The 72089-nt window shown below is 37.8% G+C and overlaps 2 protein-coding genes across 4 annotated transcripts in view; both read left to right on the top strand.

Moving 5' to 3' along the window:
- LOC136206526 (THO complex subunit 7A) overlaps positions 1-764 on the top strand; it is a 3520-nt gene extending 2756 nt beyond the window's left edge. For 2 of the 3 annotated variants that reach the window (XM_065997609.1, XM_065997611.1), the window contains exons 3-4: positions 76-225; positions 363-764. In XM_065997609.1, coding sequence (XP_065853681.1) covers positions 76-207 — 132 coding nt within the window. In that variant the 3' untranslated portion in view covers positions 208-225; positions 363-764. The remainder of the gene's footprint in view (positions 1-75; positions 226-362) is intronic. The other variant, XM_065997610.1, reaches the window with a different exon arrangement.
- Positions 765-31450: 30686 nt separating this feature from the next.
- Positions 31451-32460, top strand: LOC136207350 (transcription factor MYB93). Its single transcript, XM_065998617.1, has 2 exons — positions 31451-31719; positions 31800-32460. Exons 1-2 carry the CDS (start codon positions 31451-31453, stop codon positions 32458-32460), a joined length of 930 nt encoding a protein of 309 aa, XP_065854689.1.
- Positions 32461-72089: the final 39629 nt, after the last annotated feature.

Here is a 72089-nt window from a genome sequence, read left to right as displayed (position 1 = left end):
ACCATGGATTTAATAGAATATGACAAATGCACTTGTCTGTTTCCCTCTCATGTTGTTTCTAATACATCGTTATAGGTAGATGAGTTGCAAAATAGTATAGAGGAGGACCAGAAGAGTTTGATGGAGGAGATGAGAATGGCGACTGAGGAGCACAAAAACGGGCTGGAGGATGCGAGTGGTGGTTCAGAAGCCATGGCCGTTGACTAGCATTTTCTGTATGAAATGGTAAAGTCTAGTTCACCATTGTCATACACTACCAATGCATTGAGATTTTATGCAGCCTGCTTATCCATATAATCTTGATGGAATTTTCGAACTTTGTCTCAACAATCTCAATCCTATCCTACCCACAGAATTTTCAGTGTTTTGCAGGGTTACTTCTGGGAACTCCTGAATGCTTGTAGATGTTTCTACATACTGTAAAGCAACTATGGGTAAGAAAATCTAGTTAATTACCGGTCTTGATGTTCTTCACTTCTGTGTAAGTGGTATGAATGATTACAAGCTGTAATTTTCCGGTATCCCTGGGATAAGTAAATCAAGTTCCCTCTGAATTTGTAGCATAAATGAAAGGATAAAGAGCCAATTTAATCTTTTGTTTTGGAGATTAGGCACAAAATGACCCTTAACATTGACAACTAAGAGTAATTTTACTCCTAAAGTTGTAGTAGTGCAATTATACTAGTGATGTTCGAATGTTGGACCAATTTTACCCCTAAATACAATTATACTCTACGCAGTCATGAATCTCATTATCTGCAATTCACATGTGCGTTATGTTATCACCTACGAAGCACGGACTCGGGTGCGGACACGACAAATTTTATATAATTAATTATATATATATATAAAACTTGCTAATTATATATATTAGATATAATTCATAGTATCTTTGATCTTGTTTAGAACAATAGATACTTTTTTGAACTTTTAATTTGTGTATTTGATCTTTTACTGCACGACTGCCGTTAATAATGACTGAAATTTGCTCCATTTAAACGTTAGCAATAAAATTGCCAGTATTTTTGCATCTTATTTATTTATTTATTTCAATGTCTAAAAAGGGGTGTGTTTAACTACAAGGAAAAGGAATTAAGGAAATAATGAAAACAGTAGAATATTTACGCTTTCTTCCCCTCTTTCCGTTTTCAATATTTATGAGCCTCGCATTTGTTTTCAATCTTTATGAACATTTCTTTATACTCCAGGATATATTAGAGAAATATATATATGGGACATAAGGTTTAGCAGCATTGATATACATATACTTAAGAGAATATCAATATAGTACTATCAAAAAAAGAGAGAATATCAATATAGGATGTTAGTAACAGCAGAATGGAACCTAATGAAAGAAAAAAGACAAACACGGGTTGATATTTGGTGCAAGATATGATTGAAAATGCAAGAGAGAAGTGAGGCAGATAATTGGCATGATCTCAAGTTGGTTGGTGTCAATTATGGATCTTCACTCGCCTTTTATGGAAGAAAATTCGTGGACCCTGATCCTCTATTCCCATATCTGTTGTTTTCTATTCAATTTATGACTTTTATAATTGAGTGGGAGAGAGGTAAGAGGATAGAGAGTTGGGATATCAAATTTTCTGTCTTGTAGTATTTATGCAAATAATTTTAATTAAGCTATAAAAATTAAGAAAGTAAAAATTTAGAAGAAAAGCATTGAGAATAGATGAATCATTTTAATAGTCTAATTAATATTGTATTTACTCGTGAGAAAATGTCAAATAAAATAAATATATGATATAGTGATTACAATTTTTAAATAATGTCTTTCATTTTGAGGTCAAATAAAATAAATATATGATATAGTGATCACAATTTTTAAATAATGTCTTCCATTTTGATAGCAAATAAGTAAAGTAGGAATTAATACATCCGGGGTCCTTTTGCCCTCCCAAAAATTGATTGGAGTTCTAAATTTATAAACTGTCTCGTTCCTTTTTCTGTAACTTGTTTACATTGGGATAGGATTGGGTTGGGCTAAGGTGAGAAAATTGATTCCTAAGTCTAGTCCAAGCAACCCATCCAACTAATATATATTTATATTAAAAAAGTAATATTAATTAAACTACATAACAATTAATACTAACTGGGTACACTTTTTTTTTTTAAATGGTAACAATATAACAATTTTTTTAAAACGGTAACAATATAACAATTTTTTTAAACTGTGTTAAATTAAAACAGTACTAATTTTTTTTTAAATGGTAACTATATAACTGTTAACCTTAATTAAAATGAATTTTGGGTTGAGTCTGTATTTTAAAATAAATTACAAGCTTACCCCCTCTTATATTTGGGCTTAGACGGGTTTGGGCCGGATTGGACTAACTATATGTTTAGGGTTAACCCATAAAAGGCGGGTTGGGAATAGGTCTAATAATTACAATAAGAATATTGGTGGAAATAAGAATATTTGTTAGTTTGGAGGTTCCTCTACTCTATCCATGGAAATTAACTAAGTTGAATAAGAAAACTTGTGAGTAATATTTTCAAGTGAAATTTGACATTTCCATTTCCAGTTTCTGTTTGTTTGAAGTATAAATAGAGTGACTTGTGAACGTGGATAAAGCTGTAACTCCCCCACATTGACCACTCAAATCTCTCTCTCTCTCTGTCTTCATCACGTGAATTACAATTAACAAACTAATTCCTCTTTTATTAAAAAAATTTGGCGATTGTTCCATATAATTGCTTGTTGTTTTGGTTACGTACATTTTAATCATCTTCATCTAATTTTACCAAATCTTGAAAGCTAACCCGCGTTATTCTTATTCTTATTACTATTGTTTCATAGTTGTCAACTTATTTCTCGTAATTAAATTTTGTAAGTTTGTGGTACGATCAATCAGTTTTGAAATTTAACTTAACCATTCAATCTAGGAATATAATAACAATACACATATTCTTATTTCAAGTAAGGAAGGTACCATAACACCATTAACAAAGGATCAATCGAGGAAGGTAGAAAGTTAGAAAGTTAGAAAACCTCGCTGTTGTCCAGCCATTGTTTTCCGCCACCGCCACCGCCTCCCTTATCAACCTGATTCAATCCCTCCGCCTCGTTTGTTTCGCTTCTCATGGATCCGTCTGCCAGCTCCGACCAGTTCACGCTAGAGGAAGAATTGCGTACCGGTCTCGTTCTCCAACCTGATGAAATCGCCGCTTCCCAACAACCCAAATCCTGGTGTCTGATAGGCCGATTCCTCACCGACTGGCCGATTAAAGCGGCTTTCATGAAATCAACGCTTGCAAATGTATGGAGCCCTTCTAAAGGTATCTTTATTGAGGATTTAGGTCCAAACCTATTTCGTTTTGAATTTTATCATCCCTGGGAACGTGACAGAGTAGTTCAGTGGGGTCCTTGGACGTTCGAGCAACAACTACTGATTCTTAAATGTATCGATGAGGGTCAGAACCCGTCGGATTTTCCTCTCACACATGTAGAGTTCTGGATTCAGGTTCATGATCTTCCAGTGGGGTTTATGTCTGAGAAAGTAGCCAAGAGCATTGGAAACTACATGGGTTTTTTTTATTGAAGCGGATCCTAATAACTTTACTGGTGTTTCTCGTACTTACCTCAGAATCCGGGTGTCTATTGATGTGAACTTTCCTCTCAAACGGAAAATGCAAATTAGCTTATCCGGGGGCAGTATTTTCTGGGTGAATTTCAAGTATGAGCGCCTTCCAAGTTTTTGTTTTATATGTGGTCACATTAGGCACGCCGATAAGTTCTGTCAGGCACTGCTTGAGGTCGATGATCCAAACTTTGTGGAGCGTGTATATGGCCCTTGGCTACGGGCACCTACTCGTCGCTATCTTAATCAGCCTCAGTTTAGATTTCTACTTAATAGACCCTTCCAACTGCCTCCTCCCGCTACTCAAATGTCAGAATCTCCTACAAGGGAAGGCTCAGGAGTCACAGGAACCTCTCTCATCATCCCAAAAATTGCTATAATGGTCCCCCCAGGCTTCAACGCCGGCCACAGTCAGGGTATGGGTGCGACCTCAGGAAAGGAGAACCAGCAAAAAGGTAGCTTAAAACAGGCCGATTTTTATAAACCGGATACAGATGATGAAGGTATTGAGCTCACTGACCCTAAACGCAAACATGTATTCGGGAAGGAAATCAATTTTCAGCAGAATCAATCAGGTTCTATGGATTGTGAAAGTTCAGTTGTTAAAGAATTAGTAGGTGTTTTGAACGAAAAAATGGAAGCGAGTCGGGCTAATCTGGCTCGCACAGGCCCATGAGCACTCTCTCTTGGAACTGTCGGGGGATCGGGAATGCCCGGAGAGTTCGTCAGTTGGTGGAGCTGGTATCTACCTTTCATCCTGATTTCATTTTTCTGATGGAATTTAAGTGCAATGCTAGAAGCTTGAGGCTCTAAAGAAGAAGCTTTCTTTTGTTGGTCTGTTCTTCGTGGATCCTGTTAATCAAGGTGGGGGTCTTGTTCTCCTTTGAAAAATTGCAAATTCTATTCAGCTGTTGGGTTTCTCTCTAAAATATATTGATTTCAATGTTTCTCTAATTGGTTTGCCGGAGTATCGATTGACCAGTTTTAATGGCTTTCCTGAACACTCAAGGCGGTCAGACTCGTGGCAGCTTCTGCGCAGTCTTTGTTCTAATAACACAACACCCTTGGCTATTATAGGGGATTTCAACATCTTCTCTCCCAGTCCGAAAAATGTGGAGGTAACAGGCATCCTTCGGCTCTATTATGGGGTTTCAATGAGGCAATGGCGGATTGCAGTTTATCTGAAATTCACATGTCAGGCTATCGTTTTACATGGGAAAAAGGTAGGGGATCTGATAATTGTATTGAGGAAAAGCTTGACAGGGCTTTTGCCTCAGTGGCTTGGCTTTCTTTATTCAGTTCTGGTTATGTTCGCAATGAAGACACTTCTTGTAGTGACCACTCAGCTCTACTCTTACTCCCGAAGCCTATTTCTGCTCCTCCATCTCGTTTATTCAGATTTGAAAATGCATGGACTCGTGAGGAGGATTGTTATGAATAGGTGAGTTTGGTTTGGACGTGTGAGCCAGGCGAGGATCTATTAAGCAGACAGGCAAGGTGCGGTTCAAAATTGCATAAATGGGGAAGTGCAGTGCGAAATCGTTTCAAACTCCAAATTCGGCAGTGTAAGCATGACATCCGGAGGTTCATAAATTCGACAGACGAAAGTGCAAGAGATATGTTGCAAAATGCTCGGATCCGACTTGATGAAATTTTGCTCCAATAGGAGTTGTACTGGAAGCAAAGAAGCAAAATAAACTGGCTACAGGTGGGTGACACGAATTCAAAGTTCTTTCACGCTGTTGCAAACAATAGAAGAATGAAAAATCAAATAAATAGGCTGAAGGATAATACAGGCAGCTGGGTCGACTGGGATTCGGGTTTGACGTCCTTAATCACTAGCTATTTTATTGATATTTTTGCTTCTTCGAGATGTGATTCTTACCCTATACTGAGGAATGTACATCACAAAATTTCTCCTGAGACAAATGAGGAATTGCTCAAGCCTTTCACAGAAGTCGAAATTAAGCATGCCATGTTCTTTATGCACCCGGATAAAAGCCCAGGTCCTGATGGGTTTAATCCGTATTTCTACCAACATTATTGGGGTCTTGTTGAGCCTGATGTGGTTAAGTCCTGTATCCAATGGCTGAATGATGGAGTATTCCCTGATTGTATCCATGAAACCAACATCGTTCTGATTCCAAAGAAAAATGTGCCTGAAAAAGTCTCTGATCTCAGACCAATAGCATTATGTAATATGATTTACGAAGTCCTAGCCAAGGCTATAGCTAACAGGATAAAGAGGGTCCTCAATCTCATTATCTCTCCAGCTCAGAGTGCTTTTATCCCATGTAGATTGATTACAGACAACATTATGCTAGCCTTTGAAGTAAACCACTACCTCCGGGATAAAATTAAATGGAAACAAGGTATGTGTCTCTTAAACTTGATATGGCTAAAGCGTATGATCATGTTGAGTGGGAGTTCCTAAGATGAATGTTGATAACACCGGGGTTTGATGTTAAGTGGGTATCTCTGGTTATGCATTGTGTCACCAAAGTAGAATATAAAGTCTTCCACGACAACCACACAAAAGGGCTTATTCGACCATAGAGAGGACTCCGTCAAGGTGACCCAATCTCTCCGTACCTTTTCCTCATTTGTGCTGAGGGTCTATCGGCATCTTTATCAGCTTTGGAGGATCAGAATCTAATCCATGGGTGCCGTATAGCAAGGTCAACTCCGTCTATTTCCCACCTATTTTTTTTTACTGATGACAGCTACCTATTCTTTAAAGCCTCAAGGGAGGAGTGTCAAACGGATCAATAGTGCCTTAATCTATATGAGACAACATTTGGCCAACAGGTTAATTTCTCAAAGTCTTCAATTTCTTTCAGCAAGAACTGTAGTAATTCTCTGCGGGTACAATTAAGCTCGCTATTTGGAATTTCACTGGAATCAACTGCTGGCAACTATCTTGGTCTTCCGTCTCTGGTTGGGAGATGTAAATCCAGGGTTTTTTAATTTATCACTAACAAAGTTTGAGCCAGAATTACAAGCTGGAAATCTAAGCTATTGTCTCGCGCTGGTAAGGGGGTTCTACTTAAATCCATAATTCAGGCTCTTCCCTCCTATGCTATGAGTCTGTTCTTACTCCCTAAAATGCTATGTGCAGATTTAGAACGTTTGATGAACTCGTTTTGGTGGGGCTCTTCAAGCTCGAGTGGCAGAGGCATCCACTAGAAGTCATGGGATAAGTTGTGTACATCAAAAGGTGAGGGGGTCTGGGTTTTAGAAAACTAAACCTCTTCAACCTAGCATTATTGTCAAAACAAGGATGGCGACTCATCACGCAGCCAGAATAGCTGGTTGCTCGGGTCTACAGGGCTCGATATTATCCTTCTTCATCTTTCCTTGCTGCTGATATCGGAAATAGATCGAGTTATATTTGATAGAGCCTGTTTGCTGTGCAGCCTGTATTGTTGGTGAGCTGCAGGAAAGTGGTAGGATCTGGTGCTTCGATAAATATATGGGAGGATCCCTGGATGGCCGACCCGATTAACCCATATATTGAAAGTGACCACTTCGCCGGCTTGGGCAGTTCAATAGTGGATAGTCTTCGCTTGGACTCAGGGGAGTGGAACACTGATCTGATTAATGGTATTTTCGTTGAAAGAGACGCTTCTCTAATATTAAATACGCCGCTTAGCTTGAGAGCAGTCCCAGATGCTTGGGAATGGACCGGAGATCCTAAAGGGAAATTCTTCGTCAGAAGCACCTACAAACAGCTGTGGAAGCGCAGGTAAATGTTAACAATGTTTCTGTTGGGTCTGATACTATTTGGAAGAACATCTGGAATATGAAAGTTCCGCCTAAGGTTAAAAATCTGGTATGGCGGACATTGACAGACTGTTTGCCGACGCTGATTGAGCTGGCTAGGCGCAAGGTTCCGGTAACCATAGTGTGTCCGATGTGCGGTCAGGGTGAGGAGAGCGCTTTCCATGCGCTGGTCATGTGTCGTTCAGTGGGGGCAGTGTGGAGTTTCTCCCCTCTTGCGTCGCTAAGCAGTCGTTGCTCCTTGTTCCGAATTTTCTAGGAGGTACTTTTTTATGATTTTCTAAACCATGTGGAGATTGCTACTATGTGTTGCTGGTTTATATGGATAAACAGGAATAATCAAGTCTGGTCCTCAAAACAGTATAATGGCGGCGTATCTTACGAGATGGAAGGAAGCTCAGGTGCGGGTCGGTTCTCCGGCCACTACTGGTCCGCCGGTTCGTCTGAAATGGCAGCACCCCCCAAAGGTTTCGTCAAATTAAACATTGATGGTGTTATCTTTCAGGCGGAAGGCTTTGCTGGTTTCGGGTTTGTCTTAAGAGATGAAGATGGCTTATTTTTGGCTGCGGGTAATGGAGCAATCCAATGCTGTTTGGATCCCTTCCTGGTGGAGGTAATCTCTTGTCGAGAAGCGTTGAACTGGCTCAAGGACTCAGGAAGACAAAATGTCATGATCGAAACAGACTCTCAATTGCTAGTGTATGCTTTACAGCGAGAAACTGGCTGCAGTTCGGATCTTGGTTTAATTATTAAAGATTGCAAATCCCTGTTACAGGAAATTGTGAACGCATCTATTTCTTTCGTTTATAGGTCAGCAAATTCTGCTGCTCATTGTGCGGTTAGAGCAGTTGCATCTGCTTCTGTTAGGGAGGTTTGGTTGTCTCTACCTCCTCCATGTATTGTTTCTGCTCTTTATTCCGATCAATAAACATCTATTTCAGTTTCAAAAAAAAATAGTAAGGAAGGTACCAAGCAAGAAAAGTATTGGAATATATAGTAAGGTTTTATTATTTTATAGTTATATGGATAATTTAAGAGTAAGTTTGAATTATAGGGATGAAGTTAGAATTTTACTTTATTTCTCTAAACCGTTTATTGTATATATTGTATGTTTATTAAGGTATACAATAATCTTCTTCATTACTATTCCAGTTTTTCTTCTTTTGCTATATGTTTGATACGGTATCACAACGATTAAATCAATCTTCCAATCTTATTCTGTTCATATTTTTTTTTGAGAAATTCTACTTTTCTTTCTATAGATATTTGTGTTAGATCTGTATTCTTTTCTCTCTTTTATATGACCTTTTGTAAGGTTTAGATCTCTTTTCCAAGAAGCTTCTTGGATTTTTTTAGCGAGATGACTACTCTAGTGACACTGATTGCATTGTGTTTGATCAATCATCCTCTATGACGAGCTTCTATTATATACACCTTAGTGAAAATACAAGTCAATCTCTAGTACCTTTACCATTAACAGGTAGTAAAGATTATCATTCTTGGACTATGGCAATGAAGCGTTCTTTAACAGCGAAAACAAATCTCAAGTTTATTGATGGTATGCTATTACAAACAGATGTTGAGGAAGTGAATCAATTGACATGGAATAAGTGTAATCAACTTGTGCTTTCTTGGATCAATAATTCTATTTCTTCTTCGATCTCACAAAGCATCACATGGTTTGAGACTGCTATCAGGTTTAGCAGAATTTCAAAAATCATTTCTCTCAATCAAATTAACTGTGCATAACTGAGTTGCAAGATGAAATTGCAGTATTGATGCAAGGAGATCCTTCATTTATATGTTATTTCACCAAGTTACAGGTAATATGTAGGGATGACAATGGGTACTGTACCTGCGGGTATCCAACACTACCTGACCTTAATGGGACGACCTGTATCATGTATAAAAGAGGATGAGATCAAAACCATTACCTATTAGGGTAATGGGAATACCTCCAGGATACCTGGTACTCGTTACCTGTCAAAATATTTTATATATTAAAAAATATTATTGCTTTTTAGATGCAAAATGTGAGATTTGAATCACAACCTTTTGTTCTATAACCACTGATTGATACCACCAAGTTACTTTATTCTTAGTTATTAAGGTTCAATTTGTTCAATTTTTAAATGGATGATTTATTAAATTTATACTTTGTTAAGTTTGTAATATTTTTTTGTTTTATTTATTGATTTTTAACGGGTAAGGGTACCCGCGAATTAAATGGGACGGGCATGGGATGCAAAAAGTATTACCCGTTAGGGTAATGGGACGGGTATGGGTAACTAAAAAAATAAACGGGTAAGGGATTGGGATGGGCACTACCCATGTGTACCCTACCTGTTGCCATCCCTAGTAATATGCAAAGAATTAGTTAATGTCATGTTCAAAATTGTGATTGTGTGCCAACTGGTTCTACTACTTGTATTGCTATTAAGAATGACAGAGAACAACAAACACAAGATTTCATCATTAAGTTTCTAAGGGTGTTAAATGACAATTTTAGTATGATTAAAACTCAAGTGTTAATGATGGATTCATTGCCTAATCTTAAAAAGGTTTTCAATATGGTTGTTCAACATAAGAGGCAAATTCATGAGGGGCTGGTGTGAGTATTCTAAGCTCTTTGGATACCACTATTATTTTTTCCCACGGCAATAATATAAATGTTGGAGTTAGTAATTACCGTAAAGGCACCAACAATGGAGGGAATATCAAGAATTGTAGTTTCTGTGGAAAAGAATGGCATATTATTGATCAATGCCACAAGAAGCACGAGTTTCCTTCAAATTTTAAGTCAAATAATAATAAGAAAAGGGTTGTAACTCATATGGTGACTGGACAAAAGGGTCTAGGTAGAAATATTGTTCAATATTTGGGTCAAACTTTTGTTGTTCAAGATTAAGGTTCTTCAGTTTCCATTCCACCAGCAAAGTATAATACATTGATGAACATGTTATAGTTGTTTGTGTAAGTTCAGATGTAGAATAAACTATCCAATCAGTCATCTATCAATGCCTTCTCTACTCATCATGTAGCACAATTGCAGTATGAACATTCTACAACAATAGCAGTTTAGCCACACGACACACAGTCAGGACCAACTATGCAATCAGACTTTGGAAATACATTTTATCCAGGTATTTCTGATTCCAAAATAAGAAATGCTTTTATTCTGAATACTCAAGTCAATACAGTTGTACGTTGGATTTTAGATTCAGGAGCAATAGATCATGTTGCTACAGATATTAGTGTGATTATTGATGTTGTTAGTGTGTTTGACATTTATGTGTCTTTACCTAATTGTTCTACTATAATTGTTAATCAAATTGGGAAATTTTTTTTTAACTAAGGATATTTGTATATGTGTTTTTTAGGTTTTGTAGCAAACACTAAAGTATATAGGTTATATGATTTAGTTAATAGAAAGTTTGTCATTTCTAGAGGTTTCATTTTATGGAACTTCATTTCCATATTTACAAAAGGCACAACAAGGAGGGCCTACTGTTGTTCCTAATTTAGATTTTCAAGCACATTTTACATATGTCTATGATCATATGGATTCTGTTGTGCATGATGATGTATCAGCTATTCATTTAGATGTGTTAGATAGTCATGTTGAAGAAAATTCAGCAACTGCAAATACTAATGACAATTTACAGCAAGCAGGACATGAACTTGCTAGGACTTGTGAAACATGGAATTAAGTCTACTTTTAAGTTGTCCATGACAACATGGAATTAGCTAGAGGATATACAATAATACAGGGCGATTGTTGCCAAGTTAATTTATTTGGCCAATATGAGGCTATATTATCCTTTTTTGTTAGTTGTTTAAGTCAATTCCTTGACTGTGCAACAGATATTCATATACATGATGTTCATAGTGTCTTGAGGTATCTCAAGAAAATGCCAACACAGGGTTTATTTTATCCTAGCAAGGGTAATTTGCAACTGAAAGCTTTTAGTGACTCAAATTTGGGGAGCTATGTAGACACTAGAAGATCAGTCACAACTTTTACGGTGTTTCTTGGAGGATGATTGATTTCATAGAAAAGTAAAAGGCAACTGACAATTGAAAGGTGTTCAATAGTCCCTATACATGTTGGATAACATATGCATTAGTCATCAACAAACCGTCTTAATCGACTGTGATAATCAGTTAGCAATTCACATTGCTAACAATCCAATTTTTCATGAAAAGACAAAACATATAGAACTTGATTGTTGTTTCGTGAGAGAGAAGGTGCAAGAAGGGGTTATTCACTTGCTATCTATTTATGACAATAAGCAAATTGCAGATTTGTTAACAAAATCTTTGGAAAAGTTGAAATTTGAAGAACTTATACACAAGCTAGGACTAAAAACTATATACAGTTAATGTTTGCCACAAAGTAGGCATATTAATTAGATCCTGCAAACATAGGAATCAATTGATTAAAATGGGAAGAATGCATCAATAGACACGTGCGAACAAATTATTATATTCAACAACCATTCCTTATAAACTATACATCAGGAAATTTGAGCATGAATAGCTTGTTCTCGGCCATATAGGTTAATAGCTTCTTCCCAGTGAAAGTAAATTTCAGCTTGGTCAAAAAAGTGCGCATACGCTTCTCCAAAGGCGATAGCGGAACCAACTCGTGCCAATTGTCCTTATTCATCGCTACAGAGTTCCATTAGGAACGAAAGGGGAATCCTTTGGGATACAGTGCCCCCATCCAAGGGCCTGCCTCTTTTGTCCTTTAGTAGGAAGATCCAAAACCAAGAAGGTTAAAAAATTTGTTGTTGGAAGGCTTGTCGGAAATAAAAGAAGGTGGTTAAAGGGAGCCCTCGATAGCCACATCGAATCGTTATTCTTCCTTATTAAAGGAGTCTAAATATGGCGGAATAAGGGCCCAGTCAACTCAAAATTCATATCGATGCATATTTTGACCAACCCAAGCAAATCCAGCCATCCATTAGGAGATAACTGGGTAAGTATGGATGCAAATGGGGAGGGGATTCCCCGACCCCATCGGTGACCCGCCCCGATAGGGACGGAGAATCACCGATAAGAATCCCCATAGGACGATGGATGGGGATAATCGTATCCCCCGTGAAGGGGATGGGGCGGGGATGGGGAATGGTATCCCTGCCCTGTGGAGATCCCCGGCCCCGCCCCATTAATCCCCAATGGATCCCCAATTATTCTCCATTATAATTAAAATTATAATTTAAATATTATAATTTATTACATTTAACTTAAATTAAATAGAGTTATTTTCAAATCAAAATTTAAATGGGATAAATAAAATATTAGCCAAGTACTAAATGAATATTTTTCCTAACCTAAACTAAAGGCAAAAGAAACTTAGAATTAGGAAGGAGAAGAAAAAAGAAATATATACTGATTTTTTTTTAAAATATAAATGGTGATTCCCCACGGGGACGAGGATGTGGAATAGGGAAAAAGTATTTTTAAACGGGGATGGAGATTCCCCACGGGACGGTGATGGGGGACAAATCTATCTCCGTCTAACTCGCGAGGATGGGGATGGGGAATCCCCGACTAGTCGGGGACGGGGATGGAAAATGCATTCTCCGCCCCCCGCTTGCATCCTTATGGGCAAGGAAAATGTCGAGCTCGTTCAGGACATTTACAACGCCAGGAAAGAAGAGGAGATGAACCCCATTTCCAAGAAGATCTCATAAAATCCCAAAAGACCTTTAGGGGCCTTAGTTATCACTTGGGCAGGAGTAGGAATTAAGAATCCTAAATGAGCAAACTCAGGATAAGTAGAAACCATTTTCGTCAATGCAAGATCACTTAAGGTAGATGGTTGTTCAAAATTTTTAAGGTTAGGGACAATAGGCTTCTTCGGTTCCCCAGAAACAACACCTCTTTCAGACTGTGTCTTTTGCGACCTATCACAAAAGATAACAAAAGAAATGCAAAACAAACAAGCAAAAGCGAGAAGAAAAACTTACTAGCAAGAAAGCTCTCAAAAGCCAGAAATGGTGAAAAGAGGAAAAAATGTGAAAATGACGATTTTATAAGAGGAAGTGGAAATGAAAGAAGGGGAAATGGTAGAATTAAATGCTCGTAATAATTGATGTTAGCTATCGTTTCAGAAAACACTACACGCGCGAAAAACTAGTCCACTTTGCATAAGACACATGGATAATGCGCGTTGATTCAAAAAAAGCAACTCCCGAGGAAAAACATAAAAAGATGCATGTCAAAAGAAAGGGGTTATAACTAAAAGATAGGCAAGCCGAAGGCTGAAGGAACCAGTTCACTTCTCCCATTTTCTGAACCCTGCAACAATTCAGAAGTAAAAAGGAGGGACATATGATATCGTATAAAACGATATCGACATGTGGCATCTCAAAAGCCCTCAGATCGGCCACCACGTGTAGCTTTTGGATCTACACAAAACTTCCATAGAACGTCTCCTTCTTAAGGAATGAACCCTCATGCGGCTAGATCAAAGACTCTTCACATTGGAGGACTTCTTTTAGGAACCAAACTCCTAACATAAGAATGAATCCTAACAGATAAAATATTCTTAGAAGAGAAGGATCCAGCTTAATCCTACATATAGGCAGATATAACCACATCATATGGTACGTTAACTATAATCCCACAACTAATCCATTTTCTTCACCATTTCTAAGCACATGACTGACTTAGGTATCAGAGCAGGATCGCCAGACTTCGGCCCCTCTCTAATCTTAGTCTGTTTTACAAGTTGATACACGGAAGATTCGGTGAAACGTTCGGACAATCTGTCAAGATTCGAATATACGGTTATCACTATATAAATTCTAAAAGAAAATTATAATTTATTTGGATAAATTTAGTAAAAAATTTGAGGAAAGGAGGTGGCATTTGTGTAGCTAAAAAATGAATGGGAAATGTCCACACGTAAGTAGTAATCCATGATACGAAGATGACATAAATTAGATTCTCGTTAATGTTCCTCTTTCCATGCAAAACATGTCATTTCTATTTTTAATTAACTAAATTTCTGTCTCCTTCTTGACTGTCAAAATCTAATTTTATTAATTATTTGGCTGCTTACCAATCATTTTTATTTATTACTATTTTCTATTACTTAAAGATAATATATATATATATATATATATATATATATATATATATATATATATATAATAAACATATGGATATTATACAGGTATATTAAAAAAAATTGTGATGGTTTATTAATTTATTTTGTTTACAGTGCGGATTGTATGTTATTTTTATAGAAATTGATACGAGACAGAACTTGGGTTGGATGAGCATCTATTGTTGTTTTCTATTGTTTTATTATTATTATTAGGATAAATAATTATAAGGTATTATTAATTATAAAAAATTATATTTTTTATTTTCTTAAAAGATCATTTTCATAATTTTATATTGATCTACTCTAATATTTATCATTTATTTTTTAATAAATAAATTCTACACTATTAAATTAAAATTTATAATTTTAGAAAAATTAATAAAAAAAATTAACTAATATTAGAGAGATTATTATTACGAAGGAGAAAAATTTTAAATAGAAAAAATATATATTTTACTATTAAACATATGATAAATGGTAATTTTAGTATTTTAAATTGTATTTAGTCTAATTTAACTATTCACTCAAATATAAAAATTAAAAAGCTGATAAAAATAAAAACGGAACGACTATATAATTATTTCAGAAAACACGAGAACTAACTAGTGTATTACGTAAAAACATACGGGCCTTATAATAATAATAATTATTATTATTTTGAAAGGTTTATTATTAATTTTATTAGTAGTAGGTAACCACTCTGTTGACACTTGCAATGTGGAATACACAACATTAATTTGATGAATATAATAATCCTTCAACGTTGACACAATTTTTATTTTCATATGATCTATGGTTGCGTAGAAGAACAAATAAAGACGAAATATATTTTTTAGCTACATGTATTTATAAAAAAAAAAAAAGTCACTTTTGCTACTTTATATTTTGAAAACATCCTATTTATTTCATGAATTTATTTTAAGTGATCTATTGATCACTTAAATTCACGTACCCAAGCAGAAAAGATTTTTGAATAAGTTGAAATACACTTTAAGCAAGTTTATTAGGACAATATTAACTATAAACAAAGTGTTCTAAAATTATCAAAACTTAACATCTTATATTAAAATATAATATTTTATTTCATCACACATCCACATCACTTTTGACACTTTTGTTAAACAATACTTCAATAGTAAGCAACTTCAAAATTTGACTCTATGCGGCACAAATTATTATCTTATATGTAATGTATTGTAATTATAAATATTATCACAAAAATGCATCAATAGTAAGCAAATAAATCATTTTTTATATTAAAAAAAAGTTAAGCAAGAATGCCAAAAAAGTGGCAATATTGTTTGAAATTTTTAAGCCATCATCACTGCAATAGATGGAAAATTTTCAAGATTGCCAAAGTCATTGTCACCCCAGCAAGCATTCAATTAAGCATATTTATTGGAGATGCTCTAAATATGTCGCTTTTAGTGTCAATTAGTCACTTTAAGCATTCAATTAAGCACCCACTAATGGAGATATCAGACTTTCAGTGTTGTCCTTCGCCTGCGGACACCTCTTGTGCTGGGATCGGTCCCTGGAAACACTGTAATGTCTAAGTTTGATAGATCAATGAGTAAGTAAAGAGAGAGATCATATCTCATTTAATGGGACTTAGTTGTCTTTACATAAAGCTTCTGAGATGGGTTGGATCTGGATGTGTCCATGGTGTGGGTGTATGCTTGGTTGTTGGGCTTTGTGGGCTTGGCCATATGCCTCATCAATTAGTCCCCTCATGCGGAGTATGTTGTCGAACCATTATATGTGAGGTTGTCGGTTGGTGTTCTGGTGAGTGGTGGTTTGGTTAGTGAAGACAACGAGATTCATGAATGAACTGAGTGTGAGGTAATTGGATAGCGGATAGCGGATAACAATCTTTCGGACACGCTTTATTAATATCGATAAAGTATACACATATTTAGTAATGTCCATTGCTCTTATTTACAAGTACTACATTAGAGAATCAATCCGGATAGTGTACTTCTCTAATAAATTTAATCGCCGAAAGTTTGCTAATTTCAACCTTGATGTATTGCTGCTTATCTTGGGTGTGAAGTCTCATCTTCTGCTTGATTGGTGTGTGTGTGGAGTTGATGTCTAATATATGGGTGGTGTGTTCGGGAGACACTCCTGTGATATATGTAGTACTCTATACGAACACCTTTTCATTATCGGATAGAACCCCCTTGATAGAGGCTTTAAGCTCTGTGGTGAGCTTGCTTCCAATCCTAATGACATGATCATCGGTAATTGAGAAATCTAGTACTTGCTTGATAGGTTGAGGGTTCTATCCGCACATATCTTGTATATCTCCATCGACAACAATCATTGCTCAGGGGTGACTAGCCTACCAATGAATCTTTTTTTTTGTGAGCTGGCGGTCGCCTGTTATGGTGAGGTTACCCTTGGTTCTTGGAAATGTCAGGCTAAGGTCAGTGATGTTTATGGTCACTGCGGCTGCCATTCTGCCAATAACGCGATTTCCCTAGCGCCTTCAGAGAATACTATTGGTAGTGAGATCAGCCCTTGGATGGGCACTTTGATGTTAGAGAGACCAACCAGAAGAAATGTGCCCTCATAAAGCCTGCTAGTCTTGCACTTCATCCCAGATTACATGGATTTTGCCTTGGTAGCAGGTTCTTTTTCTTTCATCCTGCCTGGGTGCCAGATAATAAGGCATGTGATGTACGTCAGGTTAGCGGGCGACCTTAGAAGGAGCCCCCTAGTTAAGCATGTTGTCTATCTCCTTCTAAAACTAGTTGCAGTTCTCTGTTGAATGTCCAAAAGACTTGTGATATTTGTAGTATTACTTCATCTATTCACAGTTTCGGTGCCCTCTCCAAAGAAGAGCTATATACCTGGCCAATCTTACGGGGCGGTGGGGCAATTGCCCAATCAAAATAGTGCACTATGCGTCCTGCTGAATGGTCTGATTTAATCACAGATCTGGGATCCGCATGGTCCACTTCATGTCGGGGAAAGTAGGGCATTAAGGCCTCATCCTTCTTACTTCTTCCTACATCTCTTGAGTCTGCAGGATGCTTTCCCTTTTCTTCACGCTTGCTATCTCCTTTGGCCTTGTATTTCTCGGACTCCTCCTATCCTACTGAGCCATCACAATAGTCATAGAGGTTGAAGGTTTGCGCAATGTCCATGAGATGGGGATATTTTTGAAAGCATTTTTGCTTCAGCGGCTCACACAAAGTTCCTTTCGTTACGGCATCATAGACGACTGCCAAGTTGAGGCATTTGAATTAGGAGGACAAGTGATGCAACCTTGAGAGGAAGTTTCTAAGTGGCTCAATTGGTCACTGTCGTAGGCTGTTCAGGCCTGAGCTTATCTTTCTAACCTTAAAAGTTGCTGCAATGTGGGATAGGAAGAGGTTTTTTAGTAGGTCAAATGATTCGATTGATTCGTGGACCATTCCTCTCTACAATTCATGTGCACTTGCGGACAGGATGGTAGGGAAAACTTTGCACATTATGTCTTCGTCCTTTGAATATAGGTTGATAGTACTCATGAACGCAGTCACATAGTCATTTGGGTCTTCGATGCCTGAATAAAAACTGAGTTTGGGAGTCTTCTAGTTTCTCAAAAAATGTGTGTCGATGATTCGGTGAATCAAAGGAGTATTTCTTGAGGTTATATTTCCTCTTGTTACTCCGCTTAGAGCTTGCTTGTCGACGTACCTTTAGAATTTGGATTCTAATAGGTCTTCAACCTCCTAGGGAGCCATAGTTATCGTTGCGGGGTTGACATGGGAGTAGGAGATATCAGTGAGGTCGAGACTAGGCCCGTGGGGAGTTCTGAGGTTTAGGTCTGCCTCTGCGAAGCCCCTTGAGTCTTGAGGAGCTCCTATATTTTGGCATTTTCCTCATGTGGAGCCTATTGTTGCTCGATGATCTTCATTTGTGCGACGGTCTGCACTGTTTCAGTTGTTTGGAAGCTTTTGATGATGTTGACTAGCTACGCGGATGTGCCCGCTGCTTCTTCATCGGGCTCAACCTCCGTAAGGGGGCCAAGTTGAGTGGCATCGTGATAGGGCTCTTCACGCCTAGAGCCAGATGCTTCGGTAGCTGCGACAAGCATCTCCTTGATAGGATTGGGGGTAGCCTAATTGTCAGTCATGTTTGAATAGAAAGGGGCTGAAAGTCGTTTGCTCTCCATGCTCACCGCACCAAATAATAGAAATGTCAGACTTTTAGTGTTGCCCTTCACCCGTGGACACCTCCTGTGCTGGTATCAGTTCCTTGGAACACTTTGACATCCAAGTTAGATAGATCATGGAATAACCAGAGAGAGAGAGAGATCAGATCTTATTTAATGAAACTTGGTTGTCTTTATATAGAGCTTTTGAGATGGGCTGGATCTGGGCGTGTCCATGGTTCGGGTGTGTACTTGGCTGTTGGGCTAGGTCCATATGCCTTATCATAAGAGGATAATAATTTATTTTTTGACAAGAATATGGAACTAAAAATATAATAAGCCAAAAATAAAATTCTATTTTTTTTCTAATAAATTGCTAGGCATCGATTTTTCCTAATTCTTACGAAGGAAGAAAACAAACCACATAAGACAATAAAATTCATAAAAGGAAAAAAAACAAATAAACTATATGAATCACATATTTTCCACAAATTCAAATTGTAGAAAGATAGATGCAATTCAAACTTCATCATTAAAATTATTCCGGAAAAACGCATTTGAATTGTTTATACTGAAATTGTGTATCTAATGATCTACGTTGCACTGACCATAAGTACTCTAGATAAATCGATTCTACTCGTGTTGAAGCCGAAGAAGATAATGAAAAAAAATATTATGAATAACAGATACAAATCAAACAAAAAAAATCAATGAGATATATAGATTCCAAATAAAAAAAATTAAAAAAACACAAGATATATGATCTTCAAAACTAAAAGTTACTAGGTTTTTTTAGGGAAGGGAATATGAAGAATGTCTAGGGTTTTTCATTTAGAATTGAAGATAAAACATGTAAATATACGAATTTTATATACTTTATACGTACATAAACAAGTAGTAATGTATGTAAGTCCAATCAATAACATGTTATAAAATTAATTAATACTGGTACCCGCCCATGCTCATGCATATATATATATATATATATATTCGTATGAGAATAAATTAAATAAAAAAGTTTGTGCATTATGATATGGATATATAAGAACTTTGACCCTAATTTATAATTCAAATAAAATCTATGTATATCTTTTGTAATCATAGAGTCAGACATGGGTTATTCCAAAATAGATATTAGATCATAGATGATGCATGCTTAACAAGCTTTTAGAAAAATTCTCAAATAAAAAAAAAAAAAACAAGCTTTTAGAAAAGAATACTTTGAATAGTACTAAACAAAAACTAATAGTATTTTCAAGAGACTTTTAGTACATTTTTTAAAAATAATATAAATTATTGACTCTTAGAGATTTGAAGAGTGATTAAGACATATCATCTTCAATAATATTCTTCGTATTCACTATGCATTTATTATTTTATCATTGAAATTAGAAAATATTGTTATATTTACCAATAGTAAGAGAATAGAAACTACTAAATACTAAAGAGTAAATTGCACCAATGGTACTTAAACTATACCATAGTTCACACTTTGGTATCTGGATTATATTTTGTCTCAAAAATATACCTTGGGTAATGGTAACCGGAAAATTAAGTATCTTTGACCAGTAATTCACTAGTCAACGCGAGTTTGACCATTTTTATACAAATACTTGAAACCCACCAAACACTATCTAACCTAAAAATACTACCATACCCTTTAATAATTCCAAAAATGTTCAATTTCTCCATCTCTCTCGTAATATGTTTCTCTCTCTTTTTGTCTCTCTATTCAATCTCCCTCCATGGTGAAGTACTAATCCTTGAATTATAGTGACATCTGAGGTACCGGTTATTTCAAATTTCGAAATAACCATCGGAGGGAAACGGCTCGCAGTCGCTTTCACTTGGTCAGTGCTCAGTGCCTTCGGCCAATAAGAACATTGCATCTTCTGCCTTCTTCAGTTGCTAGGTACTTCTGGTCGGTAGGCGTCAGATTGTCCCTCTACTTTTGACAAAGTCTTCCAGATAGCTTCCTGCGTCTTCTGAAACTTTCCCGAAGTGGAACGACTTTGTCTCGAAGTTACTCAGGTCAACTGCTGACATGTGTTCTATCCGTTCGACTCAGCAGCTTCGGCATGAAGCAATTGAGAATGTCTTCTCGATCATTCTTACTGATGGGCTTCGTTTCTTCCTGTTGGGCCGCATGGCTTGATTCAGTTGACTTGGGCTTTGACCTTCTCTTGTGGGCTTTTGGGCCTTGATCTTTTAATGTCTTAAGCTCTTGTATTTAAATAACTCATCATTGAACAAACACATTAGTATTAACTAAATAAAAGCATTTAAATTTAATGTGTTGGAATAATTTTATCATGGGAATTAAATCTAACTTAAATAATTTTGTCAAATCAAAATCATTGTGGAAATGTGTTTCAACAGTTGCCCCCTCAACGAGATGGGAGTATGATTCATTGTCTCGCTTCCCCTCATGATAAAGTTTTCCACCTTTGAACCTTCTTATGCTTCCTCCTATGTTAGAAAATAGGACTTTTGAGGGCAATCCTAAACCAAACAAGCTCAAAATTATTAGAGTTTACATGTCCTCTAATGTATTGATTGACCCCCGAAGGAAGATCTATCGATTTGCCTCATTTTGTATCCATTAGTTCCATTACATACGAGAAAGTGTTTTCATCTTCTAGACTCATTTTTTTATTGTACTCTTTGAAAAAATAGTCCCAATGATTCCTCGTATCTCCTCAAGGTGAAGTGTTGGAATCTTCATTACCAGTGAGATCCTCTAACAATCCATCCTCCTTCTCATTTCCCTTGCTTGGACCTCCATCAATCGTGTTTGCTTGTGGAACTGATGAAGTCATGGCTAACTTCTCAATTCCATGCTTAGCGCACCAAATGATAACTAGAGAAAAATGAAGTTTGAGAAAGGTTTTAAGCTTCTGATATTGTAAGACTGATTCCTACAAAATAAAGGAGGTGTCAGTTGTCTACTGTAAGCACTCTGATGCCTAAGTTAGTTTCAGTCTATGATGAAGAGAAAGAAAAAAAAAGAAAGAAGACTACGGTTTTTCAGCATACCTTAAAGATTCCCAAAACCCTTTTATTTATAGGTTGTTATACATTTTACTATGCATTTCTTTTAGAACTTTTTAAGGTTTCACGCCTCTATTGGGATATCATGATCTTCCAATGAGAAGCGTTCATGCGTAAAGTTTCTCCATAGTTGGGTTCACACCTAGAAACTCAATTTTCTATGGTGAGTAGTCCAATATATTTATAACTCCTTTAGAGTCGAATCTTCACTCTTTTATGAAGCTCTTGGCCTATTATGGGACCAAGTATCTGTTGGGGTTTATGTCCTATAAGACAATTGTTTTAGGATATAAATATTAATGAATAAATTGTTTATTTAAATCATTTGTTTTAATAAGATATGGTATAACTAAAAATATATATAAAAGGCATAAATCTTTCATAAAGAAAGTAATCCTAAGTTGATTTAAGTAGTTATAAAGTATTCATACAAGCATGAAGTGAAACTATACTTTATAATATACTAATAAACTTAAAATCAACCCAAGTCAAGTAATGTGTTATATGGGTTGACATATTACTGTTGAGACTTGCATGTAACAGTGTTTTCTATCGAGACAGCGAGCTGATCTCACAAGCTTTAGATATGGAGATATCTAGACAGTTACATGGATCCGGTAAAAGAGTTCATTAGGATTGGGACCCGACTTGAGATAACAGTATGGATAGAATTATCTGAGTGTCAATTGTTCATCTCATTGGTATTAGTAGGTATACCTAATCCTCAGACTGAAACATTCATTAATTAGTGATTCTGGATTATGGAGTATGATGCTTTGATTATGTGCGAGCACGATCCACTACAGGGGAGGCCCTAGGGTGTGTGAGAGCAGGGTTGGGTATCACATAAAGTAATTGCAGAATAGTTAATGTTAGATTGAGCATTCTTCATTCTTGATAAATGGGAGATATATCCAAATTGTGGTGAATTGACTGAAATCCTTGCAAGGTGATATAGTTAAAAGTAGAAATAGAAATTTCACTTAACTTATCTTTCAGAGTAAATTCAACCTGTACAAGTAAAAATGGAATCTTCGTTATATGTAACCTTAACATGTTCCATGGTTATAAGGAATTGACCACAGGATATAGTTGATGAAGGATCGAATTATACCGCACCTAATGCGGAAAGGTTAACATCAGTATTCAACCTGACTTCTTTTTTGTACTGGGGGAATGTCTTAGGTTCTGCCAGTAACAGCTCGTGAAGACATTCTGTTATATACATGATGAAATTAATCAGGATGAATTAATTTCAAAGGCTATATACGGCTAGTAGCAATAAGGACCTAATGGGTCGCACATGGGACTTGGAACCAGAGGACGAAACTGTAATTAGTGGGACAATACTACATGGGCCGAAATTTAGAGTGTAATTAGGAATAAATTAATTTGATTAATAATTATAATTGGATTATAATTGTAAATTAAATTATAGGATTATCTGATAATATTAATTAGAGGTTTTAATGTGATTATAACTCTAATTATTTATCCCTAACATAAATTAAATAACTAATTAGATTAGTGTTATTGTCTAAATATAATTAGTTATTATTTAGATGATAATAAGTATTTATTTAATTATCTAATTAGTAATTCTATTCCGAATTGAATTCTAATTGATTAATTAAATAATACAACTACCCGTTGGGCTAGGTCCGTATTTCAATAAAAAAAATAATACAACTAGGGTTAGAATTTGAGAAGTCTATAAATAGACCCTCACCTTAGGAACTTCGGCCAACTCAATTGAAGAGGCTAAGGAACTGTTCCGAAATCATCCCGGCTAAATTATTATCTTTCTTACTCTCTCTTTGATCTCGTATCGATTTTTTTAGAGGTAATCATTGCGATTGCTATTAATTAAGGTTGATTACTAACAGTTCTTCTTTTCTATGTTAATCATTGTTCGTGACTCACGATTAAGAGTTGTGGGAACTTCGTTTGCAACTGTAGATAGTTCGTCAGATAAGGTATTTCAGTCTATCCTTCTTTGTATGAAATAACAATTAACAGATCTTGAAAAATGGAAATAGATAAAATAGACAAAATTTTATTATTCCGGTGTGCCTAGACTTGTCTATTTTCCTTCAGTATCTTTGTTCCCTTGAGAGTCACGTGTAAAGATCTCAATGAGTTTGCCTATGGGCTCATGGCCCAAAGTTGAGGATGTACCGGTAGGAAATATTTATCAAGCTTGTTATCACTTGGCAACTTGTTCCTCATCCCCATGATAGAACTGTAATCAGTTGTCGCTGGCACTTTTGGATGATAAAGAAGGCGGGCGAAAGTATTGAGCATCATAAAGTAGGACTTGTTGCTTGTGAGTTCACTCAACAATCTAGGCTTGATTATAAGGAGATATTCAGCCTTGTTGTTAAAGCAACAACTATTTGAATCATCTTTACTTTAGCGGTCTCTCATAATTGGCACATCAACCAATTAGGTGTCTCAAACGCTTTCCTTTATGGAAATATCCATGAGACCATCTATATGGAACAACCACAGGGCTTTCGAGATGTTGACCAGCCTTATGATTTTGTCTTTTACAAAAAAATCATTGTACGTATTAAAATAGACACCTAGAGAATGGTTTTCGTGTCTCGAGACATTCTTACGTCTTCTTAGTTTTATTATGTCCTCGGATGATAATTATTATTTATCAAACACACCAACACTCATAAAAAAAATATTATCTTATGTTATGTGGATGATGTCTTAGTCAAAAGCACTAATCCGACTCTCATTAACCAAACCATTCACTCCATTGAAAAGGAATTATCGATATATAACCTGGGGCATGCTTCATACTTCAATGGCTCGCAATTTGTTTTACGAAGTAAGGGATCCATTTGTCTTAGGCTAAGTATGTGGCTAACATTGTTAAACGAGTCAAAATGAATGACCGCAACACTATCTCATCCCAATGGCAACATTCATAATCTTTCCGAGGAATATGGGACGTGACTAGATTCGGGAGATGAAAGTCGAAGAACTATTGGAGAATTGCAATATCTCACTCTTACTCGCCCAGGTGTGGCCTTTTCTATTAATAAATTCTATTACTTTCTTCACTGTCCCACAGACGAACATTGGAAGAGTGTTAAACGCATTTTGCGATATCTTAACGATACGCAAGATTATAGAAATGGTTTTCTATCTATTCGATTTATTCCAAGTGATAATATCATATTATTTTTGTAATTATCTCTTATATAGTTATCCTCGATAATATTTTCTATCCTAATAATCTCTTACTCTATTAGTTTCATGAGGATTTTATTTCACTTATTCATTGTATTTTTATACTTGTATTCTTCCTAGCTCTAATTAGGAGATTATTAATAAACAAGTTTTATTCTACATACAACATAAAAACATTAGATATATTTTATCATATTATATCAAATAACCACTCAATCCAAAAAGTTCAAAAAATTTATTATCTCTAACATTAACAAAATATTAAAACGCAAATTCAAAATATATATTAGAGCAAGGATAAAAGGACAAAAAAGAAAGAAAATATATTAAATGGGTTTGTTTGGTAAAAAGGAAGATGAACTGTGCAATTGGAATACTTCTTAATAGGATTAGTTGGATAATTATTATTATTTAATTATAAAATAAAACCAAACCACACTTAAAGATATTTCTGATGTGTTTGATGATATAAGAGGATCATCCAATTCTGCATCTTCATCAGGCGGCGCTTTACGCTTTTGAATACAAACTTTCCGTTTTTTAATAACTTTAATGTATCAACCTTTGACGATGATAAATATTTGCAACACAATAAACATACATGAATATCTTTTGTTTCAAAATAAATTTGAAATTTTTTTGAGTTTCTAATGATTTCTATTTAGAAATTTCAAAGAATAAAAAAATAAAGTTATCTTATCAAAATATTTTAATATGAGAATATAGATGGTTTAATGAGGGGCGGAGCCAGAGCCCCTCCGGTCACCAGCTCCATCCTTGAGTAGAGGTGTTTCCGTCTCTTGTAACCCCCCTAATGTTAGTTTATACACCATCTATTTAATATTATTTTAATATTTTAAAGTAGATGAGATGATTTAAACCTATTTTAATTTAGGTTTAATGCATATTTACACTTTTAAACTTAGTTTTGCCTATTAGCACCATACTTTTAAAATAACCTCACATGTTTATAGTTGACTTAAAAAACTTATCGTACACTTATAGATGGTTTTAAAAACCTATCACAAATCTATAGTTGGCTTATTCTTACATTCTGCATACAAAAGCGTTGATTTGTCATATTTGACAAATGAGCGCAATACCAAACGAACGAACTCACGGGCTTTTCTTTTTTTTTTTATACAGCACACATATTATTTCTTCATATATATAGCCATAACATTAACCACATAAAAAAATTTATTCAACCTACCAGTTTATGTATCAATATATATCATGTTTCATATTTTACACAATTTACAAATCTTATTTATGATTTTAAGATAAAATTGTACTCATAATTCTTTTCCAATATGTACCCTTAATTACTAAATAAATGGTTACTAATTTTTTTTAGTAATTTTTCTTTGCTTTTATCAATATCAATGAACATTTGAACTGAATCATATTCATAAATACAAATTAATTTTTTAATTACCACCGTTACTTCGGTTGTTCCTGAATATTCGTCAATGTTTGAGTTCTATATAAACAAAATTGAACTGTCAGTTTTTTTACACAATGCAAGAAACAAAATATACTCTCTAAAATTATTTTTACTTTATGTTTATTCGAATTGTTCATCTCCTCTGTCCGGTGATAACAAACTTACTCTTACGTAATCTGTCGTATTAGACGATCGCTATTGACGAAGAAATCTCTTAATGAGATGAGTCTATTTCTATTCTTATGATTTATGTTTAAGTGTTTCGTACACTTTCACAAACTTTCAATTAATTCATTTCTATTACTTCAAATTTAATATTTGTTTATGGTTTTCTATGAAGCCATCGTGAATAATATTTGTTAGTAACTGTATAAATTCGGTCGAAGTCACAATTCTATATATAGATATATCCACTTGATATGTAATTTTAATTAATAGCCAACTTGATTTTTAATTAGTAGTAATAATGAACAGATTACCATTAAAAATAAAAATAAAAATAAAAAGAATCAAATATTAGTCGTTAGAAGTGTGTTAGGGTTAAGCGGGGTCCACTTAAAGACTGAATAGTGTTGCGTGTAATACCTGATTATTAACTTAAACTTTGAAATTAAATTAATTAAAGAAAGTGAGATTTCTTGTGTTTGTGAAAAATTACAGATGTTTGACCCTCTCGATGAGTGACACGTGTAAAACCTAATCTAAATATTGGTGTAACCATTGCTAAATTAGATTATAGAAGAACACAAAGCTTCTTTATTTGTCTCTCTTCTTCACCTACGTATTTTTCATGGTTACGTTACCCAAAATGCCCCCCACATTAACTTTTTTTCTTTTCTTAAAGGAAATTAGAACACATAAAAACCTGCTCTTATTGACTTCTATATATATGGCTGCATTGACTTAATGTTCGGAGTCATCCTTACAATCAAATTTACAACATATAATCAAGAGGATAAACAATGCAAAGTCTTCAAGATAATATAGTAAATTTTACAAAATTGACCCAATAAAGAGACGCATTGACATTTTTCGATCCATATAGATATATGCTACTACTTAGGTGTTGTTTGATAAAACTGAAAATTAAGTGCTGAAAAAATAAGTACTGCATTTTAAGTGTTGAATATTATAAGTGTTGAAAGCATTGAATAATATAACTTTTATAAAAATATTAGTTGATAATGTGTAACTTAAAATGTTAAGTTAACTATTTTAACTTACCAAAATAAGTGGTTTTTAACTTAATTAACTAATTTAAGTGGTGGAAAAATAACTGTTATCAAACGCACTTAAATTAAATAAGTGCTTAATATTTTAATTTAAGTAATTAAGTGCTTTATCAAACAAGACCTTAGACTCTTCCATTACATATTTTCCTAATTCTCATTTCCAAACTCAGTTATGTTCGATGTCTGCCAGTTCTTCTTCTCTGCATGCCCATCCATCTGCAAAGTGGTGTCCGCATTCGCCTGGTATGTTGAAGTGTAATATTGATACTGCGATTTTCCCTACTCAAAGCACTGCTAGTTTTCGCTTCATTATCTGAGATCATTCTAGTAATCTGGTCGTTGCATCAGCTGGACTATTATCAGGTTCCTTAGACCCACTTATGTTTTAGTGTGCAAGAAGCGTTCAGTTGGTTGAAAGATCACAATTACCAAGATATTATCCTCGAATGTGATTCTCAAACATTTGTTAATACTTTTCATAGATGAGATAGATTTTGTATTTGGTTTTATTATCTTTGATTGTAAATCCCTTTGTGATAATATCATTAACTGGCATATCAGTTTTGTTAGTTGATCAACGAATCGTGTAGCGCATACTCTAGTGAGAGCTATCGGTTTTGAGTCTGGTTATGGAGTGTGGGCTTATGTTCCCCCTTCTTTTCTTTGTAACGTTTTTCTTGGAGATTCTTAATAAAGTTTACATTTTCCTTTAAAAAAAACACAACACATAATGTAGGTTTTTTAGAACAATTTCAAGCTTCATCTATAAATCACTTTTAAATAGCAATCCAAACTCTTGTTGATTTCCAATATCATGTAAGTTTTTGTTGATTTTAAATACATAATTATTAATTACAATTCTAGGTTAGTTATACACAAGTGTTATACGCAATTAGTTACACTTAACCTAGGTTTCGATTGTTCACAAATCGCAATTTGCGAACCAACTTGATAAATTGTGAGCTATATTTTATCATTCGCATTTAGTATAAATTGTTACCCAATTGCAAAGGAACTCTTTGTATAGTGCTTCACAGTCTACAAAATGCGAAGCTTATTTCGCATTTTATATAAATTGTGAACTAGTATATAAAATTGCGATTCACAATTCCTCAAATGTGAACTGATTGTCAAAATTAGAAGCTTATCTTTTAATCAAAACTCAATTTCGAACTACATGTTCTATGTCTTTGTTTAATATGATATGATTCTTATAGGAATTTGATAATGTATTTTGCTCATTTCATTAAAAGTATGTCCATAGAGTTTGTTATTTGTTTGATCTCATGGAATGCTAAATGGAAAAAGGTTGCAAGTACCATGACATACGTGGATGGTGAATCGAAGTTGCTCTGAGTTTCAACAAAAATTAAGTTACAGAGGATAAAAGAGAGAATTTACACTTCTGTAGGTGTTGATTCAACCTCATTTGATCTACGAATGCACATGCAAGCAAAAGACGATCCAAACAAAGAGATAAGCTCGAACTACCACTAAACCTCATTTTCAACTTCTCCAATAGAGAACCACATCTCTCTAGGGAGATATCCGACATGCTCAATCTCCCAACATATGAGCAATGGCACCAGAGAAGGCGACCAGGCCCGTCCCTAAGCATGGGCAGGAGGGGCGCCTGCCCAGGGCACAAGGATGAGAGAGGCCCCATTATAATAATATATTAGTATTATTATATATTTTTAAATTATACTTAATTAAATTAAAAAATATATATATACTTGATTGCCATTAGATTCTTTCCAAATTTAAAACGTTGGCATCAAATTAAATTTTTAAAAAAATTATACTTGATTAAAAACATGAGCATCAGTTACTAAATAGTCTTTCCAAATCCCCTAATTTATCTCAGATTCTTTCTAAATTTCCTAATAAAAATGTTAGACATCAAATCCCTAATTTATCTCAGTCTTTTTATAATTATCTCTCTCACCCATCAATCCTAACAAAAAAATTTATAATTTATCTCTCATTTCTTTAATCACACTCCAATCCCAAAGAATATTAAACAGTATTATTATTTCATTTTCAATTCATCAGCTATATAATCAATTTTGTTCTCTAATCACCTCACTGTGAAACTTCCAATTGCTAATAGACTTTTTTTTTTGTTACTTGAGAAACTATTAGATTCTGATTTATTTGAACTTCAGAGGTAATTTGGAAAAAACGTATCAAAATTTTACAATTTCAAGAACTTAGCCGCTAAATCCCGTTAAGAGAAGTGATTTTCAGATTTTTTGTTTTTCATTTTTCTGTTATCATTCTTTGTGTCATAAACAACATAAAATCTATTATTCTTTGTGTCATAAACAACATAAAATCTATTAGAACTATTTCATTATTAAATTTAAGAAATTTGCATTTAAAAATGCTCGTACACATCATTTTGTATAAGTAATTGGATACTTAAAGTAATATAAAATGTTTTTATTAGATCGTTTGTTAAATGAAACAAAAAAAAATGTCATTTTTAAGTAATCTTCTTTTATACAATTGACTTTTCTAATTTATTTTTTATTTGCACTTATTTATTAGGGCCCCATTTGGTAATTTGCCCATGGGCTTTTAAAATCTCAGGATCAGCACTGAAGGCGACATCCATAAGATGTCTAAAACATCTTTTTCTATGAGGGTGTCAATTTACTTTGCAGCTCAATCATGGTAGAAATGTCACCTCCTACTGCTATTGTGCATTTTGAACCCCCAAACTCCGTGAATGCTTAAATTTTACACCACTATCTGTTTTTACCTTGGACATGTGGCTCTATAAAAATGAAAAAAGTTTACATTTCAGACAATAATTTGCACTTCAAATAATACATTTGCATTTCAGACAAAATAGGACAATTTTGCATTTCACCTTAAGGCTTTGCATTTAACTAATTGTGAAGTAAAACTATTCACATGTACCAAAATTATGAAACAATACTTAAAATGTGATTTGCAATCCATGTTGAATGTTCGCAAAATAGATTTTGTGAATCATCTGTAAAGGGCTTCGAAATTCATCATAATCTTTACATTTTCATGTTTGTGAATCCCTTTTTGCTAAAAATGGGCTTTACTCGTCATAGTCTTCACATTTGCCTATTTAAGAAAACCCTTTTTTATTTTGCATAAAAATGACTCCATAATTGGTCATAGTCTTCGCATTTACCAATTTGCAAAACCCTAGGTGAGGGTTTATGGGTTTATTGCTTTTCAAATCATAAATTGTAATGTATCGTAGATGAACAATGTAGCCAAAATGAGAAGTTCTAAACCAATAAATTACACATATACAACTCAAATGAGTTCAAAAATCGACATTGTACCCATTAACACTAACCCTAACAAAACATAACACATTCAATCTATGTTAAATCACTGCAAAATCAAAACCTTAAACATAAACCTATACCATAACCGAAATAAACAATGCAAAAACAAAAGAGATTGAGAAAACTTACTTTTGATTTGGTTTTACCTTCTTACCAGTAACATTATAATATTCTAACTAATTATTACAAAATAATCCCTAACTTATTACTAATGGGAAAATAACCCCTAACTTAATACTAATGAATCTCTAATATCATTTAAAAGGAGAATAATGGGGGAATAAAGTCCAAATTGAAAGGGAAATCCAATAGAAGATGAAAGAAGGAAAGGATAGAATTGGAAATTCCAGGTGAAATAGCAAAGAAAATATAGTCTTTAAGGTGACATATCCATCACCCATAAAATCAAAGCCTTGCTATTGTATCTTACATATGAAGGTCTAGAATACTTGCTCTCACATATCAGTCTATATAACTAGTTGTTCTCCTCCATTTCCTTCCACTCATTTTCCATCAATCAAGCAAGTAAATAATGAGGAGATCATCATTATCAATGGAGGAAGAAAGCAACCTGAAGAAAGGACCATGGACTCCTGAAGAAGATAAGAAGCTGATTGATCACATTCAGGAACATGGGCATGGAAGCTGGAGAGCTCTTCCAAAGCTTGCTGGTTTAAATAGGTGTGGAAAAAGTTGCAGACTTAGATGGACTAATTATCTTAGACCTGATATCAAGCGTGGCCAATTCTCCCAAGAAGAAGAACAAATCATCATCAATCTTCATTCCATTCTTGGAAACAAGTAATTCTCTTTTTAACTATTCTTAATTACTAACATCTTGAGTTGAGAGATTCTTAAAATTGATAGTTTTTTTTTTGCAGATGGTCAGCCATAGCACAAAGTCTACCTGGAAGGACTGACAACGAAATTAAAAACTTGTGGAATACACATTTAAAGAAGAAGCTTCTGCAAATGGGAATTGACCCTGTCACACACAGGCCAAGAACTGACCTTAATCTTCTTGCTAATTTACCACACTTTCTTGCTAATTTCACTAATCTTCTCGCTAATACTAATAATATTCCTCCTTGGGCCGGGGAAAGTAGTCTCCTCCGGCCGGTGGATCCCATTCACCTAGCTAAACTCCAATTGCTGAACAATATATTTCAAGTACTTTCAAGTCCATTTCCAAATATGGAAACTTTGGGTCCGAATTTCAGAGAGCAGCAACACTTGTATGATTACATTAATGGGTCTCAGATGAGCAGCAGTCATCTTGCTGGGTTTTCTGGACAGGAGGAGGGTTTATCTAACTTGGAAGCTTTTCTTCAACCCTCATTAGTGGGAGATTACCAGGAGATTAAGGATTCAAAAGTTGGGAATGATGAAGAAATGGGTGGTTATAATTGTGATATTCCAGTTCTTCCTCCATTGATTTCTGATGAGCAGTGTCCAAATTCTAGTTCAACAAGCTTTGAAGGTTGGGGCGAGCTTATGGATGATCAAGGAACTGATACTTACTGGAGACAAATAATTGAGTAAGCAACCATATACCCCTTTTTTATTATTTTTTGTTATAATAGGTCAATTTGGCTCGAAATCTAATTTGGTATTATTTTATTCCTCATATTTTATCAAATCAATCCTCCCATGTCAACTTTATGATACGGTATCCTCTTTTAACTCATTAATACATCCTGAATTTTAAACTTATCTTAAAAAAAAAAAAAATCGATTCATCAATAAACTTATAAAGTATTTTGTTAGTTCCATAGATTTCTTTAAACCTAACTGCTGTTATTGGCTTCATAAACTTGTTTAGATGTAATTTTAATTTGTTCAAAACCTATCTTATTTTGACATATGAACTTAGAAAATTAATCATGTCATTTAAACAAATCCAGAATAAGACATTTTATAATTTCAAAGGGCTAATCAGCTTTTTAGACTAAAATCAATGGACTCCTATATTAAATCTTTTTAACATGTGTTAACAAGTATTATTTGGAAGAAGTTGTACTATATCTATGGTGCATCGCGTTATTCATGCATCAAATCAATAATTCAATATTTGAGGTTATATATTTTAGAATCTAGAGAATTTATTTTTTGGAATCTAAGATTTATATAAGATTTAGAATTTTATATGAATAATAAATAAATAAATATATATATATATATATATATATATATATATATATATATATATATATATATATAACTAATTACATCATATTATTAATAATATTAGTTGAAATGTAATGCATCATTAAATTATCAACCCGATACACGGATGATATGATGCTCAACATAGGAAATTGAAGAATAAGTGATGTTTAAAAATTCATTCCTTTTAGATAATTGATCTGGAGACCAAATTGATTAGTTAAATTGGGTCTTTATTCTTTAATTGAGATGGATATATTTTGAATTAGATAATTGCTTATGTGAAAATATATTATTATAGTGAAGCTATTGATTTCGTTTAGAAATTGAGTGATGTAATAATATTGTAAATGTGGTATTTGCAGTGAAGCAAGTTGTGAGTCATGGCCAATGTCAGATTAAGCCACCCGGAGATGTGTACAATCTGCTGTTCATGAGCTTCTTCTTCTTCTTCTTTTTAACGAATAATTAATTATTTATAGTGTGGATTAAATTGAGTATACATTAATAAATTTACACATATTGTGTGTGTATAGAACAGAACACCATAAAATAAAACAAATTATTACTCTAAGCTTTCCTTGATTACACAATACTATATATTATTTTGTAAATCTTGCTTTCTACTTTAAATATGCTAGTAACTTACAAACAACTTTTTTAGAATGCTATATATTTGTATCTATACAATTTCATGTTAAACCATCTTAATTATATGTGTCATTTATATATTTTGTTTTTTCCATTTTTTTTATTGCATTCAAGCCCGTCTTTAACGTTAACTATGTTGGGTTTTTTTGAGAAAAAATATAAAAGAAATTAATAATAAAATACGGTGTTGAGAATTTTATTGAATATATCAATTTCTGCACACTTTAAAAATACAGATTAATAATTTTTTTATAAGCTTATAATGCAACAATAAAATATTAGAGGAAACAATAAAAATTTATTTGTTATCCACAAATATCCCACTAACAAAATCAAATACTTATTTTTAGGAACTACGGATTAAACTTGGTCAAAAATAACTTTGAATCAAAATTAATAAGAGAGTCATAATATCTTCGTTTGTTGAGAGAGAGAGTCTAAAGGTTGTAGACTCTGATACCAAAATCAATAAGAGATAATTTAGAGAGAGAGTAAAAATGATGTAATAATATCAAATGCCACTTAATTTTATGTTTATACTTTAAAGATAGAAAGACCTAGTTTTATATAGTGAATTACTATACCCAGCCTTGAATTCTCACCCCTAGCCCCGTGAAAAGACCGAAATACCCTTTAGACAATTTTCAGAATTCTCAAATCCTCTCAAACAACCTAAACTCCATTTAATCTAATCCGGACTAATTTATTAATGAAAACATGGATCGGCGGAGGGGCGGCAAAGGAAATGGACTTATGATATGTATTTCCGTTTGATTTTGATGTTTTTTGGACGTTTTTTGCATCGGATTTTGCTGTTATTCGAAATCGAAATCGGGACATGAGGCGTTTGGAGATCACGTCGTCACCTCAGGTGCGGCGTATGAACATCACGCCGCACCACAGGTGACGGCGTGATAGCCTCACGCCTCACCACAATATTCATACGTCGTCACCTGTGGTGCGGCGTGATATCCTCACGCCCTCACAATGGTGACGGCATGATGCCCATACACCCGTGTAGTGTATGGGCAATTATTTATTTATTTAATTTAGTTTAATTTTTGTTATTTTTAGTTAATGTAGTTTTTATGTTGTCAATTTTAATTTGTTAATTTTAGTTAAGTTTAGTTGTTGTAAATTTTATTTTGTTTAACTAAATTTTTATTTTGTTAATTTTAGTTAATATTTATTCATGAACTTATATTATTGTTACGGGTTTTAATTAAAATTGTATGCTATTTGCAGGTTTTAATTAAAATTGTGTAGTGTTTATAGGTATTTACGGGTTTAATTGAATAACAGGTCTATTTTTTTTGCCTTCCCGACATACGGGCGTGTGGCTATCACACCTCACCGTGCGGTCGGACGTGTGGCTATCACGCCTCACCGTGTGGTCGGGCGTGTGGCTGTTACGCCCGACCACAAGGTGAGGCGTATGGCTATCACGCCCGACCACACGGTGAGGCGTGATAGCCACACGCCCGCGTGTCGGGAAGAAAAAAATAGCCGTTTCCCATCCAAAACCCATGAAAGGGTATTTTCGTCCTTTCACGGGGCTGGGGGTGGGAATTTGAGACTCCATGTAACAACACCCATATACTTTATATAATTTGTAGTTTGGAAGGGAGAGACATATATAAAAACCTAAACCTATTTGTCTCTGATGTTGAGTTTGGAGAGTGACTTCCAAAACAAAAGTATTAATACTTAATACAAAAGCTAATTATCTTTCCTTAATTAAGTAAGATATATAGTTAACTGTCTTTCTTTTGATATAGAAAGTCAATACTATTTGTTACTTATTAGGTAACACCACTTTCTTTAGATACAAGCAAATGATCACATAATGCTAAATTAAATCAACCCAAAAGTCTCTCTTATTTTCCCTTTCTATAATTAATCTCAACGATAACCAAATTATCTATCATCTTTGGAAAAAAAAAAAAAAAATCTTGTCCCATATAATTATAATAATAATAATAATAAGCTATCAACTTAAATTCTTACTTTAAATGGTTTATTAAAATAGTATTTCTAATATGGCAATATGAAAAATGTTGGGTAATTACATGTTTCAAACTTAGGGCTCATTTGTTTTACCTTGTTTATTGTTGCTGATTGCTGTTACGTTTTGCTGTTTACTATTTGAAAGGCTGCTTTTTCAAAAAAAGCAGAGATTCTCTGATTTTATAAAGAGCTATTTTTCAACCACAAAAGGCAAACAGAAGATGTATAACACCAGAAACTCTCATTTTTAAAGTGAAAATGCAAACATGGGGTCAAAAATGAGTTACCAAACACCTTGCATGCAGAAGTATATAAAATTAATAATAATAACTATTTTTATATATAATTTAAGCTATCAATTTAAACTTTAAATGCTTAATTATTAACAATTATAAGTAAAGCTTAATAATTATGTGTCTAAGTTAGCATGGAAGAGTAGGAAATTAGGGATGGAAATCCCAAAATTGGAAGATAAGCATTTGGATACAGTAGGTAATTTATTGACCTTTTAAAAACAACTAACCTACCTTTGCCAAATAACCATGCATATATTCTAACCTAAGACTATTTATTATTATATTATATTAATAACAATATTGTTTCTTCTTGTTCATACACGTGTACAATTACTATTTACTTATGATTAAAGGACTTGTACATGTTTCAAAATAATTGTTCAATCAAATTAGTATTAATTTACATTTAATAGAAAATAGATTAAAATATCCACCACTCATTAATTACCACGTTTTCTTTCTAATTGAGCACTTGGCAATTAAATTGTTAGTTATGAAAAACACTTACCCAAAAGAGAAAGCTTTCAGCTTTTATATATGGATAACTTATACTCTAATTAATTGTCTTCGGTCGACCTCCAATTAATACGCAATTTATGTTCATGTTTGTTTTCCCATAGGAAACACATTTTTTATTACTCTATTTATCCCACCAAAATGTCAAAAATATCTTATTTTTATGGAAAATGTGCCAAAAAAATTATAATATTATCAAGCAATAGAATAAAATTGTGTGTACTAACCTGTAAAAATTATATGACTGGCAGAAATAAAGAGATCGAAAAAAAGAATTCGATTACCAAAATGATATGAGCTTACTGAAATGATTGAAAAATAAACAAAATAAAATTGTACTGAAAGCTTGGATGAACTTGAACTTGAATGAAAAATACAGTTAAGACAATGACTGAGAAATTTAAATTACTGAAGTCTAGATAAAATTTGTTAAAGTTTTGCTTGAGTATGTCTTGAGTTGTCCCTTTTCACCGTGATTTCTGACTTTTATGGATGTTGGAGGTAACTTCCTGCTACCTTCCACTAAGTTACATTCTCCATCTTCAGATCACATCTTGAGTAACTGCTCCACCATCTGATTCTCATGATCTCCATGATGGATTGACTCTGATGTTTTCTAACTCTTCTGCTTTTAAATTAGCATATACAACACATTTTAAAATATTAAATGGCCTCATATCTTCCTTTAGGTTTACCTCAAATTTCTCCTAAAGTTCACTCCACGAAATAGTTTTCTCTTGAGGTTCACTTTAAGAAGTAGGTTTCCCTTGAGTTTCACTCTAGGAAAATAGGTCTCTCCTGAGGTTCATTCTAACAAGTAGGTTTCCTCTAAGTTCCATTTTAAGAAAATAGGTCTCCGTTGAGGTTCACTCTAGGAAGTAGGTTTCCGTTGAGGTTCACTCCAAGAAGTTTCTCCTAGTTTCCTTCAACATGTTTCCATTGGAGTTTCTCAAGATCTTTCCTCTGGTTTCGTTTAAGATATTTCCCCTGGGAAAATCGATGTTCACTTTAGGAAATTTTAAGTGAACGGTGTACTAAGGAAAATAAATCTCTAGAAGTGACATGCATCAAGAAAAACTTTTCTCCATGAAAAATGTATACCATAATATGTATCAACAAAACTTTATTTTTCGTACAAATAACATTAAATAATAAAATTTTAAATATTATTGATATTTTCTTTTTTATATATATATATGAAAAAGTATGTGTGCATTTTGAGAGTATAATGCTAGTTGTGGCATTTTGCAAGTCACTGTTAACTTTAAAAAAAAATTAAATACTAAAAATAAATTAATTATTGAAAAGCACAACTTGAATAGATGGTTCATATTTTTAAGTAAGCACTTCATCATGCTTAAAATAGATTGTGACAAATTAATATGGTTTGTGTAATATATAAATTTAAAAAATTAGAATTGGGACAAAAAGTTTCATATCAAATATAGGTTAACATGCCTAAAATAAACATGAAATTTAATTATGTGATAATAATTAATATAAATAAAGGAAAAGTACACAAAAATCTTATGTTTCTACTCGTTTTCAATCATAAACTATGTGGTTTAAAAATTTACAAACAGATATTATGTATTACGTTATGTTAGTAAACACATTCCAAACTAACTAAGAGTGTTAAAAAAAAATTGATGCAAAATAAAAAACAAAAGACTCATAGATATGTCTCTCCTATTGGAGTATTTGCGTCTTCTCCCTTGAGATGTGTTAGACCCTTAAATCCAAACTCTATTCTTCGAAATCACCGTATCTGCTCTTCCCCCATCCCAGTCGACACTCTAAGACATCTTACACAGCTGCAGTTTTACAATTTTCACAGCCCTCCCCAAAACCCTAACCCTCTATCGCAAATTTCCGCAACGGCATAGGCTTGCTTCCTCTAAGTTTCGACTAATTCTCATCAATGGAAAAAAAAAACAAAGGTTTGGCGGAGGAATACGCACAGTTGTGTATCATTACAGAAGGCGAAGGTCTCGAATTAACAGATGATTTTTTACAAATAGACTCAACAGCGCCCTCTCTGTTTATTGTCGGACAGTTCCTTGCGGTTAAAGCTACGCACAGAGACAGACATGGAAGGAAGATATTTGTTCCAGTTCTACCACGAATTGGACATGAAGAGAGTTTTAAACGACGGACCCTAGACTTTCAATCAAAACCTCTTGATCATAAAAAAAAACTAGAGCCTACGGAACAAGCCTTGCAACCTACGTTAACTAATCTCATCATCTGGGCCAAACTCTCTGACCTCCCAATTGGCTTTCAGACGGAAGTAGTTTGCAAGGCTATTGGTAATCAACTGGGCACATATATTGAGTCGGATCCGAAGAATTTCACCGGCCTCCGTCGTGGCTATCTCAAAATTATGATCACCATCGACGTTCGAAAGGTACTACAAGTGGGTCAGAAAATTAAAAGGAGCGGAGGAGACTGGCTATGGGTTAATGTGAGATATGAACGCCTTCCGCAATTTTGCTTTTATTGTGGAATAATCGGCCATGCTGATAAATTTTGCCCATCATTGTTCGACAACAAGGAAACGTCGGACGCGCGCAGGTTCGGGAGTTGGCTCCGGACGATAGTTCGGAAAAACGGAATTCAGAGGGGGAAAGAATGGCTCCGAGATCCATCTGATGAAGCCGACTCCTCCAAATTTAATAAATTCTCTCATAATGATGCCGGTGGCACGACTTCTGATACAATTAACAGTGAACGTTCAAAAGGAAAACTGAACAAGCAAGTCACGATCACAAACAGAACACTCAACTCAAAGGCTGACTCACACACAAAAGAAGATATTCTGTTGATGACACCCTCATCCTGGACCCTAAATGTCCACGGCTTTCAGATACCACTACAGGAGACTTCAGTTGCACCGTTCAACCAAAAAGCGGAGGAGAGGCGAGACTTGGAAGCCAGGTCTGCCCAGGGCTATGAGTTTGCTCAGCTGGAACTGCCGAGGGTTGGGCAACTCTCGGATAGTCACGGTCTTACAAGACCTGGTTCGTGCCCACATGCCTCTAATTATTTTTCTTATGGAAAGTATGATCAAAGAGGCAAAAGTTTTACTAGTTTGCAAGAAGCTGGGTTTTGAAAATCATCATGTGGTGGATGGCAGAGGCCACGGGGGTGGAATTGCATTGTTCTGGCGCAGTTCAGTCAGTTTAAATATTCTATCTGATTCAATTAATTTTATTAACGTTATTGTTACAATACCCCAGGTTCAACCATGGAGACTCACATGTTTTTATGGCTACCCTGAGAGAAGTCGTAGAAGAGAGTCTTGGGAGCTTTTACGGTCTTTATCACCAGTATACGATGGGGCTTGGTGCTGTATAGGGGATTTCAACGATATTGCTTGTCTTACAGATAAAAGAGGAGTTCGCAGAGACCTTACTGGTTAATTGAGGGTTTTCAGACAGTTTTGGAAGATTGCGGCTTAAGTAGTTTAAACATGAAAGGGCGCCAATTTACTTGGGAAACCGGAAGAGGCACAAGTCGTTGGATAGAAGAACGGCTGGATCTGGCAGTTGTAAATGCAGCATGGAAAGAACAATTTGGCCAATCAGTATTAAAGAACCTAACGGCAGCCTGTTCCGACCACTCTGCACTTCTACTACAACTCAAGGTATGGTTACGTGCCCCTCGTATTCGTAGATTTCGTTTTGAGAATTCGTGGATCAGGGAAACAGGATGTGCAGCCGTCGTTCAGCCGTCTTGGGAATCTGACAAACCGATTGTGAACAAAATTGAGGATTGCGCAACCGCTTTACAATAATGGAGTAAGTCTATTGCGGGGAATTTCACGGAACAGATCAATTCTCTAAAACAGCAAACGGAGATTCTTAGATCAAGGACTGATCAGATAGGTATCGAGCTTTTTCAAAGAACTAGATCAGATTATGTAAAAATCCTCCAGCAACAGGAGGATTTTTGGAAGCAAAGAGCAAAGCTCCATTGGCTTCAGGAAGGTGATTCTAACTCCAAATATTATCATGCTTATGCAACCTCCAGAAAAAAGCACAACACATTTACGGCACTCAAAGACGAAAACGGAACCTTATGTGGATGGGGAGAGGGACTCGAATATATATTAAGCAGTTATTTCCATCAGATCTTCACCAGCAAAGGTAGCGAATCGGCTGAACTTTTGTCACAAGTGGAAAGTCGTATAACAGAAGAAGCAAATCTGTTCCTATCGAAGCCGTTTGTCGCTGAGGAGGTAAAAGCTGCTTGTTTCAGTATGCACCCAGAAAAAAGCCCAGGCCCTGATGGTCTGAATCCTGCAATCGTTCAGAAATTTTGGAGCATCATCGGAAAAGACATTACAGAACTCTGCTTAAATATCCTTCAAACTGGCCAGCTCCCAAGTAGAATGAATGACACATTGCTTGTACTGATCCCAAAGAAGCCTAATGTCGAGGAAGTTACAGATCTAAGGCCAATAGCATTGTGCAACATCATCTTTAAGTTAGTATCCAAGATGCTAGCTAACAGGTTCAAGGAAGTTCTTCCGTCAGTCATTTCACAATATCAAAGTGCGTTTATTAGAGGAAGACTTATTTCAGACAATGTCATTGCAGCATATGAGGTAATTCACCACCTAAAAAACAAAAGACAAGGCAAAGTTGGCATAGCTGCGCTGAAACTTGATATGAGTAAAGCATACGATCGGGTGGATTGGAAATTTTTATAGGACATGTTGTCTAAAATGGGTTTCTCTGATATCTGGATTAATTGGATGCGGATGTGTGTGGAATCGGTCAGTTACACAATAGTACAGGGGGGTAGAGAAGTGGGGCCAATCATTCCGACCCGGGGTTTAAGGCAAGGTGATCCGTTGAGCCCTTTCCTTTTTTTGATCTGTGCTGAGGGATTATCGGCACTTCTGATAGCTAAGGAGAGTGCAGGTCTAATTCATGGATGTAAAATAGCGCGCCTTGCACCGAGTATTTCTCATTTGTTCTTTGTCGATGATAGTTATCTATTCTTCCGAGCTAATAGTGAGGAATCTATAGTAATTCAGCAATGCCTCCAATCATATGAACGCGCATCTGGGCAATGTATTAATCTAAACAAGTCGGCGCTATTTTTCAGCTCCAACACAAGTGAACTAGCGAAGCGTAATTCAAGCGATTTGTTAGGCATCTCGGAGGTGCAAGAACTCGGTTTCTACCTTGGAGCACCTGCCTATGTGGGGCGGAGCAGAACATTGACCTTTGGGTACCTAAAAGACAAGATTCGATCTCGGTTGAATAATTGGAAAGATTAGTTTCTTTCCCGCGCAGGAAAAGAGATCCTAATCAAGTCAGTCCTTCAATCAATCCCCACATATACAATGAGCGTGTTTCTCCTACCAAAGCAATTCTATGGTGACGTTGAACGGTTACTGAACCGATTTTGGTGGCGAGCTGATAGCAGTGCTACCTCTGGTATCCACTGGATGAGCTATGACAAGATGTGTATTCCAAAAAAATTGGGAGGTCTCGGCTTTCGAAGAATACGGGAGTTTAATCTTGCCCTGCTTGCCAAGCAAGCATGGCGTCTGCTTCAAAATCCGAACTCTTTGGTTACTCGTCTCTTAAAAGCTCGTTATTTCCCCACTGTTGACTTCCTACGTGCAGAATCTGGTCACAGCCCCTCATTCATATGGAGTAGCATTCTTTCGAGCAGATAGGTGCTATTAAAAGGCTTAAGGCGGAAAATCAATGATGGTCGGTCGACACGCATTTGGGATGACCCTTGGATCCCGGACCAGGTAAACCCCAAAATCTCATCACTATATACTCATGAATTACCTACGGGTAGTGTTCGAGATCTACTGCTCCCAGACAACCGTTGGAATCGACCTTTGATCCAAGCCACTTTCAACAGTAAGGATCAACAGTTGATCCTCTCCATCCCAAGAAGGAGAATTGAATCTGACGATACTTGGTATTGGGGCTTCGAAAGGTCGGGAGAGTATTCGATAAAGTCAGGCTATCGTCTCCTCAATGATTATTCACAATACAATTTAGACAGCAAAATGTGGAATGAGTTGTGGAAATTAAAAGCCATCCCCAAAATCAAGAATTTCATGTGGAGGTGTTTGTCTGGGTGTTTACCGGTAATGACCAACTTGCAATTACGACACAGCAACCTTTCCCCCCTTTGCCCAGTATGCAACGAGACTGATGAAAGCGAACTTCATACTTTCATTCAATGTTCGTATGCAAGACAAGCATGGGTCATTTTTTATGAAGATAATCGTATGGATTCGGTGCAAGAATTAAAGACATGGTTGGAAGCAATTATCCATAACATGGGTACCAGTTTCGCGTGTACTGAAATATATATGCTTTGGTGGTTATGGAAAAACAGAAACGGGAAAGTCTGGCAAAATTTACTCATACCTGTAGCTGTTCTGAATCAAAGTGCAAGAAAAGAGGCGTGCGATTGGCGCACAGCTTGGGAGATGCGGCAGTCTGCAATTCAAAGGCCTGGAAACGCAGCAAAAATTTGGAAGAAACCGGATACAGGCATCACGGCCTGCAATATAGATGCTGGAGTATTTCAGGATAGGGGTTTCTCTTCCTTTGGATTTTTACTGCGGGATGATAAAGGGTGATGTATGTTTGCTTGTCATGGGGGCCTATCCGGTTTGTTCGAACCAGTTATTGCGGAAGCCATGGCTGTAAAAGAGGCGCTCTCATGGTTAAAGGGTAATGGAATAAGTAATGTGGAGCTCAGAACGGATTGCCTCCTAGTAGTGCAAGCTATTCAAGGGGTCAATGGTGCATTATCATATCTATCCGACATCATTACTGATTGTATTTTGTTAATTAACGAGCTAGATAATATATCTATCTCATTTGTCAAACGCTCAGCAAACTGTGCCGCTCATTGTCTAGCAAGATCGGTCAGTTCTGGGTCTGTTCGTGAGGAGTGGTCTTGTGCTCCTCATTTTTTATCTTTGATTCTTTCTGCTGATATCAGCCAATAAAGTTCTGTTTATCTTCAAAAAAAAAGAGTGTTAAAAAAAGTCAAAAGTCAAAGATAAAGAATTATTTTTGTATTTATATTTATTTATTTTATAAATTAACTTTATTATTATATAATTATCACCGACAAATTCCAAAACAAAAACAAAAAATCAAAATCATCATCTTGTCATTCCCTACATCTCTCTTTAATCGACTACACCCTCCCTCAAAAATTGTTTATTTCATAAACTTTCTGCTATTAATCTCAATTTCCATGTCTTCCTCTTTTTGGCCACTTGGAGACATCGTGATCACAATTTCTTATGCTGTTGAGGAGATTCCAAGTTACTGTTTCTTCATTTATTCTTTGACAGCTTCCTTTTATTTTCACCATTACTCAGTTTTGATTCTTACTTATTCCTGATCTTTCTTCTTTATTTTTGAAGTTTTGTATAGCTTGTGTCTATTAGTCTCGTCTTTGATAATTCAAACACAGGAAATTGAAATTGAGGTATGTGTGTCGGACCTGGCTATAGCATTTCTTGTTTTATCTCTTACTTTGCGGTATATATATAGCAGATCTTTTTCTATGTGTTCATGACTCTGAATAATTGATTTTTCTATTTTTCTATTTGTTCTTGCTTTGCGGTATATGATAAGTTCCAGTGAGATTAACAGCAGAAAGGGTAAGTTTTTCAAGATGAAGTAAGGGAAAATTAGAAGGGAAAGTTTCTGAAATAAGAAAATTTTGAGGGAGAGTGGGTGTGTTTCTAAAATAATTCTCTTTCTGGCATCTCTCTTTAATCTATTTTCTTTCCCTCTCTAAACACATCTACTCTCTCTCAAAATTTGCTTATTTCAGAAAATTTCCCTTCTAATTTTTCCTTCATTCTTCATCTTCAAAAACTTACCGTTTCTATTGTTAATCTTATTGGAACTTATCATATACGGCAAAGCAAGAACAAATAGAAAAAGAAAGCTACGGAATTATTATATACCCCAAAGCAAAAGATAAAACAGGAAATGTTATAGCCAGGTCTGACACACATACCTCAATTTCAATTTCCTATGTTCGAATTATCATAAACGAGACTAACAGACACGAGTTATAGAGAACTTGACAAATAAAGAAGAAATATCAGGAATAAGGAAGAATCAAAACTGAGTAATGCTGAAAATAAAAGGAAGCTGTAAAAAGAACAAATGAAGAAACAGTAACATGTACTCTCTTCAACAGCATAAGAAATTGTGATTGTGATGTCTCCAAGTGGCCAAAAAGAGGAAGATGTGGAAACTGAGATTAACAGCAGAAATGGTAAGTTTTTGAAGATGAAGAATGGAGGAAACATTAGAAGGAAAGTTTCTAAAATAAGCAAATTTTAAGGGAGAGAGAGTGTGTGTGTGTTTAGAGAAAGAAAGAAAATAGATTAAAAAGAGACGTGAGAGACTGACTTTTTCTAACACTGTTAGTCAGCTTGGACTGTGTTTGCTAACGGAATGTAACACAAGGTACCTGTTTGGAAATTTTTAAGCCACACAGTTTATGATTGAAAACGAGTGAAACCACAGGGTTTATTTTTGTTATGGGTTCAACCCATATTTAAAGTCCATTTATTATTATTTTTGGCTTCTTTGAGAAGTTTAAGTTAATATGTATTTAAGTTAATGAGTTGTCATTATTGAGACAAGTGAAGGAAGAAGAAAAGACACACAAAAGAAGATTTTCGGTTTTGGCCTTTCTCTCCTTAGGTCAATTCACGTTTTTGTGGATTCACGGAGATTGAACCGTCGGATTGTCACGATTTTTGGACAGGACCTTCTTGATATATTGTTCCTTGTTCTCACTATTGTGATTGTCGTTCTGAGGTCTAGAAGGTCTGTTTGGGTTGGGACAGATTGTAGACAGATTCTTCTCTTTGTGGTATTTGTTTTCTTCTTGTGATCTCTTATTGTTTATGATTGTTGTTGGTGGATTATAAACCTTTGTAAGACTTTGTTGGGTTTGCTTTCCTCTCAATTTTATCATAATAAGAGAATAAGGGTGGACTCCTTAAACGTCCCGTGGTTTTTACTCTTCACACCGAAGAGGTTTTCCACGTATAAATCTCATGTTGTTGATTGTGGTTTAGATTTCCATTCTTGTGGTTATATTTGTTGTTTTGATTTGGAACTTGGGTTGTGCTTTGGTTGATTGTTTGTGAGATAAATCCTTGTGGTGTTGTTATTAGTATTCCGCGTGTTATTGGTAACCCGTCTTTTTGGGTCCTTCAATTGGTATCAGAGCAAGGTTAATTTTGAAGTTAACTATGGAGTCTAGTAGCAGTAATAGTTCCATGGTTAAATTGACATCAACCAACTATTCTATATGGAGACCTGTGATGGAAGATTTGTTATTTTGTAAAGATTTGTATGACCCAATTGATACAAAAATTAAAGAGGATGGTAGTGTGTCCAAACCAGTCAAACCAGAAAAAATGGAAGATAGAGAATGAGAAAAGTTGAAAAGAAAGACTTTAGGAACTATTAGACAATGGGTTGATATTAGCATTTTCAACCATGTTTCTCAAGAGTCTGGCCCATATGATTTGTGGAAGAAATTAGAAGGTCTTTATAAAAGAAAGATTGCTCATAATAAGGCTTCTTTGATTAAGAGGCTTGTTAATTTGAAGTCGAAAAGTGGGAAGTCAGTTTCTGAGCATCTTAGTGATTTTCAAGATATAATCATTAAACTTACCACTATGAAGATTATTCTTGATGATGAGTTGCAGGCTTTATTTCTATTGAGTTCATTGCTAGATAGTTGGGAAACTCTTGTTGTGACTATTAGTAACTCTGCTCCGGATGGTGTACTTTCTTTGGATGTGATCAAAGAGAGTATGTTTAATGAAGAGATAAGAAGAAAGGAGATGGGAGTTGATAATTCACAAGCTCTTGTTGTTGAGAACAGAGGTAGAGGCAATAGTAGAGGTCCAAAGAGGCGTGGTAACTTGATGCGTGCGGCGCCTAGGTAGAGCTTACGAAATATATATTATGATAAGTGCATTACGACTATGGATGTGATCTTCCTAAATGCTCTGTCTCTACTAGACGCTACTACTTAGGGGCAAGTGTACCCCGTCGTATCAAGTAATAATCCGGTTAAGACTGGGTATCGAATCCACGGGATTTATAACTACAAGTATTAAACGACTCGGTTTTATACGTTATCTAAGCGGTGAATACTTTGAGTTGATTCGGGGAACAACTACAAACTACTCCTAACTACGGGTGAGACAAATTTATATAACAAAAACTCTACAAAATGATATGGATGGCGATAAGTTATAAATATGACAAACAATGACTCCCAATATATATAAGGTTAATGATTTGCTCTTGCAATGACGACTACGTGTAGTGTGACCGACCCGTGAGGTACTTAGACTACATGGTTCCTAGTCAAGGCGTGTCTAATGATTGGGATCAGAAATTAGGGCCCGTAAGTTCCGTGGCTTGTCAATTCCTACGGTTTTCGGTTTGTCACTTCCTGTAAGGCAACACCTATATGAATCCCTAAAGATAGCCCGAATGGCGTCGGAAATCACGTTCCCCTACACAATAATCAATTACGAATATCAAAACAAGTAACAAACATTAACACATATATAGAAAAAGAGATTATGAATCATAAATTATAAATATGGAGAATGTAAATATGGAATACAACCAAGCCTAGTACATAGGAAGAGTACAAGCTAATTAGCAAGTGAAAATGGAAGAATCCACCCTCGGAACTAGCTAACCGGACTCAAGGCCGTCTTTTAGGACTTAGAGGTGGAGCTTTCGAGCTTGGTGAATGGAGATGGACCGGAACTTTGATGGAATGCCGGAATCAACGAACAAGCTCTCAAGGTGATAGAGATTTGCTAGTTGACCTGGAAGACCATGCAGTCTGACATTTATGATTGAGCTCATCATTGCTCATACGCCCCGCGTGTAAGGTAGGATGCCCCGCGTGACAGTGGGTGAATCCCACGTGGTACCTGCGAATTGAGCAATCATTTCTGACTTGGTGTTCCATGCCCCGCGTGAAGGGTGATACGCCCCACGTATGTCGGTGGATTTTTTCTCCTTACTCATACTTGAAATACAATTCTCGAGAGCCGAGTTAGCTTGACGTTTTATTTTCTAAATTAATCAAAAATAAGGAAAATTAACCGAAAGTACGGAATTTATTTTTATTTCGTTATTTTATTAAAACATTCTATTTTTGCAATTAAACTTATTTATTTCATCTAAAATTAAACCGTAAATCACGCTAAAAGATAGGGACGAAACGCCCCTATCAAACCTCCTCGGACTTTAAAGTTTTACTTGTCCTCAAGTAAAAGAAATCGAAAGACAAGGGATTGAAATTATTAAGAAACAAACCGTCGGTTGGTTTTACCAAGTGCGTGATCCCAAAGCTAAAGTTTTATGCAAAGTTTTCGACAAGTACCTACGCAAACAAATGAGTGACCAAAACTTGTTTGAAACCTCCATGATCAAATTTAATAGGCAATATTAACGGGGGTCGATTATCTTTTGAGAACCCGATAGTACCTCACCAAGGGATTTCACTCTTACGCTAAAATTTTGGTGGGTCAGTGTTTTTGCACTCTCCTTTGCACCAGTTTCTCTTTCATGAGAATTTAGGGGTGATCAGCATATGTTAAATGCATAAGGCCTTGGCTTATTTCGGGTAGTTTTGGTGCGATTTGATTTTATTGGTATTTAAACAAGAGGAAAAAGGGTTAAATGTTAAAAGGGTATTAACAAAAAGTCAATTAATAGGCTCGAGGGGGTTTCCTAGAGGTTAATGAAAACGAGAAAAATAATTTAAGAAAAGAATTAGCCTAAGTGGGTTCGTTTTATCATCTATTGTCATTTATACCAAAATAAGTGTACTTAACCTGGTATTAGGTGCAAACTCTATGAGTCGAGTGAAGTCAAAGCTCTCGAAAAAAATTGTGAAAGAAATAGAGTTCTCGTACGAACTCTTTTAGGCTAAAAAATATCTCACAAAATTTCGGGTTAAATTGTGTACATTCAAGTTCTCGTCAAATTTTCAACTATCCCGTTTTTATTGCCTTTTTAAATTTTATTATGGAGATGACATGTGGGTTAGGATTCAATATTTTTGTTTAGTACGAACCTAGGCTTTGCATAAAGTCTATAACTTCAGAATCAAGACTAAAATTTCTTAATTAAACCGATCCTTTGTGTTAACGTCTTTTCATTTAAGAACAAATAACGGAACTTTTAATTAATTTCAGAGGGAGGTAGTGTGTCGGAAAAAATTTAAGAATCAATAAATTAGTTTAATTATTTTGTTTTTTATTTAATTTTTATTTTTGTTTTTGTTAGTGCAAAACAAACGGTGAGTGCGGGGTTGCACGGCTCTCCGCGTTATTAAAATGACGTCTGTTCCAAGGACGTCGCAAAAGAAAGGAAAAAAAAATAAAGATGAAATTTAAAAGGGGACCTTGTAGGTCAGGTCCTACGTGTGGCGTACCCAGGGGGGCGCCGCGCGTAGGAGGTGCGTTTTAAGCTTATTTTAGCCAGAGACTCAGATACGCAGGGCGCACTAAGAGGGGCGCCCCGCGTGTTCCGAGCTCTGGGCTAGTTAGAAGGGGAAAAAGCAGGGCACGCGGGGCGTAGAATGGGGTACGCCCCGCGCGTCCATTATTACCCATGCATAAACAGAAAACGAACACACGAAACAAAAACAAACACAAAGGGAAATTATAAGAAGGAAAAAAAAGATAGATATATTAATTAAAGGAGAACGAAAGTACAAGAAAACATAAAAAATAATAACCTAAAAACACGAACGAAGAACATAAACACGAAATTGAAAAACATAAAACAAAGGAAAACATAAAACAAAGGAAAACATAAAACAAAGAAAGGGAAACTATGGTGGAGGCGGAGGAGGATTGCCGTGGATGTTGAAGTAGGAGGAGAAGGTGTTGGTGAGGGCGTCGAAGCGAGCATCGAGATGGGCCCGATCCTCACGCCATTGGGCCTCAATGGAGTTGAAGCGAGTGATGAAGGTGGAATGGTCCATAAGGCGATTAGCCTCAAGGGTGTCAAAACGGGTGTTGAGGTTGGCGAATTGGGAGTCGAAGTGGGCGCGAGCGGCACGTTGGTGGCCCTCCAAGGCATCCAACCGAGCATATATAGAGTTGAAGTCGTGGTTGGGTGGTGGGCTGAAGTTTAGGCCCATGTCCGAGTCCGATTCCTCATCCTTTTGGGGTTGGGCTGCCCCCGAACTTTCACCCGGGCCGGAGGTGGGGCGCTTGAGTGATTTGAAAGCATTTTTGTCCAAGGGCCGCGGCTCTAAGCTAGGAAGGCGGTCAAGGCAGCTTCGCTAAGGGCGGAGGTGGCGAAGATGGTGATGAGATGGCCCAACCCGAGTTTGCCACGTTTCTGGGTAGGCATGTGGTGGAGTTGGACGGCCACGAGGTAGGAGAGGTCGTAAGTGAGTCCGTTTGCACAACAATAGAGGGACAAAAGCTCATGCTTATTGACCTTGGTGGACTCGGACTTCCCCGAGAAGTAGAAGGAGATGAAGCGGTGGAAAAGTTAGAGGATTGGATCGCGGATGCAGGCCGGGCGAAGGTTGGAGACGTCATAATCGTCGGACCCGGTGATGGAGGTCCAAAAATCATGAGGGGAGACACCCTTGGGCCAATGTGCTATGTCATCCTCCACTTGATGGGTGAAATGGTTGCGGAGCCATTGTGTGTCGATGGAGAAAGGGTGGTTGTGAAGGCGGAAGTTGAAGATGGCGGCTCCGGGAACCCCGTTAGACTCGAGGGTGGTGTAGAACTCCACGACCAATGATGGATAAACGTGTTGGCGTGCACGATAGTGATCGAGCCAATTAAGAGCGCGGAGGCGGTCCTTGAAAGCACCTCCGAAGTTGTAGCGATCGAGAGTGCTACGGTTGATGTATGGGAGTTCCATGATATGGGCAGCGGAGAGTGTTTGGTAGGATTGGGATTCTTCTTCGGTGATAAGATGGAAAGGAGCCCGATATTGGCGGGTGAGAGGCGGTGTCTCTTCTCGTTCGGGGGGTGGTGGTGATTAGTGTTGTTGGGAATGAGAGGAGCGGGCCCGAGTGGACCGCGGTGGGTGCATGTCGGCTACATGCTTGCGTCTTGTTATGGTGGGTGGTGAAGGATTGAGAAAGAGTGTAGGGAGAGTGTGGGAAGTTAGAGTGAATTGTGAGGAAAATAAGGGAAAAGAGGGGAGTATATATAGGGGAGGAGTGGGGAATCCAAGTGAAATTCGGATTACCAGAGAGGTACGCGGGGCGTGAAGAGGCCACGCCACGCGTATCCCACCTCCTGATCTTTATTTGACACAAAAACGGCACGGCATGCGGGGCGTGCGGGTAAGCACGCTTCGCGTATCGCACCTCCTGGCCATAAATACGTGGGAGAACGGCGAGGACGCGGGACGTGCCTGGGGGTACGCCCCGCGTAGAAGAATTTTTCGGTTGTTTCAAGGGGGTTTTTTTTTAATCTTTATGGATTTTAATTGTTATTTGATGTTTTATTATTTTAATGAATAGTTAAGAGGGTGGTTAAGACAAAAATAATGAAGAGGGAAGTTTAAGAAGTTTGAATTTGAAAAGATGGGATGTGATTGGAGGGTAGAAGAGGTGGAGTGGAGAAATGGGAAAGACTTTTGGGGAAGAGGGAAGAGTGATGGGAGAGGTGGAAGAGGAAAAGGCTGCCATGGGGAGTTGCAATTCGCAATTCCCTTAGGATACGCGGAGCGTGCCCTATGGGGCGCCCCGCGTGTCCCAATATGTGGCATTTATTTGGGAAAGAGCTAACTGCCGAAGGTTACGCGGGGCGTAGTAAGAGGGGCGCCCCGCGTAACGCGTCTTTTATTTCGAAAATGGGACAGACACGCAGCTGCGCGGGGCGTACTGTTGTGTACGCTCCATGTGGCTTATTTTTTGATTAAAAATGGGATTTGTTTTTCTTTTGATTTATGAGGCGGAAGAGAAGATAAAAATAAAAATAAATAAAAAGAGAAAATAAAAATAACATAAAAGAGAGGGAAATAGAAATAAGTAAAAAAATAAGGTGAAAATGGGTTATAATACATATAAACAAGGGGTTTGAGAAATTCAAACCGATGCTACGTTTAGAGTCGGAGTAGCTCGACTTTCTCATGCGGCGGCTTACTGTAGGCTGTCCGAGGTGGAACTTGATGGGTCTGAACTTCTACTGTTTAGGAGGGTTATCGCCTGTCCGGACTCTCTATTTTTGCCCCGCGGGTTTTGCTCGGTGTTTGCCGGGAGAGTTCCTAACGGCCTCTCCTGTTGCTGACGATTCAAGTGGGCTACCTATCGGCTAAGGTCCCTGCAAAACACCTCACTATCGGCAAGACGGGTTAAGATATCCTTTAACAAAGACGTTACCGACTGGCCATGCACATTGTCGGGAGGCGGAGCGTTCCGACCACCGGGCATGGTTTGTGATTGCCCTAACCCATTTTCCCGATATTCTTGATGAAAGTCGAGTGGGGGCCTCAATACATTATTATTATTGTTGTACGACAAGTTAGGGTGTTGGTACCGAGGCCTCCAACCGCTGTCATTATTATTGTGGTGGTGATAGGAGTTCGGGTTAGGGTTGTACCTTTGATTGCCTCCTATATAACTTACATTTTCGGTGTCGCCGGCAAAAGGGTTACCGGCTTGGCAATTAAGTCTATCATGATCTCCACCACAATGATTGCACATCAGGACTTGTGCAACTTTATTGAGGCTCAACTGGGCTATCAAAGCGTCAAGTTTTTTATTCATTTCCGCCATGGAACTTTTTGGAGCCTCTTTCTCCACGGCGAACGTTTGATGTCGCGAAGGTACGGCAAGCCGATCTTCTTGCCACTGTACGCTTTTCCTTGCGAGCTCGTGGATGAGCTCATATGCTTCACTGGCCGACTTCCTAAACAGGTCCCCACCTGCTGCGGAATCCACGGTGGCACGATTAGTAGGTGTTAATCCGTGATAGAAAGTACTTACCAAATCATGTTTGGAGATATCGTGGTGCGGGAAGCTCCGAAGCAACTTTCAAAATCTCGCCCAAGCCGCATGAAGGGCTTCGTGCTCGAGCTGCCGAAAGGTAGTGATGTCGTTCCTCAACTTAACCGTTTTGGAAGGCGGGAAGTAGTAAGAAAGGAACTCCTTCTCAAGCTCCACCCATGATGTAATCGAACCCGCCTCCAACGAGTGCAACCACTCCAACGCTTGTCCTGTCAAAGAGAAAGGAAACAACTTTAGTCGAACGGCCTTAACCGGAACACCGTTTTGCCGAGAAGTTTCGACACACATAAGAAATTTATCGAGGTGTTCGTTAGGGTTTTCATGGGGTTCCCCTTCAAATTGCCCAAGTTGTTGGATGAGTTGGATCATGCTAGTCTTGATTTCATATGTGTTGGCCGGGATGGTGGGGGCAACGATTCCGTTGCGGTTTTGAGGACGGTGCGGAGCAAGAATCTCCATCATCGAGTGCATGTCATTGCCTCCACCATTGCGGTTGTTGTTCACGGGTTGCTGATGCGCCTCCCGTAAAGGAGACTCACTAAGGGATAAGTGTACCCCATCGTTATCAAGTAATAAAATTCTGGAAAAGTCCAGGTATCGTCCACAGGATTTATTTCTGCAAGTATCAAGCTACTTGGTCTCGGGTGTTATCTAGGCTTTGGGGGTTTTGAGTTTGATTTTGTTTAAGTTAATCTACTCCTAGGTTGAATTATACTACTCCTAGCTAAGTTATCTGATTCTAATTAAGTTATTCTACGCCTAATTAAGTTACTCTACCCCTAATTAAGTTAAACTACTCCTAGGTGATCTTTTACCAATGTAATTATCCGAAGGAACATGAAGGGATACGATGATAATGAAAATAGATTGTTTAGACAACGGAATTAAAACCTAATCTAAGTCACTTGTGTCCGAGGCGATTAACCCTACCTATCCTCCTGAGGTCCCTAGTTCGTGATTCCCTTATAAGGCCGAAACTAGCTCTAAGGCTCAACAATTTGGGCTTAATCTTCTATAGGGTCGTCAATCCTATAGGCACTGACTAGGTCAGATTCAGCTCGCAATATGTGCCAACTTAATTTTGGGATTATCGAATGAGTTAAACCAATCAGACAAAGCGTAAGACAAAGATTAAAGCAATAAAACAATTGAATAAACAAAACTATAATATATATCAAAGATGAAAGTATTGTCACGAAGATACAATGAGCCTAGGATTCATAACATGGATCAAAGGCTAGACATAATATAAAAGAAGAAAAATCCCTTTCAGGGAACCTGTCTACCAATGCAGGCGTCTTCCTAGGACTTAAGGATGGAGCTTGAGCAATCCTCGGTGAACGGAGCTTCGGAGGTGTCTTCAATGGAGGTTTGAAGGATATGGAGGAGGTGGAGAGGATTTCTCAAGGTGAAAGCTAAGAAAATTACAAAGATAAAAGATGTCTAATTTACAATGGAAAAGTTCTATTTATAGATGTAGCTCGGGCCCTCTTTTTGACCTATTTCGTGTCCTTATGCAGGTGGGAAGTCGTGGGACCGGTCGTGGAGTCGTGGGGTCAAAATTGGGATTTTTGACCAATTCCCGTAGGCCAGCTCGCCCGAGCAGTGCCTGGGTAGCTCACCGAGTAGTGCCTGGGCAGCTCACCGAGCAGTGCCTGGGTAGCTCACCGAGTAGTGCCTGGGCAGCTCACCGAGCAGTGCCTGGGCAGCTCGCCGAGCAGCGCCTGGGCAGCTCGCCGAGCAGCGCCTGGGGATGCTCAATTCGCCGAGCGACTGTCGGGGGTCCCCGAGACGCGATTTTCACCCGAACTCGTTCCTGCTTTAGCCTGCACATGCACGAAAACTCCAAATAACATTAGTTCTGAGGCTAAATTGACCCGCCAATCGCTCATTTTGAGTAGACACTCCGTTTGGTGCGACTTTTGGCGGATCAATTAGCTATAGAAGATAATGGAATTTTAACATACATGCTATTTTGGCCATATTTGCCTAAAATAACCAAAAAACGAGCCTAAACAACGAAAAGTAAATAAAACATTTCCAATTTCTAACTAACTCACACAAAAGCATATAAATGCGAGAATTGCTCGCTTATTCATGAAATAATGCTAAAAACCGTCCTAAAACCGTATCCAAAGATAGGGGTTTTTGACCCCTATCAAACCTCCTCGCACTTAAAACTTTACTTGTCCCCAAGTAAACTAAAAAACTAAACCCGCAATCACAACCAAGCTAGAAAACCTCTTGGTTTGACTAGGTGCTTGACACAATTTCGAGCATCTATAATTACATGCATTCGAAAATACAAAGTAGAGACACGATATCCAAAAGCCGCATTTCAATTATCACAGGTCATATGTTTAAGAAAAACGACACATGTTCAATTAAACGAGCTTAAGGGGATAGCTAAGTAAAACACCTCACCATAGGTAGTTCACTCAATTCACACAATTTTGGTGGCTAAAGTGTTTTACTCTCGGCTTATGTTCTTGCTTAGGATTACGTTGATTTGTACGTTCATCCGAGTTCCTCTACTATGCTATATGACTCCGATGATATCAAAAACAACCTCGAATTAGGGTTGTAATGTGGTTAGAGGGTTAAAGGTACAACAAGGGTTAGGAGTTCTAGCGCTAGAAAAACAAAGTTTAAAATGGCTTTAGCAAATTGTGAAGTGATTGAGCTTTTTATTAACATATGTTTCTTTTTTTTTCTGAGACGTTCTAATTTTAAGAACTGGGAGATAGAGCTCTCCTTCTTTTGTTCGTCTCTTTTTCTTTTCTTTTTCTGTTTTTCTTTTTCTCTTTTTTTCTTTTTCTTTTTGGGTAGTAATGCTCATTCACTTCTTAGCCTTTTGGCTTGCTACTATAATGCCATAAACAAAGATAAAGCGCTAGAAGAAAACAAAGGCTCAATGTGAGCTTTGCAAATACTCGGGTTAAGTAACAAACCATGTGATGGTTTGCAAAAATTGGGTTAGGACGAAAGAAAAATCTACAAACTACAAAAATACAGGCTCAAATGGGCTTCCTAGAGTGGATGAAAAAGAGAAAATAAGGTAAAGAAAATGGTTAATTCTAATGAGGCTGATTTCATCGTTTACCATCTCAAATCATTGCATGTAGGTTCAACTCAGTATTAGGTGCAAAATCTGTAATCTTTCCACAAGTCAAAGCATTCACACAAAAATGTTAAGAAAAAGAGCTTTTTGATGTTCGCTCTTGGGCTCAAATTCAACTCACAGTTCTTGGGTTTCAATTTTGTGCTTACTAGTTCTCCCCAAACTCAAGTTTAATATCACATGCCTTCAATTCTTAAGTTATCTACCTAAGTAATGATTTTAGCATTTCTTCAAAAGTAGGGTCTAAATGCAAACTTTAGCTCATGCTTTTACAGATACAAGGGTTGTGTCCTACACCTAAACTAGTTGTCATGCAATTTTAGATTCGGTTCTCAGCCCTCAAGGAAAAATAACGAAGTTTAGATTCGAAGGAGGTTCACGGTTTTAGGTCCTAAATATGCAAAAACATAAATAAAACCCGAAAACGCTAAACTAAACTAGACACGGCGTAACAAAAATTTAAAAAAATATACAAATTTTTGTAAGTTTGTCTACCCCTCCTCCTCACACTTAAATCATGCAATAAGTTCCAACATTGCATACAAAACCATCAAGCGCATGTGCAAAAAGTTAGGGTGGAGAAGACAACTTACTGATTTTATCGCAATCGCCAAAAACTTGATGATTTGCGGTGCCAAAATTTTATTTATTTATTTATTTAGCTCCGTTCGGAAAAAAAAATCCCGAAATGTTGCTTATCTCGGCCGAGCAGGGGTGCCCGGCGGGCTGCTGGGCGGCAGTGCCCAGCTCGGCGAGCTAGGCCTCCCGGGGCGAAATTACGATTTTTTTTTCAGCTCGTCGCGAGCTGGCAGGCAGAAGGTCCGAAAATACTTTTTTTATTTTTATTTATTTTTTTATTTTTATTCTAAACCCGAACACTTAAAAAAAGGTAAAAGAAAACTAAACAACTAAACTAAAAGATCAATGTATAATCTAAATAAAATAAACCTGAAAAGTTTTATTAAAACTTGGGTTGCCTCCCAAGAAGCGCTACGTTATAGTCGGTGAGCTCGACATAGAATTCCCGCCTAGGTGTATGCTGACATTCGCGTTAGGAATTCAAATTCCTGAATAAATAATCCGTACCTGCAAAACGGATTATCAGTTTCAAAGAATTTTAATGAAAACAAAGGATCAAATTTAAATAAATTATGAAAAAGTTTAGTTTGCTCCCTTTTTGATTCTCTAGGTAGATCAAAGAGAATGAAAATTTCTGGACATGGAGCAAATTCAAACACTTCTATTTTTTTATTCTTCTTTAGAGGCTCAATTTCAACTGATTCTTCAATTAATATTGAAACTTTTGGTTTCTCATAATTAGGGATCAGTTCTTCATTGTTAATGGGGAAAGATATTACCTGATCAACCTGACCTACCAAATTGGGTTCTTTAATTGATTCGTCCGCGGTTGAATCAACTAGGATCCCTCTTTGTATGCATAAATTTTTAATTGAGGCATACAAATCGTCAGTTCGATCTTCGTGAGTAGATAGGAAGTTAAGCAAATTCATAACTGACTCCTTATTTCCATTGTTTCTAGCCATTTTCTCAAAAAAGAAGAATCATTAGAAATAACAATAAAAATTAAAAACAAATATTCACAAAAAGAAAAGTATAAAGGATTATATATAAACAAGTATAAACGATTATAAACAAGTATAGATGATATTCACAAAGGAATGCCTAAACTAACAAATCAACCTTTGGTTCGATATTGCAGAAGAAATAAAGCCCCGGCAACGGTGCCAAAAACTTGATGCGCCTCCCGAAAAGGAGACTCGCTAAGGGATAAGTGTACCCCGTCGTTATCAAGTAATAAAATTCTAGAAAAGTCCAGGTATCGTCCACAGGATTTATTTCTGCAAGTATCAAGCTACTTGGCCTCAGGTGTTATCTAGGCTTTGGGGGTTTTGAGTTTGGTTTTGTTTAAGTTAATCTACTCCTAGGTTGAATTATACTACTCCTAGCTAAGTTATCTGATTCTAATTAAGCTATTCTACGCCTAATTAAGTTACTCTACCCCTAATTAAGTTAAACTACTCCTAGGTGATCTTTTACCAATGTAATTATCCGAAGGAACATGAAGGGATACGATGATAATGAAAATAGATTGTTTAGACAACAGAATTAAAACCTAATCTAAGTCACTTGTGTCCGAGGCGATTAACCCTACCTATCCTCCTGAGGTCCATAGTTCGTGATTCCCTTGTAAGGCCGAAACTAGCTCTAAGGCTCAGCAATTTGGGCTTAATCTTCTATAGGGTCGTCAATCCTATAGGCACTGACTAGGTCAGATTCAGCTCGCAATATGTGCCAACTTAATTTTGGGATTATCGAATGAGTTAAACCAATCAGACAAAGCGTAAGACAAAGATTAAAGCAATAAAACAATTGAATAAACAAAACTATAATATATATCAAAGATGAAAGTATTGTCACGAAGATACTGATAACATCGTGATATTAACCCGAGGACTAAAAGGGATATTCACCTCAGGAACGCCGCGTAGTGATCCCCAAAGGGGAGCTGGCAGGCGGATCTCCACGGATCTGCTTGGAGAGATCCGCTGGCGGACCTATGAGGCGAATCTCTTCATTCACCTGATTCGCCACTATAACGGCTGGCCGCCGACTCGGCCATAAAGATCATTAATGAGTAATCAATTATCTAACTGCCAGGTTAGAGATAACTCGTAACCGCCATTAATGGAGCATTAATGGAGACCTTCTAGTTACCTGAAGGTTACGACTTCACAGCTATATATAGCCTGATTCCCTAGGCTATCAAGGTACACATTCTCACAACCTTTGTCAATTCAGTTTGTTTCCTTGAATCATCTTACTGACTTTGGCATCGGAGCGTCCCCCCGTCGAACCCAACGACGCCCCCACAGGGACGGACGTTGATCAGAATTTCACTACTTGTTATCAATTGGTGCGGTGAAGGTGGAATCCTTAACCAAATAAAGGGTTTTTCGTTCACACTAAAAAACTATGACAAACGGAGATCAAAATCCCTCCTTAGGGATTGAAACACCATTAGTTACACCATCTAGTGCCGGTCGCACTGATTCAACTGCTCCTGCAACGCACGTCGAAAATAGTATGCCTCCAGATGCTTTCATCAATATGTGTGCCCAAGCAATTGGAGAACGGTTTGGAACCGAGACAGGGAATCACCTGCGGTCATTTATGACCCTCCCTCCACATTGGAGCATGGCGTCCACATCGGCCGTATCATCTTGGCCTTTGTTAAGCTTTGGACCGGGCGCCCAAAGTTCTTCATTCCTCCAAGCTCACAACACGGATTCTATGATAACCACCATGACGTCGACTGGCGAACGGCAAATCAATCGTGAGTTATTTCCTGATGGCGCTGAGGGAAGTCAAGGAAATAATTCATCCTTACCGGGTGGATCCGCGGGACCTGGATTAAATCTGGACGGACCCAATATTCCCAGGCGTCCACGGATGAATCTTCCCCCTGACGGATCCAAAGGGCGAACCACCAAAAAGCATAGAAATGAGAAAGGCAGGCGGTTCAGGTCACCTTCGCCCCGACGACCGAGATCCTCCCATCGTGGTAGATCGCCCCCATCTACTGGTCGTGGATGGAGTAAAAGGCCAAGGGAGACACCCCATCCAAGTGGACCACCACCACCACCACCACCTTCGGGAACTGTTGGACACATCCCGTTAGGAAGCCAGGGAGGGGGAAACGGGCCGGCTCCCCCTGGCGGAGGAGGCGGAGGTGGAGGTGGCGGAGGAGGAGGTAGTGGAGGAGGTGGCGGACGCGGTAATGGGGTAGGGCGTTCGCCATCAGATCCATCATCTGATTCAAGTTCTTCTTCTTCTTCTCCAAGCAGATCGCCACGGAGAGGTCGTCCCAGGGCGGATGCAGAAAATTTTGATGATAGAGTTAGGGCCTTGGTGCTCCGTATGAATGAAAAAAATGCTAGGCATAACCCGTTCGCCAATAGGGATTCGCCTTTCGCAGCTTGGATTGAGGCGGAGGAAACAGACAGAGCTTTTAAAATTCCCAATCTTGCAATATACACAGGAAGTGACAATCCAGAAGCTCACGTTAGAAAATATCGAATACTGCTTAGGCTCAACCGTGCCACCGAGCCCGTGCTCTACAAAATGTTTGTTACCACGCTGGGGGGCCCAGCCTATTTGTGCTTTCAATCTTTACCTCCAGGTTCGATAAACAGCTTTGATCAATTGAGAAAGGAATTTTGCGCTAAATTCGCCGGCTGTATTCCTCCAGTAGTGAAATCTGGGAAGCTTTTTGAGTTAAAGCAGAAGGCGAATGAATCCCTTCGGGAGTATGTGGACACTTTCATCCAGTTGTGCATACAAATCGTTGATGTGGACATCTCCGTAGCTGTGGAATGTTTCGTAAGAAATACCACCTGTAAGAGTTTGTAGGAAGATCTCATTCGAAAGAAACCCACCAGCATGGCAGAGTTGATGGAGCGTTGTAAAGATTTTATAGAGGTGGATGACATTCGCCGAGGTTCACCATCATCGCCGAAAAGGGACAAAGGCGAATCTCGTCCCCGAGATAGAGACAGGGACAAGCATCAGGACTCTTCCTCTAGAAACCGACGAAGAGATTCTAAGAGCAAATCAACGTTTGTCACCTCTTTCACACCTCTCAATGCTTCTAAAAGTGAAGTCCTTATGTGGATCGAGAACAGTCAACACAAACGGAGCATTTCATACCCCGAACCGAAGGGAGGGGAGTACACCAATAATGGTAAAAATCCTAAAAACTATTGTAAATATCACAGGAAAAATGGCCACGACACTGACGCATGCTGGGAGTTAGCTCGAGAGATCGAGCGTCTCATAGAGAGGGGCAAATTGGATCGGTTCATCCAAACTGAAGGCAAAAAAGGAGATGGTGATAGACCCAAGGAGGACCCAAAGAAGAAAGGAAAGGGTACCATCAATGTCATAGCAGGCGGACCTGGATACCAGCCAATGCTAAAAAAGGCAAGGACTGCCGCCCTTGACAGGATGTCGTTAAATCGCCCCTTTTCCGATGTAGGTCCTGAAATATCTCCCCATGCGAATGCACTGATTGTCACTATGATGGTGGAAGGCTGGGAGATGAAAAGAGTAATGATTGATACTGGGAGTTCATGCAATGTCATCACCAGAGGAGCTTTCGCCAAACTCATGATGGATCCCGTTCAAGTAGAGCCAACTGTGGTCGATATCTTGGGAGTGACGGGACATACTATCCAAACAAAAGGCCAAGTCACTCTGGATTGTGAGCTTACAGACGATGATCAGGTCTGGAAGGGTGATCTGGAATTTTCTGTCTTGGATGGTCAGTTAGCTTACAATATCATCCTCGGATGGCCCTTTATCTCCGAAGTTGCAGCCCTTATCTCCATATGCCACTTAATACTTTACATTCCCACGACCAAGGGAGGTGTAATGATCAGAGGTAGCCAAAAGGTGGCCCAGGAGACATATTCGGCATCACTAATGATTCGCCCACAATCTAAGGAGGAAGATGAAGAGGAGCGCGTCACAATGGCCTTGGGCGAGACCGAAATGTACCTTATGGCGGATGAAAAGCAGGTGCGAATGGCTAAATGGCTCAAAGGCGAAATTAAAAATGCAATCACCAAAGTGCTCTGTGAGGCGGAAGATGTCTTCGCATGGAAGGATGAAATTCTCCCCGGAATCAGTCCAGACGTGATCACTCACAAGCTCAACATTGATAAAGATGCAGTTCTCGTGGCTCAGAAGCGGAGAAATCATGGCCCGGAAAGACAGAAGGTGATAGAAGAAGAGATCACCAAGCTCCAGAGGGCGGATGCCATTGAAGAGGTGCTTTACACACAGTGGTTGGCGAACATCGTTTTGGTGAAAAAAGCAGGCGGATCTTATCGCATGTGCATTGACTTTACGGATCTCAACAAAGCTTGCCCCAAAGACAACTATCCTTTGCCATGTATTGACATGCTTGTAGACGGAACTGCCGGTCACGCCATGTACTCCTTTACTGATGTGAAGTCAAGTTATCATCAGATCCCCATGGAGCCCTCAGATAGAATCAAGACCTCGTTCGTAACACACCAAGCCACTTATTGTTTCAAAGTTATGCCCTTTGGGCTTAAGAACGCGGGTGCAACTTATCAGAGGATGATGAACAAGATATTCGCAGATAGTAAAGGGGATAACTATTATGTCTATGTGGATGACATGATCATCAAAAGTACGACCATAGAAAAGCATGCGGATGATATAAAAGAGGTACTGGACGTAATCCGACGCCACAACATTAAGCTGAACTGGAGAAGTACACTTTTGGTGCGACGTATGGAAAATTCTTAGGGTTCATGATCAGCGAAAAAGGAGTTAGCCCAAATCCTGACAAGGTTAAGGCTGTCCTAGAAATGCAAGCACCATGAAATATCAGAGAAGTACAACGCCTTAATGGGCGTATCATAGCCTTGGGCAGGTTTATCTCTTGTTCAGCTCGCAGATGTCAGCCCTTTTACGAGGTCATTAAGAAGCAAAAGGCATTCGAGTGGAATGAGGATTGTGAAAGGGCCTTCGAAGGAATCAAGCGGTTCCTCACGGAACCACCCATGATGAGTCGACCTTTGAAGGGAGAGGACCTCTACATGTATGTATCGGTTACGGATAAAGCCGTATGCACGGTCATGATACGAGAGGAGGATGGCCAGTAATTTCCGATTTATTATGTGAGCAAGGTTCTGAAAGACGCCGAAACCAGATATTCCAAACTTGATAAAATGGCGCTGGCTGTTGTCACCACGGCAATCCGCCTTAGACCATATTTTCAAGCGCATACTGCAGTGGTTCGAACAAATATACCAATGAGAAAGGTATTGCAGAAACCAGACACTTCGGGAAGGTTGATGGAATGGGCGATTCGCCTAGGCGAATTCGATGTAAGATATGAAAGCAGGTCAGCTTTAAAGAGTCAGGTCCTGGCAGACTTTGTGAATGAATTCACTGATGAAGGGATAGATCATCCCAAGCCTCCAATAGAGGAATGGACAATGTACACCGACGGCGCTTCCTCGGCGGAGGGAGCTGGTGTAGGCGTTGTGATCAAGGGTCCCCAATACATAAAATTATGGTACACAGCAAAATTAAATTTCCATGCAACTAATAATGCTGCTGAATATGAAGCTCTGATATTGGGATTACGCCTACTCAAAGAAATCACTCCTGAGCGGATTGTGATCTATAGTGATTCTAAGCTAATGGTCAACCAAGTAATCAAGAATTACGAGGTGAAAGACGAAGTTCTGGCCAAATACGTAGCGGAAGTCAAAAAATTGCTGGATCACCTTGAGGCTAAGGAAACTAAATGGGAACTGATCCACGTACCAAGGGAGTCCAACACAGAGGCGGATTATTTGGCCAAAATGGCCTCTTGTGAGGAGAACTGGACAGATCCGGATTGTCCCTTCGAAGTTAAAGTAGCTCCAGCCTTCACCTCAGAGGAAGTATCCCTACTCACAACAGTAGAAGATGATTGGAGATCAGTCATCCGTCAATATCTGCTAAATGGAACCTTACCTGAGGACAAAGAAGAGGCACGGCGGATAGTTAGGAGAGCGGCTTATTTCTCCATGATCAATGACGGCCTTTACAGAAAATCCTTTAGCCATCCCTGGTTGAAGTGCATTCTGCCGGAAGAGGGATAACAAATCCTCAAGGAGCTACATGAGGGATCATGTGGGGCTCATGAAGCATCCGCCGCCATCTTGAAGAAATCCAGGTTAGCGGGTTTCTACTGGCCCACGGCTGAATTGGATGCCCAAAAATTGGTAGAATCTTGTCACAGTTGCCAGATTCATGCGAATGAATCACATACTGCCAAACATATCCAGAGGCCCATCATAGAAGGACGTCCATTTGCCCTTTGGGGAATAGACATTGTTGGCCCATTTCCTCCGACTCGCCGACAGAGGAGGTACGTGGTAGTGGTGGTGGACCATTTCACCAAATGGGTAGAAGCCGAAGCTGTTTCCTCCATTACTGCAGAACGAATGGTGGAATTCGTCAAAGACAACATCGTGGGTAGATACGGTGTTCCACATACCATCATCACCGATAACGGAACACAGTTCAACTGTGGTGAATTCAAAGCTTTCTGTGAAGGGTTGGGCATCCTGAACAGATTCGCCTCCGTTTATTATCCCCAGTCCAACGGGATGACTGAAGTTACCAATCGGACGATCGTAAAGGGGATAAAGAAGAGATTGGGAGAGCATGATAAGAAGTGGGCGGACCAGCTGACAAGCGTTCTATGGGCTTATCGCACCACCCCAAGGACGGCCACAGGGGAAACACCATTCGCCCTATCTCATGGTGTCGAAGCCGTGATCCCAGTCGAAATACAGGTCCCCAGTGATAGAGTGGCCTTTTATTATGAAGAGGACAACGGTAAACGGCTAAGGGAGCATCTAGATCAGATAGAAGATCGCAGGGACCAATCCTATGTGCGCATGGCGGCATATAAGCAGCGGATCGCAGCTTATCATGATAAAAACGCCAAACTTGTGGATCTAAATGTGGGTGATCTTGTGCTCCGAAAGGCTGACAAAGTCCAGTCTCGAGAAGGCAAGGGCAAGTTAGGGCTCAACTGGATGGGTCCATATCAAATAGTGGACAAGATTGGATTCGCCACATTTAAAATCCAAGACATGGAGGGCAACACACTGCCACGCACATGGAACCTCCAAAATCTCCGCAAATATTTTGTCAGAAAATAAAGTACACACGGTCTTGAGTACTCTTTTTCCTTTAATAAGCTTTTTCCCATGTGGTTTTTCTTATTAAAGGTTTTAACGAGGCTCACCTATAAGACCTACTTGCTGTAATAAAGCATCTCTCCCATTAATAAACATCATTTGTTCTATTATCTATGTTCTTTTTAAAATTTATTGCAGCAATATCAATATTCCAGTCATAAAAAGAAGGGGGGCATCCAACGCTCTCCACATTTACAGCGTATCGCTATCTTATAGCTACTTTCTTTTCGCCTTAAAGACATAAGAACATCAATCTTATGGGCGGATCCGTCTTTAAGCGGATCCCAGTCTCCAATAGAGTTAAAACGATCCTTGGACGCAAGGTCTTTACACTCTCTTATCCTTCCCAGAGAAGGATTCACAAGTCCTATGGGCGGATCACTTCACCTCAAAGATAGGTAGCAAATTGATCCCCTGGGCAGCTTTACTTCCTCTAGAAGGAATAGAACAGCTTCTAACCTTCACAAAGGTTCATACAATGGAGTATGGCTGGCCACCTACTCCAAATCCTAGATGCCTATATATATTTCCTTACGCAAACGTAAAGGTAAAATGACATAGCTTCCATAAAGGATTAAAACAAATTGTACTTAAAAGCGTTTTTACAATGTCACAAATAAAAACAAACTAAGTAACAATGGGAGCATCCTCCTTTGCGCTTTCCTTGCTCACGGCGCTTGCTTGGGGATCTTTCTTCTCCACATCCACAGATACGCCAGCCGGAGATACCTCCTTATCCATAGAGGATGTGGGACCAAGGGGAAGAGTCTGGTCAAGAATCGGACCTTCATTCGCCTTAGGGGGCACCTCCTCAAGCTCATCTAACGTGATAGTAGTGGACGGCTTGGTTTCCTCCATAGGCCCCTTCATCCATCTCCGAACATAATCACGGAGGTACTTCTTAGCATCTGACATTTTGTTGAAATTCGCCACATCCTCTGGTTCGGGGACGGCGAATTGCGGATCTGTGAAATTAGTCTCAGGATGCGCCAGTGAGAAGTACGCCATGAGCATTTCGCCGTAATAAAAGGCTTGCTCACCCGCCATATATTCCTCTTCTCCAAGGGCGTCCTCGTAATTTTTGGCATCAGACGCGATCTTTGCCTTTAACTTCTCAATTTCTGCGTCCCTAAGAACCAAGGCGGCTGTGGCGGAAGCAAGGTTTGCATTAGTGGAAGCGAGGTTTGCATTAACAGAAGCGATATTCGCATTGGCTTCCGCTACCTCTTTCTCTAACTTCTCGATGGTTGCCCTATCCGCCACATTTTGAAGGAGCTCTGTTTCCATGGTACGTATGCGAGAATACAACTGTCAAAAGCTCAACAATTCAGTCAAAAAGCAAAAGGGAATGAAGGACCAGTATTTTCTGCAAAACGAAATCCTTGCTAAAGGAACTCACCATGAGGAGCTCCGTTTTCCCCTTTTGCGCATGAATGGAACCAGGAATCTGGTTATGGTTCCTCTGCACTTCGCCCACCTGACCCAAGGCCTCATCCAAATCGTTTAGGATGGATTCATTCTCGAAAGATCCTTGGGCTCCAAATTTGGCGGACCAGTATCCACCAATATCGGGCTTCGCCGTCTACACAAACGTTCAAAGATCAGAAATCAAGCCCAAAACTTGATGAACAAATAAAAATAAACGGTAACCTACCTGTGCAATCTCCCCAGCAGGCCTGGCGGGCCTCATGGCATCCGCCATAAGCTTAAGGCCTCCAGTGGTGGTAGTCTTCCTCCTCTTTAGTGGCGGCTCAACCACTGTTTCTGCAGGACGTTTTCCAGTATCCGCTTAAAGATTCACCGCTTGATCTTTCTTGCGTGCTTCAGCCTCCAGAAACTTCTTACGCTTCTCTGCAAGAGCGTGATTGGCCTTAGATAAACCCCTGCCAAAGAAAACATTAAAGTAATCAAAGTTCACGAAGAAACGAAAAGTACCTTGGTCAAATTGCGTAATCTTTGAGTAAATGAATTGATCCCCTTCCCGACGAATCAATGGAATATCACTCATCATGAAAGCTAAGGCATCCGCATATGTCCATGCATCCGCCTTGATTTGCTTCATGAGCTTCGCCACCTTCTCATCACTATCTGTTAAAATTCGCATATCGCCCGCCATATGTAACGGCCTGGGATTCCAAAACGAAGGAAAACCCAGAGGTTCGCCATCTTTTATCTTCACGTAGAAGAATCTCTCATCCCAGCAATGGACATTGGACATTTTGTCACTAAAGGGCGAATATACTCCGAATTTGGCGAACGTAAGGTAGGATTCGGACTTCCGTTTTGATGGTTTGTGAAAGGCTCTAAAGATACGCCCCGTATATACTACTCCTAAATTTGAGGCGAGGTAGCAGTCTAAAGCGATGTCCAACCAGTAGTTGGGGTGTAGCTGGCTGACTGTGATGTCAAAGTAGGAGAGGATGTCCGCCATCATCTTTGGAAGAGGAAGTCGGAATCCTCTCTCCACATGACTACAGTATACTATAAGGAAACCGCTAGGCGGACAGGAAGGATGTTGATGAGATGCGGCAAGCTGGGTCTCATAGTTCTTGATCCAGGAAAAGCGATTCGCCAGATCCACTAGATCCGCGGCGCTCATACGAGACGGAGTGGACTCCGATCGGGGATTCTTTTTCTTAGGAGGAATTGAAGAAGAGGCCATTGTCCCCGGAAACCACCTAGATGCACCATCCGGAGCGGCGCTAGAGACAGAAGTAAAAGGAGTCGGGTTCCTAGTGGAACGAGTTTGGTAATGATTACGCGCCGAGTTACTAAACCCAGCTAAATCAGAGTTAATCGTGCCCTCGGAAGAAGAAGAGTTCTCCGATGACGAAGTGGTCCAAGTAAAATCAACTTCTATTTCAGGAGAAGGGGTTGAATTAAAAAGTTCTGAAGTTGATCTAGAAGATGAAGACAAACTTCTAAACATCCAGAGAAAAGTTAAGCAAAAGAAAATGAACTTACATGAGAAATCGGAAGCTTGGTGCGAAACTCTAAAAAATTCCTGGAAAAAGCTTCGAGCAATGGAAAGAAAGGGAAAGCGAAAGAGGAAGAATAAAGTTTTCTCCTTCCTGGGACAGTGCGTCCACTACACGTGTCATTCATCCATTGGCATTGAACAGTGTGCTCATTAATGCCGGTGTTTATGGCGACGCGCGGGAGCTCAAAAGCCCTAAAGGACTTTAAGGGCATTTTGGGGGGGCTTCTGATAACATCGTGATATTAACCCGATGACTAAAAGGGATATTCACCTTAGGAACGCCGCGTAGTGATCCCCAAAGGGGAGCTGGCAAGCGGATCTCCACGGATCTGCTCGGAGAGATCCGCTGGCGGACCTATGAGGCGAATCTCTTCATTCACCTGATTCGCCACTATAACGGCTGGCCGCCGACTCGGCCATAAAGATCATTAATGAGTAATCAATTAGCTAACTGCCAGGTTAGAGATAACTCGTAACCGCCATTAATGGAGCATTAATGGTTCTTTTATATGTGGATGATATGCTGATAGTTGGACAAGATGCAGAGATGATTTCCAACTTGAAGAAGGATTTGTCCAAGTCATTTGACATGAAAGACTTGGGTCCAGCTAAGCAGATCTTAGGAATGGAGATAGTTCCTGATAGGAAAGCTGGAAAGTTGTGGTTATCTCAAGAAAATTATATTGAACGTGTGCTTGAAAGGTTCGATATGAAGAATGCCAAGCATGTTAATACACCTTTAGTAGCTCACTTCAAGTTAAGTAATAGAGCTTGTCCTAAGTCAGATGAAGAAAAAGCAAGTATGTATGATGTTCCTTAATCATTTGATGTTGGTTCTTTAATGTATGCTATGGTTTGTACTAGACCAGATATTGCACAGGCTGTTGGTTTGGTGAGTAGATACTTATCCAATCCGAGTAAGGTTCATTGGGAAGTTGTTAAGTGGATTTTCATATATTTGCGTGGTACTTCCGGATTGAGTTTGTGTGATGGAGGTGGCAAACCGATTCTTGAGGGATATACAGATGAAGACATCGCTGGTGATCTTGATAATAGAAATTCTACCTCGGGTTATGTGTTTACATTTTCAGGGGGAGCCATTTCATGGCAATCCAAGCTACAAAAGTGTGTAGCATTGTCCACTACTGAGGCAGAGAATATAGTAGCTGTCAAAGCATGTAATGAGATGATTTGGTTGAAGAGGTTTCTTCAAGAGTTGGGTTTGCTTAAAACCCGAGTGTTATGGACTTGAGCAAGAATGTCATGTATCATGCTCATACCAAGCATATTGATATTAGATATCATTGGTTGCGGAATGTGATTGAAGAGAAAGAATTGATGTTAAAGAAAGTCCACACAGATAAGAGCAGACATGTTAACCAAGGTGGTTCCCGGAAGCAAGCTTGAGCTTTGTAATAAGCTCTCCGAGATGAGATTCAAACATTGAAGAATTTGAGTCGTATCCTCTCCGTGATGGGCTTGAGGGGGAGATTGTTATGGATCCAGCCCATATTTAAGGTCCATTTATTATTAATTTTGACTTCTTTGAGAAGCTTAAGCTAATATGTATTTAAGTTAATGAGTTGTCATTATTGAGACAAGTGAGGAAGAAGAAAAGACACACAAAAGAAGATTTTCGATTTTGGCCTTTCTCTACTTAGTTCAGTTCACGTTTTTGTGGATTCCCGGAGATTGAACCGTCAGATTGTCACGATTTTTGGACAAGAGCTTCTTGACATATTGTTCCTTGTTATCACCGTTGTGATTGTCGTTCCGAGATCTGGAAGGTCTGTTCGGGTTGGGACAGATTGTAGACAGATTCTTCTCTTTGTGGTATTTGTTTTCTTCTTGTGGTCTCTTATTGTTCATGATTGTTGTTGGTGGGTTATAAACCTTTTTAAGACTTTGTTGGGTTTGCTTTGCCCTCAATTTTATCATAATAAGAGAAGAAGGGTGGACTCCTCAAACGTCCCGTGGTTTTTACTCTTCACACCGAAGAGGTTTTCCATGTATAAATTTCGTATTGTTGATTGTGGTTTAGATTTCCGTTCTTGTGGTTATATTTGTTGTTTTGATTTGGAACTTAGGTTTTGTTTTGGTTGATTGTTTGTGAGATAGATCCTTTGGTGTTGTTATTGGTATTCCGAGTGTTATTGGTAACCCGTCTTTTTGGGTCCTTCAATTTTTGTACTTTTCCCTATAAATAATATACATGGAATAGATTCTTGTAAACAAAATTACTTCCTGATAACATTTGGACATATTTTGGTCCCGTTTATGGGATCATTAGATCAGATCTTATATGCCAGGACAGGTATAGGGAAAGAGCTTCTAGAATATATTTCCTCCTAATAATGATAGTTAAGTCAATCTTTAAGATTCGTTCCAAATTAGTGGACAAAAGGATCAATCATATTCTAAACAAGATTGTAAGGGTCAAACCCTCAAGGTACACACATTCCAAAATATTCTTGTTTTAGCTATTAAGAATTATATCAAACATAGACTCATTTGAATGTCATAGAGTCGCCCACCAAATTTCAACTCCTCTTTATCTTACATGATCAAAATCGAATCTTCCATACAAATATACCTGGATCTAATGAAGTGAAATTTTTCTATTACATTATCATTGGTGTGGTGAGCACGGATATAAAAAATCATCATAGTTCAGCAAGTTGTCCTTATAAAGCGATCAAAATTTCTATCTGTGCGGAGACAAACGACGATCTCCTTCCAAATTCCAATAATTCAAGGAATTTTAACAAAACGGCATAAAGAGAACTGAAGCATCAAGTGAAGAGAGAAAATGTTTCCTACGGAGCCCTAGCCCATGAATTTAGAAATTACCCTATCCACATACAGACGCTCTAATATTCAAGCTCTGAAAGCGTTATTAACAAATTACACGTTTAGGCTAATAGAATAGATCTGGCCCATACCCATGTGGTTGAATTATATGGACATAAGGTACCAATTGTAGGTTATGTTACCTTGAGCTGTGAATTTGGCGATGGAAACAAGAGATTGAGCACGGATTGCAGATATGCCCTTGGCACCTAATGTCACAATAGGCATGCCATTTTTATCATAATCAAAAGTTATCATATTCATTGATAATACCAATAAAATGACATCTGGTAGTATCAAAAGGAGACCAACAAATGACCTAAATAGCGTATATGGTCGTACCTCAAAAAGAAGTCACAAAGGAAGAAAGAAGAGCACTTGCTGCTAGCATGAAATCTATGGCAATTGAGACGATGGAGAAGTAGGAAAGATCTACAAGTGGCTAAAGATTTAGAAATAAATGTGATAAAGTAGGTTGTTTGGTTGGAAGACAAATGATATTAGAGATCTAAACCCTAGGGTCATCACCCATAAGCTCACCATCAATCATGCCACCAAGACGATGGTAGAGAAGCCCCACACCAAAAAAAAAAAAAAAAAAAAAAAAAAAAAACTAATAGGTAGAGGGTTATAGATAAATAAGTGATAAAATTATTAAAAAAAAAATATTTGATAAGTGCATTGTCTAGAATGGCTAGAAAATGTGGTCTTTGTTAAAAAAAAAATGGATGGACCTTAGGGGAATGTATATGGACTAGTAGACGAAGAAAAAATGATCTCACTACACTATAGAATGCATATTGCAATGCTAATCCGTTGCGTTCGGCACCCAAATATGTTGTAATAGGGTAAAAAATGGGCTAAGGCAGCAGTTATCCACGACGATTTTTGAAAATTTTGAAAATTAGTTGTTATAGACATTCAATAGTGTAGTGCCTTATGAACATACTAAGTGATTTCATTTGGTCCAAATAATGTGAGGGCAACATACTAAAGACCAAATAGGAAAAAACATGGAAGTATGTATGGATAATAATATGATCACCAAAAGTAAAGACTTGGTTATCCATCCTAAGAATATTAGAGAAGCATTAAAAACCCTAAAAGTTTCATACTCAAGCTAAATCCATAGAAATTCACATTCAAAGTAAATTCAAGGAAGTATGATATCTTTTGGAATTTAGGCTAATCTTGAAAAAATTTAGGCGGTTCTAGAAAAGAAAGCTCTGTAAACCCTTGATGATTTACAAAAGTTGAAAGGAAGAGTCAACACCTTAGGAAGGTTGATCTCCCGCTCAACCAAAAGATACCTTTTGCAATTCTATAGGAAGTATAATAGCAGAATAACATGGCAAAAATGCCAAACAATTGTAACTTAAAAATGAGAGTTGGTTCTCCCGAACGAAAAATGAAAAGTTAGATCCAATTGGGAAGGACACTATTGGGTGGTAAAAATAGTTAAAAGTTACATGAAAGGACATAAAATATGTTGAATCTCCAAAAATAGTATTGTTAGGAAATAGAACATAAACAGAAAACAAAACTTTTCTATTTCCGTATCTCGTAGGATCCGTTAATCATTATTTCATATTATAAATAGGTTAAATGTAAATACCTTATTGAAGATCTATTTACTATTGCAAATGAATTGCTCTCGAAGATTTTCTAATTTTTTCAAGAACTAGATCAACTCAATCTTT

Source organism: Euphorbia lathyris, chromosome 9 (genome assembly GCF_963576675.1).
Source record: "Euphorbia lathyris chromosome 9, ddEupLath1.1, whole genome shotgun sequence".
NCBI classification, from domain to species: Eukaryota; Viridiplantae; Streptophyta; class Magnoliopsida; order Malpighiales; family Euphorbiaceae; genus Euphorbia; species Euphorbia lathyris.
Note: the sequence above shows the minus strand (reverse complement) of the source record. Positions and strands in the feature narration are given on the sequence as shown.

Bases quoted from the DNA above. Each gene is read 5' to 3' on its own strand.
- LOC136207350 (XM_065998617.1), top strand. From the start codon at position 31,451: ATGAGGAGATCATCATTATCAATGGAGGAAGAAAGCAACCTGAAGAAA. The intron at 31,720-31,799 runs GTAATTCTCTTT...TTTTTTTTGCAG, and splicing joins CATTCCATTCTTGGAAACAA to ATGGTCAGCCATAGCACAAA.